Consider the following 60751-nt stretch of genomic DNA (forward strand, 5'->3'; position numbering starts at 1 on the left):
TGCTTAACAAGTTTGATTTGATTTTTGCTAGGATTGGCTGAGTATTTGATTTTTTATACATGACTTACTTGCCTACATTATCTTGACATAGTGCCCAAGAGTGGATAGGTTGGTTGTTCTACAATAGTGCAGTTTTAGAAGTCCACTGGAGTTTATATAGTGTATTTTTGTCTGAAGTTAATTAATCAACTGATTGGTGGTTGGCTTTGTTACAAAGGGTTGCATAATTGTTCTTGTTGCAAGGACTTTGTTATAGACCAGAAGTTAACTAAATAAGGATATCTAATCAACCCAAAACAGGAAAAAGCAATTCAAGACGGTAAAATAGCTAATGCCTCGTCCTTGCTGCTGTCCTTAGTGGTGATTGATCGCTTTCACCTTGTGTTTGTTGATGTCTTTGAATTTGGATTTGTAATGGAGCTATTGAATAGTATTCCTTGTAATTTGGAGGAGTATTGGTTCATAGAAGCACAAAGTGCCGCCTAAGTCGGTTTCCACTTTTCATATGTAGCAGTTTGGTTATACGAGTGGTAAACACTAGTTGAATGAGACGACACTTGATATAAGTATTGATATGGACTATTTGATCAAGTACTTCATTAGCTTTGAAGTTTGTCCATTTTGGTCGCGTTGATATGGCCACATGCACATGCTAGGTAGTGATGATACTCTTACGACTGTTTGGTGACACTCCTGCATCCACGGCATGAGTAGTCAAAGAAGAGAAGTTCGATCCCCGTTCTCAACCCATGACCGATGTTGTGCTTAAGTGTTATATTACATAAGTGCCTTTTCAGGTACGTGAGAATTGAGGCTTTGATACACATTCTAAGAGCATATGCTGGGACAGATGTTGAGACGCATTCTAGTTTGCCCTACATAAGTCAGTTAGCAGGTCAACTGTGTTTTGTTGACTCAAGCAATTAAGAGTTTTAAGTAGAAACTATTTTAATACTGATGTCGCACTGTCCTACACCAACTGGTGACCCCCTTTCATATTATCTCCTGTTGGTTATTTATTTTTTCCATTATCTTCATTCTGTGATTTATACACCCTCTTTTGTGTTTTGGACTTCAACATTTCTTGACGTTATCATGCCAAGATGTTAAACTCTTTTATGTACTGTGGAGTGATTCGATTTCTCAAGTATACACCCACAAAGCCCTTTGATCTCTATGTTGTCAAACCAATGATCAATTAATTCACCTACTATTGTCTTTATAAAATTTTCCTTAATCGTTGAATTGAATGACCGTAACTAGTTCCACATCCATCTTGTTCTAAACGAGGTTCTATTTTTTGCCTTCATATAGATAGACATGCTTGTACTAATGCATTTATTGATATCGCACACACAAAGGCATTTGTTGGCTATTTTAGGATTTAGGTTAAGTTGTATATTACCATCTGAAGCTGTGCACATGAAGATTCATTTCTTACTTACTCTTGTTTCTTTTTCTGTGATTACCTATGTGATTCATGAAGTAAGATTGCTGCATTTGGATGTCAAGCGATCCAGTGTTTTGTGGTGTTGTAAACGATTTAGTCTGTCTCTTTAGGAAATGATTTTTTTGGTCATTTACAGCAATGCTTCACATAAATTGATTTGTGTCTCTAGGCCTGCCCTCTCTGATGCCATTTGGCTTTGATTTGGAGGCATAATTTTACAACAAAACGTCCTTGTAGCTCCTCGGTTCTTGGAGGTTTAGGGGGGCCATTGTTTTAGTGGTATTCTGAGAGCAGCCACTTTGTGCATATATTGCCAAAGGTTAGGTCTGTCTCCAATCATCCCCCGCCCATACCCTCAATGATTAGGGACTAGATGGGTTATGTTATGTTGTTGTTGTTGTTGTTGTTTTATTTACAGCGAAAATGCTCCACCACTTCTCATGTACTTCCTGCTATTCTTAACTATATGTCCCGCTATTTTTTTCGTTCGCAAAATCCCACAAGAGAGAAGAAGAGCGAAGACTTCAAAACCCTATATTCAAGAAACTGCTCCTCCAATAACAAGCAAAAGTGATTATTTGTTAATCTATATAGGCATGCTTTTGAGATTCCAAGCAAAAGTGATAATCTTTTAATCTATATAGGCATGCTTTGGTTCATTAGATGTTTATGGCATAGTTAAATGTTATAGAGCAGTTTGGATTATTGAATTAGATTGATCGTCTTTTGGTAGATTGTACGTCTTAGTAATAGGAGTAAACTTACCATGTTGTAAGATTAGATATTTCAACTTCTCCACATGTCTTATATAACTTATAAGCTGATCATTACCTTTGAGAATATGTGCAACTAATGATATAGCTCTTTGTGTTACTTGGTCAATATACTACATGTACGATTGTATGATATCAGGAAACGAGGTTGGTGTCGTTAAGATGATGGACAAAGATTGGGTGCATTTGAATAGATAATAGAAATACATTTTAATCATACTATAGATAAATTAGTGACACATTCTAAAAACGTTTAGCTTGTTCATTTGTAGATGGATTGATGAGTATATGAAAGCAACATCGAACTTTGTGGAGATGGCTAATCGAAACGCAGGAAATTTAGGAAAGATTTTATGTCCTTGTCAACATTGTTGGAATTTGAGTCACCATCGTGTTACAGATGTTTATGAACACTTAGTCATAAATGGAATGGATCATACATACACAACTTGATTTCATCATGGGGAGGAAGCAAGTGCTGCACAAAAACCTAAAGAAGTAAAAATGTCAAATGCATATAACTTAGGGCAAATTTTCATAGTCGTCCATCTAGTTTTACGGTTGTCTCAATTTCGCCCCTCTAGTTTCAATTGTCTCAATTTCGTCCCTGTAGTTTGTTTTACATTCCAAATTGGTAAAATCATTAACACCGTTAATGAAACTAACGGAAAAAATATGATTAAAAATTTAAGTGCTCCAATTTTCAATCCAGTTGAACCAGTGCGAAGATCTTATTTTTCTGATCATTTTATGTTAAATGGTCATAATGAATTTTTAGCTCTAAGGCCTTCAATGAGCACCCTAAGAGAGTCCTGAAACTAAATAAAGAGTTTTCGGGTGCTCGTTGAAAAACCTTAGAGCCAAAAATTCATTACGACCATCTAGAATAAACTGATCAAAAAGATAAGATCTTCGCACCAGTTCAACCAAATTGAAAATTTGAGCACTTAATTTTTTAATCATATTTTTTCCGTTAGTTTCATTGACGGTGTTAACGATTTTACCAATTTGGAACGTAAAACAAACTATAGGGACGAATTTGAGACAATTGAAACTAAAGGGACGAAATTGAGACAACCGTAAAACTAGAGAGACGACTACGAAAATTTGCCCTATAACTTATACAGTGCATCATATGCATGAAACACAGAGCATGATGAACCCCTTGATGAACCTAAAGAAGAGAGCTTCGCAAAAGCATTAGAAGATCCAGAAATTCCATTGTACTCCAGTTGTGAAAAATATACAAAGTTGTCAGCAATAGTAACTTTGTACAAGATCAAAGCCGAGAATGGATGGACGAATGAGAGTTTCACTACGCTTTTGGACACACTTCACGATATGTTCCCCATGGCTGCAATGTTATGGTCTGTTCGTAAAGTTAGAAAGTTCCTTAAATCATTTGAATTGGGTTATGAGAAAATTCATGCTTGTGTGAAGGATTGTTGTTTATTCTGGAAAGAGAACGCAGAATTGGAGAACTGTCCAACATGTGGTCGTTCAAGATGGAAGATAGATGTGTGCACAAAGAAAATTAGAAAAGGGGTTCCTGCCAAAGTTTTGAGATATATGCCTATAATTCCAAGGTTTCAGAACATTTATAGGTCATTGGAAGTAGTTAGAGATTTGACATGGCACTCTATTCATAGAAGCAGTGATGGCAAAATGCGACATCCAGTAGATTCCCCCACTTAGAAAACAATCGATGATAAATGGCCATCTTTCTCCGCAGACCCACGTAACCTAAGACTTGGTCTTGCTACTGATGGTTTCAATCCATTTCGGAATTTGAGTTCAACGTATAGTTGCTGGCTCATTATGCTAGTTATGTACAACTTGGCACCTTGGTTGTGGATGAAAAGGGAAAATGTTTTGTTGGCATTATTGATACCAGGACTTAAGCAACCGGGTAATGAAATTGATCTATATCTACAACCTCTTATCGAAGACCTAAAAATTTTGTGAACCATAGGAGTATCTGTTTATGACAGGCTCACTAACTCCACATTCAATTTGAGGGTAATTTTAATGTGGACAATGCATGATTTTCTAGCATATGGAATTATTGTCGGGTGTGTGACGAAGGGTAAATTTGCATGTCCTATATGAGGAGAAAATACACATTCTCTATGGTTGAAATTCAGTAGGAAGACTATATATATGTGCCATAGGTGCTTTCTTCAACCATCTCACCCCGTTCGGAAGAAAAAATCATGATTCGATGGCAAGGAAGAAAATGGGAAAAAACCAAGAATCATGACTGGAAAAAACATTTTGCATGCTCTGAAAGATTTTAAGAATGATTGGGGGGAAGGTGGAAACGGAAAAGAATGAAGCAAAAAACGAAAGCGAGACAATGAAGATAATCAAATGTGGAAAAAGAGGTCAATATTGTTTGATTTATCATATTGGGAGGTAAGTGTTATCAACCAACATTTTGATCAATCTACATCTTACAATTATATATATATATATATATTGCTCCTAGTGTAGTTTATGATTGTTTCTCTACTATTCTATGTAGGAATTGCCAGTACGTCAAAATTTAGATGTCATGCATATCATTAAAAATATTATTGAGAGCATTATTGGCATTGTTAGCCCAAAGATTTTTATGGAATACCTTATTGATTTTGATGATAACAAAATATATTTTTATTGAAAAGAAATATAATTAATATTGTGATATTTGGTATTCAATTGAATCCATGTTTATTTTGTAGAATTTGGTTGAAGTAAACATGGGAAAATTCTATACCAATATTCCTATCTTCAATGGTCAAGTTTTGAATTAAAAGGAAGAAGATTAAGGACAAGTCTTCTCCTAATTTTTAATTGGCTACAAGAGATTTTGTAGAAAGCAAATGCTAATCAAGGAGGAAGATTGAAGATTATTTGGGAGCTTCATTATCTCTAACGGCTAGTTGATGGGCTAAGTAAGTGGAAGATTGATTTCTAGATTGAAGAAGCAAACAAGTCAAGTGGAAGAAATCATTGTCTGCCTTAAAGGTATGATGACTACCTAAATTGTTCCTAACGGCTAGTTGGAATTTGGATGGAAGAATTAATGGTGGAGATAAATTAGGAGGAAAGAAATCAAGTTTTTCCATCGGCTATTTTGGTTCTTGAAGGATAAATACAAGAAAAGAAGGAAGACACGAGAGGGAGAGAACTCTTGAAGAAAAATTGTCGTGAGCTATCACTTGCAAATCAGTCAATCAACTCAACTCTTCATCTTGATATCTATACACTTGTGTGTGAGAGAGTTCTTATTTTGATTTTCATTGTGAAAGGGATTGTACACCCTTATTCATACTCTTGTGAGTGATTACTTTTTGTGAGTGATTTTGGAGAGAAAATCACTTGGTGGTTAGGTGTTACTAGCACCGGAGTCAAAACTAGTTGGGTTAGGTGTGACTAGCACCGGAGTCAAAATTAGTCGGAGCGATTGGGGATAGATTGCTCGTTGTAAAGGTTGTCTAGCACCCGCAAAGCTAGAAGGATTGTAACTATTGGAGATAGTGCAGCAAATCCTGAGTTGGACACTTGGGGAGTGGACTAGGCCGTGAAGTTGCGGATCGAACCACTATAAATTCTTGCGTTCGATTCTCTCTTCCTTACTCTCTTTACTTTCAGTTTTGCATAGCTATATCGCATGAGTAAATTGATATATTATTGAATAATGAGTTGTGGTAGAATATCTTGAATAATTAGTCAATTAGTTTTTAAATTCCTCGTTATATTTGAGATACCCAATTCAACCAACCCCCCCCCCCCCCCCCCTCTTGGGTTGCTATTTGGACCAACAGGCATGTTGTTGGGTATCGATGGAAAATCCAAGGATGATTTAAATGATCGCAAGGATATGCAACATTTGGAAATAAGGCACGACTTGCATCCAGAAGATTGTGAGTCTAGGACATATCTTCCTCCAGCTTCCTATACACTTTCAAAAGATGAGAATAAATATTTTGCAAGAGGTTATTTGACTTAAAAGTGTCTGATGGGTATAGTTCAAATATTGGGAATTGCGTACCAATGGACGATTTGAAGGTCACAGGTCTCAAATCTCATGATTGCCATGTGCTAATGCTTCAGTTGTTGCATGTAGCCTTAAAGGGGTTACTACCAACGGGACCGAGAAATGCGATACTTCGCCTTTGCGCATTCTTCAATAGATTGTGTCAAAGAGTAGTTGATGGAGAAGAAATGACATCCCTCGAGGATGAGGTGGTTGAAACCTTATGCATGCTTGAGAGGTACTTTCCACCTTCGTTCTTTGATATCATGGTTCTCTAAACAATTCACTAAGGACGATTACTAAACAATTCACTAAGGACGAGAAGCACGACTTTGCGGGCCAATCCATTATCATTGGATGTACCTTTTTAAGAGGTGAACACCTTTTGCTTTTTTGATGCATCATCATCTACTATTCTTTTCCAACATCTGTGGTTGTATAATGTCAATATATTCTCTTCATGATTAGACATATGAAGATATTCAAAGGAAATGTTGGAAATCATGCACGACCTGAAGGTTGTATAGTAGAACGCTACCTCGTAGAAGCGTGCATGACATTTTGCAGCCGGCACATGAAGAAATTTGTGGAAACAAACCATAAGGGACCTCGCAATCAAGATTTTGAGAACGATGTCGTCCAATATCAATTGCCACATCCATCACATTGACTGATGAAGTTTTAGAAAGTGCACATTGTTATGTGTTATTCAATACAGCCATAGTGGAACCTTATTTGGAGTAAGTTTGATGAAATTTTGGTTGCATAATTCATAAAATTTCTTACACAAATAAAAGTTTTTATAGTCATGTGAATCCCTTGTTTATTTCATTTTCTATTAGGATTCATATGGACGAGTTAAAGAAATCAAATCCCAATCTCAGTCTTCCAAAAAAAAAAATTTGAAGAAGCAAGCTGACAACTTTTCAAAATGGTTGAAGGAAAAGGTTACCTCTTATTTTGTTTGAGGATAATCAAGTTTAATATTGTAATCAATATAGTGTTAATTGGGTTGTGTATACTTGAACAGATTCAGGTAAAACCATGCACAAATAATGAATTGGAAAGACTACAATGGCTTGCGAATGGTCCTAGAAAGCATGCCTTGAGTTATACGGGCTATATCATCAATGGGCAGCGGTTCCACACAAAGAAAGTTGAGAAATCAACCCAAAATAGTGGTGTTTTCATTGATGCGACAACTCTATGTAGATCAAGTGTGAAGGACATTGCACAAGTTGTTGATGTAGTTTCATACTACGGGGTGATAAAAAGATATAATTTTGTTAGATAATTACACATTTCAACTACCATTGTTCAAGTGTGATTGGGCAAACATTGGCCATGGTGTTAGGATGGAAGATGGTTTTACACTTGTTAACCTACACCAAGGTCAGACCCAATATGACAAAGAGCCATTTATCCTTGCATCCCAAGCAAAACAAGTTTTTTATTCAAGGGAAACTAATTCTTCGAATTGGTATGTTGTACTAAAGGCACCTCCTAGGGGATTTTATGACTTTGAAATGTACGAAAAAATCGTGGATACATCTTGTAGGCCGCAAGACGTTTCAGCACTTAATATGGACGATAAAGTGATGATGAAAGGATAACTAACATCAGAGGAAATTGTGAGGGTACATTGACTGAGGATTTGTAGCCATCGCACCTTTGTAACTTTTGGTTTTTCTTTGGAACTTTTGGTATGTTGTATTAAAGGCACTTGGTATGTTGGAACTTTTGGAACTCTTGCCATGATATTTTTGCTTTGGAACTTTTGCTATATTGTATTAAAGGCGCCTTTCAAGATATTTTGGTTTGTCTTTTTTTTTTTTTAATTCGTATCTTGCCATCGTGCCTTGGTAATGTTAATTTGTTATTTATAGTATACGTGGATATTTGTAACTTTAGTTTGTTATTCCTGCTAGATTACTGAACAAAGCTGATTTGTTTTCTTTTATGTATTCAGTACCATGTATATCCAGCCGGGGTACTTTTCCAAGAAGTTGGTAGGCTATGAGAGGGTAAGGCAAAAAAAAAATAGAACAAAACTTATTAAAAATGAAAGCTGCTGAAATCAACTTGCCAAATTCATTGTTTGGTAACTTTGGTTTAAATCAAAGTGGTAACGGTAAAGGTAATGATAAGGAAAATGACATTGGGTGTGCAGTCAATGATGATCCAGAATATGAACCATGTGATGGTGAAGGAAGGGTGACTTCTGATAGTGACAATGATGATCCCTCGGGGTCTCAAGCAAATCAGGTAATGTGTTCTATAAGATGTAGTATACTTTTTAATAGATTAATCTACTTCTACGTGTTTTTGCATATACATGTTCTTTCTATTATTTATGTGAGCATTACAATGTTGTCCGCTCTCTTTCATTCATGCATTGCTTCTTTTATGTTTTCAAGTGAAAGGTACAAGTCCAAGAAAGAAGAAGGGTTGTTCTAGTGCACAGCTTTTGAAAAAATCACAAAGAACTCAAGAAGATGGTGGTAGTCCCCAGGGAGCGACCTAAGCTCAGCAGCTTCCCACATCACCTACTGAACAAACTGACATGTTTTGCAACCCACATACGGTTGTCGACTGTGTGGGTGAGTAATAGTGTTATGAGATTTCTTCCTAGTACTCTTTTAATGTAATATTTCTGAAGTACAATCATATCCAATGCAAAATTCTACAGCAACTCCTGCAATCCCTTCAACAGTGTCACAAAATCTCAAATGCAGAAGAGGCCCTACCAAGCTGAAAACAATTGCTATAGATGGACGTAGTCGAATTGAAGTTAAGTTTGATGAGAATGATCAACCAATCGGTGATGGATCAATCAAGTTGTCTTCTTTCTTAGGACCTCTAGTTCGAGAGATTGTACCATATACACTTTCAGATTGGCAAAAGCTTCCTACGGGAATGGCAAAAATCCTATGGCAATCCATTAAGGTATGGTATAGTGCCCAAGTATAATGCTGTTAGTTACATAATTCCATCCAACCAAATGTAGTGTCATTATTTCAACTCTCTTTTTTCACAAACTATTACTCTTCTGGATGTAAAAATTATAGAAAATCATGTAAGTTACATTCAAATTTTTAGGTAAGATTCAATCTTCATGAAGAATGGCATAGAGAAATGGTTTTCTAGAGGATGAATGAAGATTGGAGAGCCTCAAAGTCGACATTAGTCAGAAAAGTAAGAAATGCTTCAAATGAAGAAGAAAGGGTAAAGCTACAGCCTGATAACATTAAATCACTAAGATTGGAAGGATTTTGTGAAGGAAAAGACTAGTGAACAATTCAAGGTATGTGCACCATGTCCATACTCCACTTTATTCCTGATTTTCTTTTCATTCTCTCAAAAGAATAAAGCATGTTAGGTTCATCTTGGTTTGTTGTTTTTTGTAGTTGTGCCTACTGTTACTGTTTGTTGTTATATGTTGTTGTATGTTTAAAGCTTTTATAGCATCTTTTGAGAGTTTTTAATGCTGTTTGTGGGTGTGTTTTCTTGCTGTTTTTGTTGCAGCTTTGATATTGGTTTCAGCTGATTTTGATGCTGGTTTGTACTCTTTTTTCCATTAGTTCCTACTCTTGTTTTATAGTTTTTATGGTAGCTAAGTTGTCGTAGTCATAGCTAACCAAGATAGAAGTAAGGCTAGCCATTATAGCAGTAGCCATAATTGAGTACCAAAACAGTAGCCATTTGCCACCAATATAGCAGTCAACAGCAATAAACATCATCTCACAATTGAGTACCAAAATAGCAGCAGCAGCTGGACTAATAGAACTATAGCAGCAACTGAAATGTGCACAGTTGGAAAGTAGCAGCAGCTAAGCATTTATCAAAGACATGGCTGTAAGTGGTAGCGGCGGATAAGTATCCGGAGAGCAGCAAATAGCAGCAGCAGTAACAGCAAGTAGAACAGCAGTAGCAATATTAGAATAGCAGTAGCAGCATATTCTGGATAGTACAGACTATAAGTGACTGATAGCACAGCAGTAGGATACCTGCTTGCTGCAAACAGCTAGCAGCAAACAGCAGCAGCAGGGCACACATAAAAGATGCTGAAGGGTAAAAAATACCACAGATTACATTGTTGCATTGAATTATGAGGTATATTCTTTGACAATAGAAGTGCAGGTCTTTGATGTTTAATATTGAAGTACAGGTCTTAAATGTTACAGCATTTAATTTGATCAATTTAAGACAGGTTAATTATGCTGCCTTTGTCACACCCTTGATTTTCAACATAAATATACAATATTTCCATAAATAAGCCTCGCCATAATCCGTACGATAACCAAAATAATGTAGAATTCCCAAAATATTACACATTTGGCTCCGAGGCCCAAATTGACACAAGGACTGAATATTCAAGAGCTAAATATTATAATATTCCATAGTCAAAAGATTTACAAATAAAGTTACAAATACATCTTCAAAAGAGATTTACAAAGATGCCTAAGTAACTCTTCAATCGTTAGCTTTCAAAATAATTCCACCTCCAAGCATTCCAACCATGCACGCTATTGCCCAGTGTTAGTACCTAAAATTGATAATAGGCTTGAGCTACACTAGCCCAGTAGGAAATTCTACTCAAACATTATATGCAAGAGGAGTGCAAGAATGATCACAAGGCAAGAACGGGATTTAGACCGCATAACAGACAATAACCAAGGCTTAACAATCCCACGTACTCGATACGAAGTTTGGTATACACCTCAACCTTTAACCGTTTCAACTTTTTGTGTGTCCAATGTCATTTCGCGTCGTGTGTCATGAGCCGAAGCTCTTGCCGGGCTAATTATGGAACCCCGATACCCCCTGCCAAGCGCCCACCTAGAAGGTCAAGCCTTGAGTGTTCAATATGAGCATTAGCTCCTGCCGGGCTAATTATGGGACCCCAATATCCCATGCCAGGCACCCACCCGTCGATGGGCCCCGAATGTTCTCGTTGTGTCGATATGTGTCCGAGAATCTTGTACTCACATAATGGGTCATTTCAATTCAATTCAATCGAAGTTTATGTATTAGTCGACGTCAAAATTAATCGAGTAAGGACAAGGAATGCAAAGGACACACTCAATGAACTCAACGAATATGATTAACAATGTTATAGAGTGGTTTGGTGATGTTTAGAATAGGTTAGAAATGATCGGGGGTCAAAACAATGGAGTTTGGGGCAAAACAGCAAAATCTGTCACTAAGCTCTCCATATCGATACCAGTTTAATAAGTATCGATACGGGTGAGCTTCAAAGCAGTCCAAAGAGTGTTGTATCGATACGGATCAAGGGCCGTATCGATACGGATGGCTTTCGAGCAGATTCACAGCAAATTTTGAGGATTTCAACCACAACAACAACTATACCAATCATGCACACAATTCAAGGCAAGGAAAACACTATTATTACATATATTGAGAGGTAGAATCCTTACCTCGAAGTCGAAGCACAAAACCCAAGAAGTTACGAGCCCTAGCTTCCGAAAAACCTTGATTCGAACGAAATACAACTCTTTCGAGCTCAAACCAGTGATATACGGGCCACAATACGCGTAGAGGGTGAAGGATTGAAGGTTGTTTTGGTAGGTTTTGATTGAAATTTGGAGAGAGAGCAAGAGAGAGGCGTGAGAGATGGAGAGGAGAAAATGATCTCCTACTCTCTCACCCTCCTATATATACTCACATATATGTAAACTACACATTGTACCCCTCCATAATCAATTCCTTCACTTTAGCCCCAAATCACATAAACACTACTTTTCTCATTTTCCTCATTTATAAACATTAAAACTAGTTAAATTAAATACGGGTCTCTACATTCCACCCTCCTTAAAGGAATTTCGTCCTCAAAATTTTTCAAGCCAAGACCAGCTAACATGTACATCATGTATGCATGCAACAATCATAGACATCAATATTATGCAACAAATCTATCATCATGATACTTAAATCTTAAACACTCACATTGGTTCATTCCGGGAATAGATGCGGATACTTCTCTCTAACTTCATCCTCCCTTTCCCATGTCGACTCTTCTCTACCTTGATTACTCCACAAGACTCGCACCAACGGTATCGTCTTACCCCCCTCAAAACTTGATCACGCGAATCTAGGATACGTATCGGTTCTTCCCCGTAAGACACGTTGGCCTCCAACTCAAGTTCGGACCACTCTAGCACATGCGACGGATCCAGTTTGTATTTCCTCAACATAGACACGTGGAACACGTCATGTACACCCGATAGCTTCGGTGGCAAGGCCAAACGATACGCGACCTCCCCAATCTTCTCAATGATATCAACGGCCCAATATAACGTGGCGAAAGCTTCCCTTTCTTCCCAAAACGCGACAACCCCCTACGAGGCGATACTTTAAGGAATACGTGGTCCCTTTTTCAAATGACAATGGGCGACGACGACGATCAGCATAGTTCTTTTGTCTACTTTGAGCGGTCAACAATCTTTGGCGAACTACCTTAACTTGTTCGGTTGTTCTCTTTTGGGCTTCCTTAAGGCGTTTGCGAATAGCTTTCATACTCTCGGAGGTCTCCTTAATCATATCCGGCCCCACTAAAGTAGCCTCTCTGGTCTGTCATTTTCGTACCAAAAATATAATTTATAAAACAGGGAATTAACAATTATCCCGAAGAATAGCAGTTAAGTCTGAGATCGTCCACGGAGAGTAAAAAGCTAAGTTGCAATACGTTCAATTGATTTCTAATTTAATTCTGAAACTAAAAGGAAGTTGGATTTTGCTTTGGATTTGATTAAACTAAAATTAAACTAGAATGCAAATTAAAGGAGTTGTAAACTGACTAGAGAAGGGACTAAGGTTTCTGATTCAGTCTCCCTCTATAACGCAATTGTTTCGAAACCTAGGGTTCATATTCAACATTCAACCAGATTACCGTAGGGTTGCAATTCCTATCGATAATTCCCAAAAAGATAATCAAAATTCGCACTTCGTATAAGCTATCTCAACACGGCACGGATCGTCTCACTGGATTTAACCACGGCACGATCCGTCTCACGTCGTATAATCTATCTCAAAGCCTATCTCGAAACATTCAAAATCATTGCATGACTGTGCTTGAAACCATAGATACAAACACATTCGAATATTGGAAAAATACAAAACTTCATAAAAAGTTATGAATTGATCAAGTCACACAATCAAGTTGAATATAAAACCCTAGAAATCCAACAATTACGCTACTTGGAGAGACCTCCTCATTACCCTAGTCAAGAAGTTTAGCCACTCATGGAGTTGGAACAAATAACCAGGCAAGAATAAAGCTCCATTGAATAACAAACTAAAAGCTTTCGAATGAATAACATATGAATAAAACCCAAAGCTGCTGCTGGTTTGGCCGTGATCCGCAAGGCGTGGTGATGGCTGCCCGTTCTCTGTTTCTGCATGGGATCAGCTCTTCTAATCGCATCCCGTTCTCTCTTTTCTGCCGTGGGAAAATATGATCCAGATGGCAGCCACCGTTCTCGGTTTTGCCTTGGGAAAAATTAGATATGATGGCAGCCCCCGTTGTTTTGTTTCTGCGTGGGCAAAGGATCTCCCCATGTCGCGGCTGCTCCCATATTTTGTAACAGTACATGCAGAAAAACCTACGAAGGGCCTCCGTGCAATTACTCGAGCTCCCAAGACTATAATTGGGCCCAGTGTTGCCGCTCGAACCATACTCGTCAAAGCCATTTAACAGCCCAGTAGAGAATACTAGCATGATTAATTGTTTTCCGGAAAGGGATTAATTGGACGGCTGCAACATAGACTTTTATCAATATTTTTTTGACTAATTTTCCAATTCAACTCGGTGTGCCATTTAATTGCTTCGCAAGCTCTGCAACGAGAAAAACAAGTATCAAACTCCAAATAATATAATAAATAGACATAACAAGAGTAAATTAAGGGGCGTAAATGGGCACATTTACGCACTTATCACTCTCTCAATTCGGTCCAACACACAGGCGATCGACACGGTTTCCCATATAAAGCCTCATACGGTGCCATCTCAATACTAGATTAATAGCTATTGTTATACGCGAATTCGACTAGCGGTAAGTGATCCTCCCAACTACCTCGGAAATCCAATACACAAGCCCGAAGCATGTCTTCCAAAATCTGAATCGTTCTCTCGGATTGCCCATCGGTTTGAGGATGATACGCGGTATTAAACAAAAGATTGGTGCCCAATGTGGCTTGCAAACTCTGCCAAAAACGTGCAGTAAACCTCGGATCTCGATCGGACACGATAGATATGGGAATCCCATGAAGTCGGATAATCTCCCGAATATACAAACGGCTAAGCATATCCACGGAATCAGTTACTTGATAGGCAAGAAATGAGCGGATTTAGTTAAACGGTCCACGATTACTCAAATGGCATCATGCCCCCTCGGTGATCTCGGTAATCCCGTAACGAAATCCATGGTCACGTTCTCCCATTTCCACTCGGCTACAGGCAATGGTTGTAACTCCCCCACGGGTCATTGATGTTCGGCTTTCACTTGTTGACACGTAAGGCACTTGGATACGAAAGTCACAACGTCCCTTTTCATTCCGGACCACCAAAATTGCCTACGTAAATCATGATACATTTCGTCCCCCCCGGATGAATGGCTAATGGAGAACGGTGAAACTCTTGCAAGATTTCTTCCCGACACGAAAGGGGTACGAACAACTTTCCTTGATAGCGTAAGCTTTGATTGGCGTGTATCATCCACCCCTCTTGAGCGTTTCCACTAAGGAATTTTGTACGAAGTTCCTCCGCTTCTTCATCATGTTGTTGAGCCTCAATCACTCGAGTTGATAAGGTCGATCGCACGGTCAAGTTGCATAGCGTAACCCCTTCCCGAACTTCCTCGAAATGCGAAGCACAAAAGCCCAAATCATTCATCATTTTCCACTCGTAGATAGCTAAACTCGCAAGGTGTGTCGGTTTTCTACTCAACGCATCCGCCATGACGTTCGCTTTCCCCAGGTGGTATTGCAATTCGAAATCGTAGTCCTCCAAATGCTCCATCCAACGGCGTTGTCGAAGGTTAAGCTCTTTTTGAGAAAACAAATATTTCAAACTTTTGTGATCGGTAAAGACTTCAAATTTTTTACCATACAAATAATGGCACCAACTTTTCAAAGAAAAAACGACGGCCGCTGGTTCTAGATCATGTGTAGGGTAATTCCGCTTGTGAGTTTTCAACTGTCGCGACCCATACGCTACTACTCGTCCCGCTTGCATCAACACGCACCCCAATCCCTCCTTAGACGCATCACAATATACGGACTAGCCAACTCCACATTCAGACACAATCAAAACCGGTGCGGTAGTCAATCGCTTCTTTAACTCCTCAAAAGCTGCCTCACACGAATCACTCCAAACGAAACGAGTCCCTTTACACGAATCACTCCTATACGTTAAAGTAGCGTATATTCATTTATGGACTATTTAGACTTCATTGGGTGAACATATATAATTTCTCTGTTTTATACGGGAAGAATTTTGCCGTCGATTGGGCATTATAAAGACATGCTATAATGACATTGTACAAATCGGGTAAGAAAATTTAATTGCCGTTGATCGGGTAAGAGAAATTAATTGCCGTTGATTGCCATGCTATAATGGAAAATACAATTGTTGTTAAAGGTATTTTTTGACTTCCGATGACTTCTAACACTTCTTAAGTATCTTTAAACCATCTCTAAGTTCGGCTGCTCGTCCTCCAATGACTTATTGATCGTTCTCATTCCCTAGATACTCGTTAAACGTAAGCTTAGTATCGTTGTTAACGGAAGATGTATCGTAAGGTTGTTTAGGAGTACCGTAGGCTATACGAGGCATTGTAGTGAGTATGATTGGTTGATGTGATGTCACGACCCTGACCCGCCCCTTGAGGTCTTAATCATGACAAATGCCAGTGATTTCTCACTAAGGCCAAATCACAAATCAAATATCACCTAAACAAGTGATAATCAAAAGGGACTAAAACATATCAGCGGAAGCAAAAGTCAACTTTTTTTGATAACAAACCAAGGTCTTACATAAGTTTTACAAACCAAAAGGTAAACCTCTCAGAGCTGTGCTTACTTACAAACTCAAAAGCTAACCAACCATGCACAAAGCTAAGTGTCTACAAGCATAACTTCCTTCCTACAAGTTTCCCAAAAAAAAATACAACACATCCCAAAAGAAAACACCACGCCATCCTACGCATTGCTTCCTGAAAGGTGGAAAAGAAAATCCATAAGCCACAGCTCGTGTGAATGATTAATACTTAACTCACATGCCTTCCATGGACAATGCAAAATAATTTAACCATAAGCCAAATATAATGCACATTCCGCTATTCAAAATTCAAAAGCTACCGGGCGTCCCAGGTAGTGGATAAGCCAGACGTCTACGCATTATCCCAAAACACACACCAACCTCAAACACCCTTACTAGCCATTAAGCCGTCCCCTAGCAAGACCGGACGTTGGGAATGCCATTAAATAGATTCACAAATATTTCACAAATAGGTCCACCTTCCATTGGTATCCATGGAGTACACAATTTATAAAACTTGTTCAAATAAACTCGCTAAGGAAAACAAGTTCAAAACCATGTAATTTAGGTATTAAATCACTCACCTCGATCCACGTGATGACTCGAACTTCCTAGAACATTCAATCAAATGGAAACATGTTTAGACAATACTCAATGATTCTATTTATGCTCAATACAATGCCCTAAAAGTGTTTAAGTTCAATTCAATCCAAATAAATCATAACTAATTCAATTGAAACTCAAAAAGGGCAAGATCAAGACACAAAGATAACTAGCTCACAATTGTATTCATAGAAAAACATTAGAGATCAACTCTCCAACTAGATTCATCTCAAGAAAGCAAACCAATGATTATTTTTCAGCAGGAAGCTTCATAGGACAGTCCAACTTTGAAACATCACCATAAATTGTGCTTTTAACGTTTTTAGTGATTCTAGTGTCGAAAGTTGCGTAACAGGATGTACTACAAAAGTCGTGAAGGAACCCAAGTCAGATTCAAACCTAAAGGATGGAAAAATGAGTAAATACAGTTGGTTCGCGAATCTGTCAGGAAACAGATTTCCTGGTTTCAACCCAGACTTCGGAAAATCACTATAAATTGAATTCTCAACGGTTTCGAGCGATTTCAGTGGCAAAAGAACAAGCTTTAAGTCTACTTTCTAACTTGTGAAGGAACCAATACCTAATTCGAAGTCTAGGAATGAGAAATCACCTAAAAACGGAGACCTAGTTTGCTGTCAGAAAACTGCTATGTACATATGCAACATACACGAAATTCTACTACTCAAATCCAATAAAATTCATCACCAAAACTTCACTAATCATGCTTGAACTCATAGATATAAAAGAGCTACTCCAAGAACATCGAATCCATGCATCAAAACAGGTTTTAAACACTCAATCCAAGAGATTTCAAGTTAGGTTCTTGAATTCCTTAAGAATTCAACCCTAAAACTCAAATTCAACTTAAATCAACCATTTAGAACATGAATTCAGTCCCTAAGATATGAAATTTAACATACAAATCATGGAATCAAGTAAAAGAAACATGTATTACCAAATTAAGTCTTCAATCAAAGCCAACAAGATTTTCCCCTAATTTTCCCCTTCTTCTTCTTCTTCTTTCAGTCGACTCTCTCTTTTGCCCTCTCTGTCTCTCTCTGTCTCTCTCTCTCTAAACGGTGGGGATATAAACAAGAAGGGAATTATCGTAGAACTTCTTTATTTTGTTTTGTAAGGAAAAGTTATCATATGTGTTTGGTTGCATGGCCTATCTTGTGCTCCTAATTCATTTAACAAGTAAAACATGTTCCTATCTCACATAATTAACCCCAAACATAACGCATAATTAAACTCCAAGCATAATTAAAGGTTAGGGGTATTACATGTGAGACTGACTAGAGATTCAAAAGGTAGCATAGTAATTCGTGTCCTCGTGATTCGTCTTGTCAATCTTTCTAAATTCCTTTGTCAATCTTTCTAAATTCCTTTGGTTCTCATTTCATGAGTTCTAAGTATCGATACTAGCGGGTCGTATGTCATAGAGTTGCTATGGGTTGGTGCGCTATGGATTGATCGTTTGGAATACATTGAAATGTAATTGTCAACACGTGTTTGACCTGTAAGTCGGTTTGATTGACGTGTTTTATTGTGACGTGAGATTAGAGAAGTGTTTGTTGATGGAGTTGTATGATTGTTAGGATTCGAGTGGTTATAATTGAGAATTGGAATGAGGAAGTGACTGCAATGCAAGGGGTGGCAATGCAGAGAATCAAATAATGGGTGATGTTGACTGTAACGTAAGGGGTAAAAATGCAGAGTGTTGAGATTATGAGAAGTATCGAAATGGTTGCGAACCTATTGTGGGTACGTTTTGATTGATGTGAGTTTATTAATGCTTCTATATGACATGTGAACTGTTAGAAATGCTTTATAAGATGTTTGGAACCCTTTGGCCGTAGTCTACCTTCTGTTATGATAAACCCATGTTTCTCATGTTGACTTACCGAAATTCTTTCAATCTTTGTGCATACTTCATCGTATTTTCATATAGCTTGAGTATAGATTTCTCTGCTGGGCGCGTGTATGCTCAACTCTATCATTTTCAAGTACAAATCAAGGAATTGACATGGCGTACTTGACGTGCTTGATTGAACATATCATTAAAAAGGTATTCAAGAGGGACTTCACAACATAAAATTTGAAGGAGCACATGGAAAGTTAATTAATTATTGTAAATAGTAATATTGTTATTCCTCAGACAATGGCGTTCTGGTAACTTGGGGCTTTCAAGCCAGAAATGTAATATTTAAATTTAAAACAAGGAAAAGAAAGGTTATTTGGGTAATATTTTGTATAACAATTAGGACTTTATTTATCAAAAATAATTATTATTTATGTTGAAAATCGAAGGCGTAACAATGTGCAAGGATGAAGCCGATCATGGGTGGAGGTACATTGTGGCTGGGTGGGGCCAGGCCTCCCAATAATTTTTTCCCTTGCCTTGCAAAGTGTGGATTTTATTTTTTATTTTTTTGATCGGCATGGATTTTTTAATTTTAGTGACTATTGCATGTGCTTGCATATGAAATTAGGAATTAGGGGCTGTGTTTTTGGAATTCTTGAATATTGCTATTAAGGTTTTTCACTAATTTAAGAATGAAATTTTTCTCGTTCGGATTAAATATTTTGATAAGAAATAGTCATGATTTCTCGAGAAAAGAAAGGAAAGGGTTACGATTTCTTGTGAAATTTCTTGTTTGGATTAAATATTTTGATAAAAATTTGAGAGAAAAGTACAAAAAATGTGAAAGAAATAAATGTTTTGATTGGCCCTTCCTCTTTCTCATCCAATCTCACAAAAAATGATAAAGATTTGATGAGAAAGACTCCCCTCTCTTATCTCTTACTTTCTCACCATCAATTTATTCTCCCAGTGGGGATTGGAGAATCATCTTTGTGATTCTTTGCTCTTGGTGTTTTGTCCATCCAATATTTGGTTGGATGTTTTCTCTTTTCCTTTTCTGGAATTGGGGATGGTATTATGCAGTGGTGTGCGCAGTACCATATTGCGCACCTCCAAGCCGTCGGATCATGCACTCGATGGCTTGGATCTCATATCGACAAAGAACGGCTCTCAATCGTTGATTGCCAAGATGAGATCCGAGCCGTCGGATGCACGATCCAACAGCTCGGAAGTGCACAGCATCAACCCGAAGTCCATTTTTCTGTTTCTAGCTCTTGAATTTTTAATAAAATTTTCTTCTGCGGATAGTAAAAAGTCATGTACATACTCCAATAATGGAAGCTATTCCCCGTGAACCTAGCCAAGACTAAATTTTAATTTATGTTTCTCCGCAATTTTTTCTATGACTTATATCCAAACACACAATTCAGCGACAACTTACATAATTAACAAACAACCCTGCTATCCGCAGAGACGATTTGCAGAGAACCACGCAGAGAAAAACGAGTTTGGCCCCATTTCGGGTCCCGACCCTACGAATCCAAAAGTAATACTTACCGATATCCACTGGAGTTGATTTTTTTTCAGGACCCCATAAAATAATATTCAAAAATTTATGGATATTTTTCTAGATTTTTTCGGGACCCGAAATGGGGCCAAACGCGTTTTTCTCTGCGTGGTTCTCTGCAAATCGTCTATGCTCTTAGAATTTTTGACTAACAAAATAATTTATAGAACCCTGCTAACCACACATACATTTGTGCATAAATTGTGTATAGATTTTGTTGTGGGGCCCACAACGAGTCCCACACAAATGATCCGAACCGTTCATTAGATGTAAAATATTTTTTCAAGAGTTCCGATAAAAAATAAGCTCAATCTAATACTTATAAATGCTCGATCCAATAATCTAAATTTTCATTCAGATTTTCGGGTAATAAAAAATTAGATGATTAGATCAAGTACTTATAGGTATTAGATTGAGCTGATTTTTTACGAAAACCCTTGAAAAAATGTTTTACATTTAATAAACGGCTCGAATCGTTTGTGTGAGATCCATGGTGGGTTCCACAACAAAATATGTGCACAGATTATCTGTGTGGACAGATTTACCGTAATTTATAATCGAATTCAGGTCCATAGGTACTGCATTGCAAGTTGCTACTGTACGTCATAGGATGTCATTGCTTAGAAAAATAAAAACTATTCTCTTTAGTTTTCAAAAAGAATTTTTCAAAAAATTCTTCCTAAATTTTTTCTATTTCCAGCATTTCTCACTCTATTTCTCTCCACTTATTACCTCTATTATTTTTCAAAATTTTTTTCAAAAACCAAACCAAACACAGTATTAGGTTTATGCATCTGCTACCGTGCATCTTTGAAAGTAACAACATACAAATTAATACCAATACAAAGATCACGAATTAAGTAATTAACCACGTCGAGATTAAATTATTTACACCAGGTTATAGATATTTCCAAATACGACGTGATCCCAGCCACCAAAACTCCCTCCTATGTCCTGTGCATTTTCTAAATAAATGACCGAGGAGCAAAGAGGGGACATAGTAGAAACAACGAGCTATTTTCAGAATAAATTGATCCCATTAATCTAGAAAAATTAGAAAAAACGTACAACTACTACCAAAAAGTTATTCTTTTGACGACAAATACCAAGAGTCCCTTTAATTTACTATGCTTATTTATTTGTTTATTCACCAATAAACAATAAGAGGTTAAGTTCTTTTCGCCAGAGGTGAAAATCCCATTGTTTCCACCACCGCCTGTTGGCCTCAATTGATTTTTTTTTTAAATCTGAATCGTTCATCTTGTGGGATCCGCAAAGTAGTATAGTCGTGTAAAAAATCAATTTGATCCGATATCGATAGATATATCAAAAATTAAATTAAATTAAATTTTAGTTTACAAAATGGACAGTCATAGATTTTGAAGTTAAACTGTCCATGACCGTCCATTTTATGAATCAAAATTTAATTTTTGATATACAATCAAGCTGATTTTTTGCATGAATGTACTCTACAAGTCCTACAAGATAAACGGTTCAAATTAGAACAAAACATGCAAGGTGGAGCCCATAACGAATAGTGGTGGAAAACCTAAGGTTTCCACCCCAGATGAAAAGAATTTAAACTCAAATAATAAACTTTACGCTGGACCAACCAAACTACATGGGTATTGATTAAATTTACTTATTTGCTTATTTAGAAGTGAAAATGTTGAAATCTGGGGGAAGAAGCTGGTTGTTCTTTGGAGGAGCCCCAGCTGCGTTGGTAGTATTCTTTAATCCCGTGGCGGCGGTCGAGGACCCCGCAGGGTTATTTGGGCAAACCTGACCATGGGGATCATTTGTGCCGGCCGGACAATCATTTTGGTGGCCTACAGAGTGAGGTGGCTGATTGTGATTGGCTGTGTGCTTTGCTATCTCTCGTTCAGCTTTCTTGCCAGCTTTTGCCACATGGAGCTCCATTGAACCCTCGGCCTCTCTCGCCAGCCTAACCTCATGAGCTATGTCTGCTCTGGCTTTAGCCAACTCCCTCTCAGCCTGTGGATTATTTTGTCAATTTTGTTTAAGCTCAACCGTATAATGTCAATGACATAGGAAATTAAAAAAATTGTAAATAATATTTTCTGAAAATATGGTTGAATTTTGACGTTATGAGATCCAGATATTGTTAATTATATGCATCGTGAGCTCATATTGAAAGCAACATAAAACTATTGTGCATACTATTTTTTTCTGGTGAAAAAGAATTGTCACTACGAATACGAAGTTACGGAGTAGGATATCCCTCTAGCATCATCCATAAGTTTCGAATTAATACAAATAGGCGGAAAAGGAATACAAGTAACATGTCATTTGAACGATGCACGTGATCTGCTTCCAAATTGAGTCCTGATTTGTTTTCACAGCATCTAATTCGAAAAATTACACTTATAACCCCGAGTATTGGAAGAATTACACATTCACTCAACAAAAAATTTTAAAAATTACATATTTAACCCCTATCTTGTTCCCATACGTGTCCCTCTAAAAAATTAACTAAAGTTTTGTCATGCCCCCGCATGTCCCCGTGTCTCTGTATTGGACACGCCGACCTTTAAGAGAGTCGGTACTTCATAAATATTTACCCCTTACACGCCACATGGTGTGTCTCATGGGTATTTTGCTGTGTCTCCCGTGTGTCCCCGTGTCTTTACACACTAGATGCACTAGCCTATAAAAGTGTCAATACTTCATAGACATTTACGTACCCCTTATTCTAAACATAATTAACTATTCTTTTCCGGACAGTGAAATTGCTAAATGAGACCAACAAATAAAAAATTGTGTTTACACGGTGCTAATTAACTGACTAAATAATGAATGTCATCAATTAATTATGGATGTCAATCTCACCTGCTCTTCTGCCTTGGCTTCGGCCTTCACCTTGCGCATTTCCTTCATGTCACTTAGCTTTTCCTTCACAGTCTGCATGCTTTTCCTCTCTCTCTCTCTCTCTCTCTCTCTCTCTCTCTCTGATCTGCAATGTAGTATGTTATAGTAGAAACCAAATATATATAGTTCCTCAGGCACAATTACCATGTACGTGTGTATACCTATATATAGAATAGTGATCCACTTGAATCATCAGCACCAACCTTTTGTTGCCTGAAATTTAGATCTCTCTCTTTTGTGTCATGGCTAAGGGGTGCGACACGTACGGGTCATGACGTTCACTGCTCATTTGAAGGAATGTTTTGATTTGAATTAGTATTTGTTTCTCAAACTAGCTAGTGGACAAAAAAAAAAGACGGACTCCTGGAAAGTGCTAATCCATTCGTAGGCCGATAATAACTACTCAAGTTAGATCTTTCTCTTTTGTGTCATGGCTAAGGGGTGAGACACGTACCGGTACTGTGCAGTGCAGTGTGCTGGGTATCATCTGGACCATCCGTTTCAACAATCAATGATTAAGAGTTAACTTTTTCCTAGAAAAGTTTATTAAAATCTGAACAATCCAAAATACTTTTAAACGGTTAAGATTGCACTAGGTGCACAACACGCCCCCGGATTCGGTTACTCGTGCATAAACAATTTTTCGATTATAAAGAATTGGATTTTGACACGTTTTATGTATTTCCTTCTTGTTATCATTACCAACCCAAATAAAGAAGGGTAGTGATTTTGTCACACCCTTTTTTGATAATGCCACACTCTGCAAGTGTATTTTTGCACTCAAAAATACACTTGCATGCAAAAATACACTTGCAGGATGTGGCATTATCAAAAAATGGTGTGGCAAAATCATTTCCCATAAAGAAACATACTGCATTAATTCTCTGGTCCTAGTTTGTCCCTTCCCGTACGTACTTTTCTCCCCATGTATCATGTCCAAATCAAAGATTCAAACACAACCTAGAGCACTTTCAATAATCCTTAAAAATTAGTATGCCTTTTTGAAGTTTATCTTTGATATTTCAAAAATATTAGGGTAAAAGTCATAATTTTTATTTTTCTGATTCGTCTTGACAAGACAAATCAATAATTCACAAAAATTAGGCGCAAAACTAACGCACGCGAAAAAAATTTGAATAAGGATAAGACCAAAAGAGACCAAAAAAATTTAGCAAAACTTAGCCTTACTTAAGTACCCATCCATAATGTCATCACTATTTATGTTCTCATCTTGAAAAATGCATTGTTGCCCCATTACACCCCTAGTTACATATTAATATACATATTGTGTATTGAATATTTTGATTTTTTCCTTATATTTCAGGGACAGTTGCAGTCCTCCACAATTAAAGGGAGTAAGGCCCTGTTTGATTGGGGGATTAGAGGAAGGATTGGACTATCAATCCCCCCCACCCCCCATTAGTCTCATGTTTGTGTAAGCTTTTTTCCAAGGACTAATAATCCCAACCGGACTAGTAATCCTTTTTAAAATGGACAATATAATTCTGGGGGGGGTGGGGATTAAAGGGGCTCCGGACTAGAAGTTAGAGTTACCAAAATACCCCCATAGTTGTCCTAAAATCTACTTAAACAACAGACGGCCATCTCTTTTATCTCTCGCTTGTTACCAGTAGCCTCCCTAGAACTGTTGCAAGAGGAAGTCGATTGAAACCCTAGCAGAGGAAAGGTTGCCGAACAGTCGCCGGAGCATATCATAAAGTACACACACACACTCTCTCTCTCTCATGTTATTTATTATGATTTTATACTACATTTTTTGTTCCCATCATACCAAAATCAGAATATTTAAGTCCATTGTTGCTCGAAATTAGATCTGCACTTGTTTGTGTCCATTACTTTATCCCTTTTTTAAGAAAAAAAAATGAGAAATCACTTACATGCAATCTTTTGGCATTAGACAAATCATATCTCCACTACCAATGAGTTTGTCTAGCTACAATGTATGTATTGTAGAGGTTAGACTGCCTGGGGACGGGTGAATCCAAAAAATTAATCAGGTACGAGAAAAACAATAAACTGATTTTTGTTGGGTAGTAGTATGTTTTTTCAAAATGTACAAGGTTTTTAAAAAATGGGAAAACTACTCGAACTATTGCTTTCATTTGCCCCATAGTATATATAATTCCATGTCAAAATGGCTTCCTGTCTTCTTTGTCATCTTTGTCACGAGTAAGAGTGAAAAAAAAAATTAAACCGTTCAAAGGTTTGTTGAATACAGAATGTTGCAACATTGCTATTTCAAGATTTACAATACTCGAACTATTTTCTCTACATTAAAAATAATGTATTTTTTTGAACGGCATACATCCTATTAACATGACTTTTGTTCGGTATATGCGTAGATTGATTTTAACGAGGATGGTACCGACGAGGAGCTTGAGTTATTGGTTATTCTTCACGTGGTTATGCAAGAATTGTACCTCATCTTATCGAATGTCCTATATTGTCCTCCATACTATGCCTAATAACTAGTACAACTCAAACTATGACAGTCCGCGGATCAAAAAAAAAAAAAAAACTATGACAGTCCAAGCTTAGGGGGCCCAATCACCTTTATCTCCCTCCTTCGAATCCACCGACCCACCTTAAATCCGCCGGTCACATCCCCTCACCACCATTCATTCTCTCTCTCTCTCTGTCTCAGTTTTTGCATAAATTCCCACAAGGTACATTAATTAGAGAGGAACGTAATCCATTTGGACATTTAATAATTTATCCCACAAGTTAAGTATTTTTGGGTGAACAAGCAAACATGCCAATTTATATACTTATATGAATAAGTTACGGATTACTCCTTTCTCTACACTGGGTGAACAAGGGATGTCAATGAAACTTGTCAAATTTTTTTTGTGGTGCTTGCCTAGGAAGAAAATGGAATGCAGTTCTCCTCCTATTGGAACTACTTGTCAATTTTATTTTGTGACCGTGCTCACCATGAGAGAAAGGGAATGTAGCGGCTCCACCTCTTAGAGATTTGATTGCATGCCGCCTGTCAAGGAAGAAAGCGGGATGTAGCGATGTCAAGGGGGAAAGCGGAATGTAGCGATTTCCCTGAATTCAAAATCGGTGCCACCCCATAACCTTGGTTTACACACACCCCCCCCCCCCCCCCAGATTAGTCACCCCAAGTAAAGCACATAAATAGAAGCGCTCAAGAAACGACCCTTTAGATTGTAGATTAGACTATATATGGGATTGAGTCAACGGAGCTAATTAAGCATGCATGAAGTTACGAAAAAACAACCAAAATACTCGTTGGATCGCATCTGGTTCATTCAGAATGCAATCTCTAGCCCGCGAACATGAGAATGCTGGAAAACATTTCAAGGCCATTTAATTTGTTGAGCTTGCTCGAACTTTTAGTACATAAGCTTACACAATGCGTAAACAACCAAACTACTTGAGCTCAGCTCATTAGCTCGATAGAAACTTCCATTAAAAGGACTAAATAATCATACAGAAACAAACCTTCGCGACATTTTGAAACTTTTTAAAATTTCAGCTCGTTACAACCATAATCTAGACCAATAATTTTCAAAACTATAGGTGTTTCATGATTTGAATGAGCGCTCACTGTTGCTCTAAGACCCAAAACCCTACCAACTATTATCAACACACTCAAGCAAATCATAAACCATGATACTTTTATACATGAACTGAAATAAATAAAAACACAGTACACCCATCCCACATCTCTCAGCTACAGCATATAATAGAAAGTGATAGAAAGTAAGCATGTTACAGACAATAGAGACTTTCTAGCTTCCCCGGTAAGTGGTGAAAGAGAATGGTGAAAGCAGCAGAGGAACATGGAAATGCTCCCACTGCTGTGACTCCCCAACCTCGAACACGATAGATACATACGGAAAGAAACTGCCGGGTGAATATTTACCTGTATTGAAGCTTATTCGGTATGTCCCCGGCTTCAAAGCATCGACTATATCCATCAGCTGACCGCTTCGTCCATCTTTGTCCGTCGTTGAAGACCCTTGAAGTAACCAATTGCCTGTTTCTGTTTCACCAAATGTTGGACGGGTTTTTACACATTTCCACATTTCTAATCGGACTTCAATACCAACCCCAGGGGACCCACGAGAAACATCCAGAACATGAGTCGTAATGGGTGGGCGACTCCTAGCCGAAATTTGCGATGGCTTTAGAATAGGAGCCCCAGATGAAGCAGTTAGATGTGATCCAATGATGTTCACACGATCTTCTACAAGTCAATAACGCACGTCACACATAAGTCAATAGGAGCACCAGATGAATGTCACATGTGACCCCGGCATGTCTACCTATTTAGTGACTTTTTTTTTGGTTTACGTCTATAATCCTAATTCAACATAAATAGCATTTTTGTCTTCTATAAGAACTTTTAATAGACATACACATACGTTTCCTAATTTTTGGGGAAATCCTGGGTGCATGTCTCGGATTCGTATGCATATCCGTCCTTGAAAGTTCATGATTTCCCAACCACTCTCAACTACTATACTTTTCTTTTTTCAGGTTACATTCTCCGTCCATTCCTTTTTTCCTGTTACATTCTCTTTCCATTTCTGATCTCCTGTCAACTGCTTCAATTTCTATCATGAACTATTGGAGGCTTAATTATTTTGATATGTTTACACCATCTAATATGTAATTTCATGAACACACAAACTAGGTAATACTTAACATTACCTCTGGCTGTTGTTGCAACATCTGCAGTGCATTGAGCAGTAGTTGCCAAAGCACCCTCTGCTCTAGTTGAAAAAAGCTTGGCAAGACGTAGTTCAGTGACTTTCATTTGCTCCCCAGCTGCAATCTCAAACTCAACTAGAGGCCTGTTTTGGTAACGTTTCTACAAGCACGGGACAGAGAAAAACAATCATCAGCCTGCAAGCAGCCTGTTTGCATGTTGATTTAAGAGAACTACTAGCATACAGAGTGGAGAACAAGTAGTACTCAATTATGAAATTAAGAAAGGAAACTATGCTGTCCGTGCAAGATGTGTCTTCATGTATATCACAACACGGCAAGCCCTCTTTATGGTTAATCAACCCCAGAAAATTGAATCTTCCTGCGAATATTTGCTGCCGAAAAACTAGGAAAAAGTTTATTAGCATTGCTATTTTCCATTTTAAACTTGTTTTTAACAAAAAGTACATAAGCTATCAACCCAAAGGGTTAGCACAAGTGGTAAGAAAGGTGAAAGTAACTGCCTTACAAGCACAAGTTACTGGTTCAACTCTTATTAAGTGCGAAAATCCTTTGGGCCACCATCCCCACAAGGGATAGCATGAGCAATTGAGCGAAATGTCTGTGGTAAGGACCTCAATTTACAGTGGGCCAGGCAACCTAAGGTTGCAGTTGGTGGAATAAGTTCCAGGTTACCAAAACAAAGCAAGATATCTGTTATAAACATTCCAGAAATAAATTCTAGGAACATATATGAAGCCCCATGACACAAATAAATTCTCCACCACACTCAGAGCATATCTGAAGGGCTTTCTAAAAATGTGTTAGAATGAGTGTGTGAAAAGCACACAGTAGTGTAAATAATTGTGGCTTATTTCCCTTTGTTTTGTCATACTTGCATGCTCATACTCGTTGGATTATGTTGAGATTGCGTGCAAGGTGTGCTTTTGTGAGTTTCAGGTAAATCGAAGTTAATAACGTGCAATCGGAAGCATTCGATGGCATCCAAATGTGTTCCATCACCGAGCCCAAAGAGTCATTGGAAGAAGCATTGAAGGGTACTCAGTACGTCCAAGGGTCAAGAGAAGTAAGCAAATGAAGAAAGCTGTCGAAAACCCAGGTGGTACCAGTACCACCAAAACAATGGTACCGGCAGAAGTGTTGGGAACAGAAGGTCTTGGTACCGGTACCACCAAATCCTTGGTACAGGTAGGAGCTGTCCAGAAAACTGCACTTTTGAGTCAGATCTCACTTAAACCTAGGGGCATTTTGGGCAACATTTAGGATATTTTGTGGGGCTATAAATAGAACATTTCCCCTGATTTTAATATATCCACCCTTTACACTCTCTCTCCACCTCCCTCTCTTAGGTTTAGCTCAAAACCTCCATAGTTTGAGCTTTTTGAGCTTGGATTTCTCTTTTTTTTTTTAAGTCCTTCATCAATTTTATAAGTTACTCCTATTTCAATACTTCAGTTTTTATTTCTATCTTTCTCCATGTTTTATGCATTTCCTTCATCTCTCTTTGTGATTTCATCTCCCACGGAGGAGTAGTCTCATAGGGCTTGGTCATGGGGTAACCTTCATCCTATGACCTAGATTATTAAACATCTTCTCATCTTAATTATCAAAGCTAGTTTGTAAATGAATGAAGTTCTTTCTTTTGGTTCTAAACTAGGGTTGTTAAGTCTTTTCTTATGAGTAGACAATAACATTGGCACCCACACACCCAGGGGGTTGCCCCTGTGGTTTAGGCGGATGCCCAGGCTTTGGGAGTACTCCTCAAGGTCTAGGCTTCGATTCCTCACAAGGTGAGTACCTTGCAGTAAGTAGAGAGCCGTGGTTGGTGTGGCCGCGCTAGCTCTCCCGGAGGTTTGGGTTGCGCAGTCAGGTCTATTTAGTTTAGTGGCTTGACTGTAGAGTTGTTCCTCCATTACCAAAAAGATTAAAAAAAAAAAAAAAACATTGGCACACATAATACTTAGATCAATGGCACTCTAAGTGTTTGATAAAATGCCTCAAAGAACTAATGAGCTCCTACTCTTTGAAACCAAAGCTAAGGTTGTTAACTTTTTTGACTATGTGTTGACAAGAATCTTCGCAAACATAATGCTTAGAACAATGGCACTCTAAGTGTTTGATAAAATGCCTTAAAGAGTTCACCCCATAGTCAAACACACCATTTTCTATGTAAACAAGATTTTCATTGTTAAATCCTCCGAGTGAGAGCATGGTGACCTTGTTTCTCTCTCTTGATGGATAATCAAAAAGGATGGCCCAATCTTGGAGGGTTTGGAATCCTTGAGTGGTGGATAACGGGTTAAAGTTTCCAAACAAATTGCTTTTATGAGCGGGTCATGAGTTACACTTGAGAAAACCCATTGACACCGAACCAACCAACATAAATTACATCGCACTCAACTTCTATGTGGCACATCCCATTTGATGGCCATATTACACCTTATCCCTAACTTATCTCTATTATCCATCAATCACGAAGACAAATACTGAAATCGTCAATGGATATTGATGGAAAATCTCCACAACCAGTGAGACAAGCTTCTCCAGGAAGGGATTTATTTTCCTGTGGCATTGAATCAAACGCGATGAAATGAGCTCATATGATGCGGCGGTTCCCTTATCTTACTTCTTTCTCCCTGGAATCTGTTTGTCTATTTTTGTTGTTTGAGATCATGACTCTCCCTGGATTTGTTTCTGTTCTCCATTTCTCCTCACCTGGCCTTCACCCGATTCACCCAACCGGAAACTGATTCTGAACTGAAAGACAAGATCCAACTGGACCTGTGGTGTAGTTCGGTTGGAATGGGGTGACAAGTTTCTAAAACTGAAATTGTCGGGTTGGATGCGGTTTGGAGCCAGATCCCTACCGACTCGACCCGTGCACTCCACAAATGATAATCAAGAAATGCTCATTGCATTCAGAGAATATATCTCCACAATCAAAATCAAATGAACTTGAAGAGAAAATTCCCCATGCAAACATTACCTTCAGCTCTGCAAGTATTTCAGGGGTACTCCTCCCAGAGGCAAATATAAGGAAAACAAATCCAAACTTCTGCTGATACCGACTATTCCAATCAGCTAGTTCCTGCAAAGACGGTGTGGATTATGTTCCTCTGAAAGGTGCAAATGGTGGCTGCAGAAGCTGATAATGGAGGTTAAGGAACTAATGTAAATTTTGGTTTTCGTTTGCATACACAATATTTTTCCATGTTTGGGTGTGAGATAGTGTGCACTGTGCACGTATCATGAGAACAAAGATGAGCATCTGGTATACAAAACTCTCAGATTAATAATAATAACTAATACATAGGATAGCTCCAACAGAGTACAAAGGAGATATAACTAAATTTCAACAGCTCATAACTCATCCAGTCACCTTCTCTTCGAGCAGCCTGTAGTTTACCCTAAACAACCATGTTTTGCATGAGGACTGCTGGTATCTTTTCTTTTATTCTCTTCTTCTTGTTCTTTTTTATTTTTTCCCTCTGAGCATGGTTAGATGCTGATATCTGAAACTGAATAAAACAGACTTTCAAATCGGTGTTGTTAAGTTGCAGTTACCTTACCTCCATGGTATAACCGGTAGCAGTGGCCAAAGCAGTCGATTGCTCTCCTTTGCTCCACCTACAGCACAACAACTATACTAATGACTAATACATCTCTCATATAACAACATATACATCTAATTCAAAACAGTGACCTATGCGTAAGGAATGTAGGTCAAGCTATCAGCTGGTGGTTCAGCACCTAATAGAAAAAGTTTCACCCATTTTGAACGAAATGGTAGAATCAAGATGACAGCTGGTGGTTCAATAGCTAGTAGCTACTTATTTGATTACAAAAATGCAATCATAAATAAAAGCATAAGGTGGTTTTCTAATTTACTAATGAACAAAACGGTTTTTGTTAAGAGTTTAGGCCCTGGAATTTAAAAGACCAAAAGGCAGAATAGGAATTGTTTAACCTGACATGGTTTGGCAGGAGAAGGCACTTAAAATTGTAATTTAGTTTGCTAATAATAACCATATTTCTGAAATTAATGTCTAGCTTTGGTTTTTTTGCCTCAGCTCAGCAAGCACAGTTGCACGCGTAAAAGCTGTTCCAAAATCAAGTTAGGATAATTCAAACTCAGGGCTCGACTCTGGAACTCACAATTCCAATCATGCCATAACTAGCAAGACTGACTCTTCACAATCTATTTTTAGAATACCCCTGATGCAAATTAGCAGCTTTTTACAAGTTTAGCAAAAAAATCATTCTCCTATGGAGGCAAGGAACTGGAATCATTTATGTGGGTATGTAATCATAAATTCAGATAATCAGGGAACATACTGAGATAATTCAAGCATCCAAATTCCAAACAAATGTTATTTGTAGTATGTGTGTCACAGAGAGAGAGAGAGAGAGAGAGAGAGATGAACTCTGCACTGGTGGGACTTTTGTGGTGAGGGGAGGGAGATTGACCGATCTGGGGATGAGCTGCGAATGCTTCTAGCCATCCATTGACATCAACCTGCGAATCAAAAGGACCCCAATTTTTCAGACATAGAAATAGGGTGCTGAAATACTACGAAAATATACACGCCTAGCCTATGCAGCAGCATAACTACATATGTGGAGAGAGAGAGAGAGAGAGAGAGAGAGAGAGAGAGAGAGAGAGAGACCTTGTTAAACCAGATATCTCTAGCGGCATCGACAGCTTCGTCGTAGGTTGAGAAAGGGGCGGAAGAGGTCATCTGCTTTGCGAATCTCGTGCTCCCACAACATGCCAAGAAATCTTTCTCCTCAAAATCTATTGCTTCCATTCTCCCTCTCCTTCTCTCTCTCTCTCTCTCTCTCTCTCTCTCTCTGTGTGATGATGATGATGATCCAATTTCAGGATTTCTTTCTCCGTTGAGAGATTTTGAGCGACAGAATCACAGCCTTGCTCTCTCCCCAGTATCACTCATCAAAGTGCTTTGCCCTACATTCCGCAAACTGCAAGGTTTAAATACGTTGAAACCCTTCCATTTTTACTTTCATCTCAATTTAGTCTTTCTTTTTTAATTGTAACTGTCAACTCCTAATGCTTTATGAGCAACAACACCAACCCACCTTCATAAACTCTATGCTGTGTCTTTCAAATGTAGACCTCAAATTTGGATACTCAACTTAAACATAGAGCTGATATACCATATGTGTAAAAGATGTATACCCCACAATATATAGATCTAGAGTGCAGTTATGTGAGAAAGAAAACAAAATAAGGTAGTTCTGACTTGTTTATTGTACATCAGTAGATGCGGTAGTTAAGGGCAGTGATATGATTATGGTAGAGAGTACCAATAAAGGGAGAGGTAGATCAAAATGAACTTTGGAGGCAGTTGTTTGAAAGGATCTTGCTCTATTTGGTATTATAGATCACGATGTACATGACTGAACTCGTTAAATTTTGTGCTAGTGTTCCTCCAAAAAAATTGATTGTCGCATCCTTGCAAAGTTAGGGAAGACAGAAGGAATAGCATGGTTATCTTTCCTGCCTTCCTTTTCTTGGGTGAGTGAGATGTTTTCTTCTCACTACCTAGTATATATTATATTATTCGTTTATCCGGAACCCTATCTTAACCCTTGCCTTTCTCAAAACTTTGAACTGCATTTTGTGTGCTTGTTTCGTTCTTGAACTCAATGATTGGCTCTGTTCCTTCAGTACATATTTTCTGGTAATTGAGAAGTTGAGATTGCTTGACTTTGTGGATGCAAATTTATGTTTCTTTTTGTGCAGAGAAAAGCACAAAAAGTTGAATGGCATTTTCTAGAGGTGTTTGGATGGCAATCTTTGAGTGGAAATCTGAAATAATATCAGTCCTCGGAGAATTGGTTGTAATGTTGAATGACCGAGGATGGGTAGTGAATGGCCTTTTTTGAAGATTGGGAAATCATGTAGTGCAAAGCCTTGCAAGGCACCCTGTAGGACGCATACGGGTCATCGATTTGACAATGAATGGTTGGATATAATCCGAGCTTCTACAAATCTTACCCGTCCATTGTTTCGATGAAATTCAAGCCGTCTATTGCCAAGATGGACGGCCGCATTAGTCGCACTACACGTGTAGTGCGAAAGGTGCACTACAGCACCCTGGGTCCATTTTTTGATTATTGTTGATAACGTCTAAGAGAAATGAGTACATTGAGTAGTAAATGGTCTTTTATGGTCCTTTTTTGTTTGTTGGCCTTTTATGGTCAGTCGAGCCAAGTAGTGGGTCGTTCAACTTGATTAAAAAACTTAATAAGTTCATAAACAAAATTTTCAAGCTTAATTTGTTAATTAGTCGAGCCAACCAAAAGAACTTTAATCAAACGATTCCATAAGCCAAACGCGAGTAGACATTATAAGCTTTTCGATTCAAGTGGTTGTTCAAGCTTTGATTTGTGTACGTGTCTAGCCGATCTAGAACGCAGTTCCGATGAATAGCTTAATTTATTTAACAGGCACGTATAAGCTAATGGTTTGCAATGGCCCATGTAGGGTATATCATCCACATAAAGACCATATGAGCCTCCTATTCATAGCACAACTTCAAGCTCTAAATCAGTAAATCACAACAGACCATACAAGTTTGTACACAGTTCCGTGACGAAAACAAAAACAAGCAAAAGCAAGAGCCAGGCTAAACCTTGATATCACCCGGGCCAACAGGTACAGATTTGGCGTCGGGTGACTCAGAATAGGAAATCGAAATCAGCTTAGACCTGTACTTCTCTTCTCCATCACCTCCTGTTATTCCTTTCACCAGATTTTCACTCTTACTCAGATTTACAGGTGCAAATTCTGGACCAAGGTCTTTCTTCTCGGGTGTTATTCCTTTCACCAGATTCTCACTCTTATTCAGATTTTCAGGTGCGAATTCTGGATCAAGGTCTTTCTTCTCAGGTAGACGGTAAGAGATAGCAATTAGAGACTCCCGAGTTGCGTCCTCTGAAGCCTCCTTCTGAGTTTGTTCAACCTTATCCATAAAATGACCTCCTTTTTAGTTCTGCAAAATCATAGTATCATCAACTTCTATAGTACAGGGCGAGGACAAAGAAACCAAAAAATCGAACATTCAGTGAAATCTGAGTGTTTCAGCATAAATATTAATATAGGGCTGCTCTTATGCTAATTTCAGTAACTTTTATTTGAAAAGGTCACTATAAGCATGAACTTGAAAAGCGTTGCAAACCGGCAATATGTTGATAATTTTCAGTTTTCCATGATTTTAGATATACATAAACTAGGAAACAAATGGATGGGTCCTACGACAAGTTCAGCCAATTGGTAGTGTTACCAAAAAAACAATGGTCCCTGCAGCCAAGCAAAAGAGACCAAAACTCCCAAACCTACAGGGGGGAACATGTAGACTTATTCCACTCACTTCTAGAAAATAAAACTGAAACATAAAGGGAAAAGCTTAATAGTATTGCGACAGAAATTCAGCAGATATCCTCGTAAACAACCACTCCACTGAAAGAAGAAAGAGTTCGATTATTAGCTGAATGCAGGGATTCCAGCAGAGTCTTTTCCACAGAGCATGAAAAGAAGTAACAGGAAAAATCATATCCATTTCTTAGAAATGAAATAGCGTACTCAATCTTGGGCCTCTTGGCCAAATAGACTAACAGAATAAAGGACACCAACAACTACCTCAACAATCCACACAGAACCTCTTTAAAAAAGTCATCCTATCAAGACTACACAAAACAGAAAGTGATGAAATAAGCAAAGAAAATTGAGAGAATGGAATGAGCACAGAGAAACTCGTCACTCTTTTGGCTGTATTGGGATCAAGGATTTGGGTGGAAGAGGAAAAGGAAATGGAGAAGTTGAAGGACCTAACGACCGTGACCCGTATGATCCGTTAACTTTATCTTACCCAACTCTATAATCAAATACTGCTTTAGGGTCCACTATCTATGCGAAAATTAAACACCGCATCCACTTCCTATGCTGGAACTCTCCCTTAATAGTAGTGAACACGGCAGATTGAGAAGTATCTAGCAATACTATCATCCTCAACTCCACAAGCAAAAGCCAGAAAAATCATTACACACGCCAAGGCAAGCTCTGAAACTGATAGTGATATTACAAAGTATTCATCCTACCCTCAGCAAAAAGTCCCTTTCACATAACCTCAAGCCTATGAGCAACAGTCCACAAGTAATGAGAACAAGATCCCACTCCAAGAGAGATCCCTAACAGAACCCAAACTGGGTCAATGTTCGTACCTCTGTAAACATCCCAGACTCTCATGCATCTAACAAACAATATACTCCTAGTTAACTTTAACTGCACAAAGAGTATTTAGTACAATCTACCCCAACTGACCAACATGGGTTCCATACAAAAAAAGGTAAAAGTTAACACATAACTGGATCCAAATAAAACTGTGTCAAAACTTCTTATTATATATTTTTACTCGGACACGTTTTGGATACATTAGGGGCACTAAGGACACATTTGGGAAACATAAGGAGGTTAAAATGCAATTTTTAAAAGTTGGTTAAACTAAAAATTCCACGGATGTTTCATTCATGAAAACATATGTCGACTATGTAGTGACCGTTGATGTATCTTCATAATCAGCAACACTATTTGTGTTTTATCCATGATAATTGGGTAGAAATAACTTTTCTGTCTTTCATATGAATTCCTAGATACATCTATCATAAAAATATACTTTTTTCGACCTACTCCCAAAAGATTTGTGTCCTGTTTTTGGAGACGGGGCATGCCCATGCCGTGTTGTGCCCACCGTCGCTATCCATGCTTCTTGCGAGGGTATTGAACACTCGGTAATGGAGTAGTTCGAAATAGTACCAAGATTGTTAGCTACACGAACAAACAACTAGAAGGTGAATTCTTGTTGCTTAAGAAAAACCACCAGGTAGTCCACTTCTCTCTGATCTTTTAGAAGTATGCCAAAAACCAAAATGTGGTGTCATACAATCTAATATGAGCCACTTTCTTTATCAGAAATTTCCTCACATAAACCTTTCGTGTGCGATAGCCTTTGGGAAACTCAACCACGCCAGAATTGCTTTGTGGCTTTGAATATGGAGGAAAAGGAAAAAAGAAAAAAACAAATACACCTGAAGTCAAGGGAGAAAATGAATCATAAAAACACATACTACATAAGAGATGCCAAGATTATGTGGTTCGGTCTAACCTACGTCTATGGGCAAAACAGACGAAAAAAGGATTACATTGAAAACAAAGAGAACGAGTTCTCCAAGAGCTACTACAATGGTGACAAAGTTAACTCTCACCAAACAAAGGATAAGTTCTGTCAAAATACTCTCCACCAAAAGGCTTGTCTTTACAAATTTTGAGCCAATAGGCGCTACCAATGACTCTAAAGCCTCACGAGACAAAACGAGGTCCTACTTATACCAAAGACAATAAAACTTTCTACCAAGGACCTGAAAACACAACGCTAACAAGTTCATCCAAATGGAGAGAGGGAGAGAGAGAGAGATCATATTTATTGCAAACAAGTCTTTCTGAAACTAACCCTAATTTAATTTTTTTTTGGAATCCAAGTCCACAACAAACAAGGAAACATCAAACACCCAAAATAAAATTTTTAGAAAATCCAAAACAAAGTAAACGATGGCCAAACGAGTTCAAACACATTAATAAGAATTATCCAGAACGTACGTAAACAAACTTCAAAATCGAACTAATTTCTGTTTTCTCGAACTTAAGTTCTTTGTCAAATCAATTTCTTTTTCGATCGAATCACAAAAAAATAAAAATAAAAATAAAAATTCCTTGGCTATCCTTTCAAACACAGAAGACCCTTTCATCAGAAACCCAATTGATACTTATTAGCCGTTTCGAAAGCCCCAAACCAAATCAAACCAAAAAGTTTGATCCCATTAGGCAAAACCAAACTTGCATCCAATTTGAACATTCCTTGAATTCTTCGCGCATCTGTTTCATCTATATGTTCCCAATACTTGTAAGCAACCAAAATCGATCAAAAAGGTCAAACGAACATAATAAAAGGGTACTGATCGTCATAAAACCAATCGAATCGATAGATCTTCAGACACCGGTTTAATCCAGAAAATTGCAATTTTTGAATAGATGAGAGCATTTTAGAAGAGAGGCAAGATAGTAGATAAAAATACGGACCTTCTTTTTTCTTTCTGGAGTTTTTTCCGAGGAGTCGGGGTTTTTGGTCTCAGCGTAGACAGGTAGACGTATTTCTCGCACAGGGGGCAAGTATCACGGAGACCCCCAATCTATTGCCGTTTATCACTTGAACCCCCTTCATCTGAAAAACCAATCATCGAGGCCCCTTTACTATACGGATGACAATCTCACGAACCGATATTGCATCCATCCGAACGGAGCAAGAATCACGGAGACCCCCAAATCTATCTCCGTTTATCACTTGAATCCCCTTCATCTGAAAAATCCATCATCGAGGCCCCTTTACTTAAGGGATGACAATACCACCCAAATCATTAGTTAAACGAACCAATATTTCCATCCAATATTTCCATCCGAACCGTTAGTTAACCGAATCGATTAGAGCAGTTTTTATGACGGAATTTCAAATCTTGGTTTTTGTTTTGGTTATTGATTTTAAAAAATCAACCGGTTTGATTCTGATTTTGATTTTATATGATAATTAAACCGAAAGTCAAATCGTAACCATAATTGAACTGAATTATAATTACATAAATACTATATATGTAACCCTATATACTAAAATACACCTCAATTGGGATTTCGAAAATCACTATTCTCGTGTATTAGTTTGTTGGAAATTTTATGTTATTTTGTTGTTTTGACAATGTATATTTATTGTCTTTGAACATATGGTGTATTAGTTTATTGTCTTTTTTATACAACAATCTTTGGTGTCTTTGAACATATGGTGTAATCATGTCAAAAAAAAAAAAAAAACATATGGTGTAATAGTGCATTAATTTGTTGGCTTTTTTTGGATATTCTGTTGTTGGAAATTTTTGTTCGTTTGCCATTTTAGTTTAGTTTTTCAATTATTATCCTACTTCTTTCTCCAATCATTACTCTATTTTTTCAATTATTACTTTCACATCTCTCTCTATCTCTCTCCAATCATTACCCATATCTTCAATCATTACTATATTTCTCTCTTCATCCACTACCAAATCTAAACTAAACTAAACTCTCAACCAAACACAACCTTTGTATCTTTAGCTTTATTTAAAAAAATTAAATCGGCAAAAAATAATTTCATTCATCAATACAAAATGAAATCAATACTCCCTCCGTCCCTTTTTAAGTGTCCTGCTTCGTAACTCCAACTTATTAAAAAGACATTATCATTGCATCTTTCACATCAACTTTTTACTCCACTTTCCCTACTTACCCATCATCATTACACTTTTACTCACTAACTTTTCAAAATAAAATCTACTTTTAGGGACAAAATAAACAATACACCAACTTTTACCCCCCTAACTTTACAAAATGGACACTTATTAAGGGACAGCCCAAAATGAAATACTGGACACAAAAAAAGGGATGGAGGAAGTATAATCCAGTAGGAAGAGAAAATCATAGAGAGAGCCTCGGAGAGTGCATAATATTATTGTACTACTATTGCTTGCAAAATCTTAATCTCCATTTTCGCCTTTTGAATTTTTCTATTACTTCAAAAGAAAAACAACGGAAGAAGAAAACAACTACCGAAGAGCTAACTTAGATGAACACCCAAAGCTGCAACACCCCTCAAAACGTTGGCCCCAACCCGCAACACCCAAGACCACCTCTTTGTCTTAAACATCTCCTGAAACGGACAGATCGAACCCCCAAGCAAAAACCTGTTAACTCCAATATCACCCCCAAAATCAAAGCCTCATATCAAAACCTCGAAACACCATTTGACGACCAGCATAACTGTGGAAACCCTAATAATTCCAAAAAAACACACCCACCCAATACAAAAATCCGCAAACTTTTAAGTCCAGATAACTACTCCCAATCAGCAATGGCCTTATCTAAAAACTCAAATGCTGACATGCCACTTCCCCAAATCAGCCCCTAATTCAGCCCAAATATAACCTCGATCAACACCCAAACCATCCCCTATAAACTGCCCATACACATCCGCTAAATCTGCCGCAAAAGAGCCCCAAAAACACCGCAAAAACACCCCAAATAAGCCCATAAACCAGCCCTAAAACGCACCCAAAAGCACCCCCTAAAAATAGCCGCCGCATCTATTCAAACAACATCCCAGCAGATCTACAACTCTACAGGCCAAACCGACTCCTTCTCCTTCTCCTCGGAGTAATCTCCCATTTCATCCACTCGGTCTAACTTCATAGCCTTATCACCAACGATCTCCGTATCATAAGTCCACTCGCGCTTCAAGAACTCCTCGCCACCAAACCTTGGGTCATCTACGGAGCCCTCCCAACCACCATAAGCAGTACATCTGCCGCAATATGTCATCCACCACCTAAAAAAACCTTGGATAGGAATGGTTGCAAGCTAAAACAAAAAAAATAAATAGGAGTAAATAAATATAACAACTACACACGAGAGAGAGAGAGAGAGAAGGGATGGGGGAGGACATGGCCAGCTCATAAAAAGTTTAGAGAGAAAAAGTTTTCAAAGAGGAGGGGTGAAACCTTCAATATTTGGTTGTGTACTAACTCTATTAAAAATTTTGACCACCAATTTGAGTGAAGAACCGAACAGGTAACCGTGGTTTTGGTTATTGTTTAGATACAATGAAAAAGAGCCGATTTTGGTTATTGTTTTGATGTTAGGTATATGTTTTGGTTTTGTCAATAACCGAACCAAACCGTACCGTTGTCATCCATACTGAGCTACACTATTACTAATAGTAAGCAAGGAGTACTATGTATGAAAACTTTAACCCAATCCCCTACTCTAATACTCCTATTATGTTCTCACCTCCATATTTATAGCATCAAAATAATGCATAATATTTTATCAAAAAAATTAGTGTTAAAGATTCTCCTACTCAAATTAACTATAGCCAAATAGTCTATTTCTACGTCTATTAGGGGAAAAAAAAAAAAAAACTCATTCCAAACCTCAACATTCACCTCTATTCTTCAAAATTCAAACAATTATTTTTTCAAGTTCTAAGAGTCAAGAGTTTGTTCCCTCTTATGATGTTAGATTTGAAACTCTCATATGCTATCAATTCCTTGGGGGTAGCCCATGCGATGTTTTGCTTTTGCTTTAATTGAAGCTTTCGCAAGTCAACGGTAGGATTGGTCCCCACGATGAATCGACGAATGTGTAAACTAGCCTAAACGCCTAAGTTATCAAACGGATAGGATCATCAGTTGTGGAAGTTAGAATTGAGGCATTAAAGTGTCATTTAGGGACCAACATAAGGAATAAAGAACCTCAAGAGTTGATCAAGTGATCTTGGCTTGAGACTTAAGTATTTGTTCCATTAAAATTTCAAGTTCAATTTTCCTTGCTAATAATTTTTGGAGTCACCTTACTCCACACGTAATCGTGTTGTGGGAGAAATTGTAGGAATTAATTCGAGGTGCGTGCAAGCTGGCCCATAATGCTCTATATTTAAAATAAAAAACCCATCTACATAATAAGGGAGAACAGTTTTTGAATTTTATGTCTCTATAAATCATAACCATTGATTTGTTCCATAAATTCTACGGCTCTCTCTCTCTCTTTCAAACAATATTAATTGCACAATTACTACTAATTAGATCTCACGTTGCGCCGTGCCTTCGGGTACGGAAAAATCTCAGTAAAGGAACAAAGAAAGGGAGAGTCATTTTGGTGTTATGATATACCAAATGTATCAAGTCATAAATATCAAATCCAATCATCATACCCATTTATACAACATCCAGAGCCGTAAAGTTGGGTAAAAAGGCATACGGATCAGAAACCATAAAAGATTGCAGATTTTTTATTAATGTCGTTTGGTGTAAAGAGGTTTTATTATGATTCCACTTTTAGCCTAAAAAAGTCCAGTCCTTTTTTTCATGTCTCCCTCGAATTGACTACCTGTCTTCTGTGGAGTAATCTTTTTTGGTACATGAAATATGGAATCTATAAAATAGAATGGTACGGAAAATGGATAAATACAAGCATCCGCAGTGGATTTGATATATTTGTGTGTTAAAATATTTGTTAAAAGATATATTGGGATAAAAATGGGTTCTACAAATATGTGTTAGACATTGATAACATAATAATGTGTTAGAGCATCCATAATGAATTTGGTAAATTTATGCGTTAAAATATTTGTTAGGATCAAAATGAATCTCACAGGTATGTATTAGAAGTATTGGTAGATATTTACTATATTTTGTGGTTGAAGCTTGAAGTATAGAGGTAAGACTCACTTATAGTTTGCTAGCATCTATGACAAACTCAACACACATGCTAGCACACTACTAGATTTAGCACACTCTAACACATAAGCATTGTGGCACAAAAAATACATTTTTGTTTGCTAAATTTTAGCACACACAATTAACACACTAGTTAACAAAAAATTACCGATGCTCTTAGTAAATAGTAGAGTAATGCCTACTAATCGGGACAATTTATGTTCCGTTTCACTAACTAAAATAAATATTTATTTTTTAAAGTAAAGATGTACTTACTTTTCAAATTAAAGATGATGAATTTAGAGAGAATGGTATATCTTGTAAATCAAAAAATAAGTACTTAAAAAATAAGAATCTTAGCGGAACGGGGTTAATGCATAATAGTGGCACGGATATAACTATTATTTGAAAGATGTATTATTGCCCCGGAAAAAAATGATAAAACCATTGTTTGGTGATTGTTTACATAACTACTAGATTTCCCCATTTTATTTATAAAACTTCTATGTTTAATTATTTCGCTAAAATAAATAAATAAATAATATGGTGTGCTTCTAAAGAAAGGGAGTTGCGAAATATCATTACCCAAAATAATTACGAATATTATAGGAGAGATACTACATACACTACATTTTATGTGGGGTCTATTCCGAGTCCCAAAAAAAATAGAAAAATATCCATAAATTCTAAAATATTATTTTATGGAACTCTGTAAAAAATCAGCTCTAACAGATATCAGTAAGTATTATTTCTGGATTCGTAGGGGTAAAAGCTCCGTAAAAAATCCCTTACTAATCTAGAAGTAGTACTTACCGATATCCGTTGGAGCTAATTTTTTATAGGAACCCATAAAATAATATTTTAAAATTTATCGGTACTATTTTGTATTTTTTTTAAAATCCGAAATGAACTTCACATAAAATATAATATACAATGTAAAAAGATAATGTACCTGTCTTTATTTATTGTACTCGAGTTGTAGAATAGGAAGCTTGAAAATCTTTTGCAAAATTGATTGCGGAAACAGAACAAGCTAAACAGAACAAAGCTGATTCCATACTTTCGTAGAATACTCCTATAAAATACTCCATGGAGCTGCTTGCAGATTTACGGACCTAAACTAGTAGGAGTAATAAACAGAGCGTCTCTCTCTCTCTCTTCACGTGGTCATCATCAGCCTATCATGTAAGGTCTGCTCTGAGTGCTCTACTCACCTCCCCAGACGGCCCACTCTCTCTCTTTCTCTCCTCAGACCCCACAAGTTTTAATTAAAACAAAGCCCCATTTGACCCTCCAAAGTCCAAATCGGCCCTTCGTTCCCATCTCCAACTACCATTGTAGAGAGAGAGAGAGAGAGAGAGAGAGAGAGAGAGTATTTTCTTTCCTGTGTATGTAGAGAGAGAGAGTATTTTCTTTCCTGTGTATGTAGAATGCAAGAATGGGCTGTTTTCAGTCGAAAACCGCCAACGTTCAGTCCCCAGACAAAGAACCCTCTCAACCCGACTCCAAACCAGATCCAGGTGAATCCATTGTATAGCATAACTCTGCTTATGTCATATACTTCAGGTTATAATCAATGTATGGTTCCCATTTGTTTAGCTGATTTTTTTTTGAATGTGGGTGAAGCTAATGGAGATCAGTTGGATCAAGAAAATCAGGTGCCTGCATTCAAGGAGTTTGGTTTGTCCGAGCTTCGAACTGCTACCAATGGGTTCAACAGTGAATTGATAGTGTCGGAGAGTGGAGAGAAAGCTCCCAATGTTGTTTATAGAGGGAAGCTGAGGAACAACCGATATGTAGCCATTAAACGCTTCTCCAAGCAGTCCTGGCCTGACCCTCAGCAGTTTGTGGTAATTTTGCGCAGTACTTTTTTATTGGTTATTTAAGCATTTCCAGTCCATTTGGGGATGCTCTCTCCAATCTAAACCCTTATTTTTACCCAAATCTATTGTTTTTTGTGTTTTCCCTCCAAAATTTGGGTCTAAATGGTGCATGTGCGAATAATAAGAAAGTTAGAAGACGCGTTGAGAGAAATAGTTTGGATTTGGGTTTCCTTTAATTTAGGTAAGAAAAAGGGTGGCAAAAGGGTATGCCATTGGAGATGGGTTTTAAGTGTTTTCCTCAAATCTTGAGAGTGGATAGAAAAATGGGGGAAGGATTAGAGATGCTCTAAATGGGTTTGTTAGATTTTTTTCTGTTTGGATTAGTATTTTTAAGTGGGTTTCGATAGTATTGATTATGCTCAGAGTCTAAATAATAGCCATCTTGCTCCTTTTCTTTTGGGCGAGAGTGTGGTTGACTAGTTTGTTTTAGTGCATCTGAGCATTCTTCCTATGTTATTGTTGTCTTTCAATCTGGATTTGGTTTCAGGTTGGTTTTAAATTGCGAGTCTGTGGACTGTGGACATGTGGATTTGAATGATTTTGTTTTGTTGGGGTTTTCAACTTATGTCATAATATAGCGAAAACAAAATTTTTAGGGTTTCTTTGGCTTTACGATACTGAATTCCAGTTGGGTTTGTTCTAGTATCGTCGATGAATGAGATTGTGGATACATCTCTGTAGTCATTGGATTTAGAGGTGGTTTGATAACCTAATTCAGCACCTAAAATTGAATGTATTAACCTTTAAGTGATAGGAAATTAAGTAGGTTTGATAATCATATTGCGTCATACTTAATATTTTAAGCACCTCTTAATATTAGTCTTTTGATGTTATGTATTTTTGGTGTGTTGGTACTCTTATCTTATTTACTCGGTCCCATATTGTTTGTCAATCTTTAGAATATGGGATGTCCCAAAAATGCATACACAGAAGGGTAATGTTGAGTGCCTTTCAAATGATTCACGAATACCATATATCTGTATCCCTTGCAAATTTATGCATTTTCATTCAAGTTTTAGTCCCTTAAATGCATCTCTTGAAAAGATTGAAACTCACGAGAGGGACGAACATTGTCGGATGGAGGGTGTATCAATAATGTAAAGTCAAAGCATAAGAATGTTTTGTTTCTCCAAACCGTCCCTTGCAAATTGATATGAATACTTCCAGAAGTAGGGAAAAGGGGGCAATGTTGAGTGCCTTACGAATCAATACAACATGTTTGAATAGCTTGCAAATTTATATATTATGATGTGAACTTTAGTCCCTTAAATGCATTTTCGTTTCATAAGGTTGAAACTCGCTGGAGCGACAAACACTACGGCATGGAGGGTGTATTTCTTTCTGTTGTTCTCATCTTGCAATGCAGATATTGACCCTCTAGATTTTTGATATATGAAGTATTAATTTATGATTTTTCGTAGGCTTTATTCATCATTGTTTGGTTTTGCTTGGTACCTTTTCGTTTTGCATTCCTTGTAAGACTCATATTGGTTTGGGTTACTTTTGGAAATGCTACTTTTCTCTTCCTGAACGGCTGAACCACATCATTTTTCAGGTTGAAGCTGCTGGAGTTGGCAAGGTTCGTCATAAGAGATTGGTGAACTTAATTGGGTGTTGTGCTGAGGGAGATGAGCGTCTATTGGTGGCAGAATACATGCCTCATGATACACTCTCAAAGCATCTCTTTCATTGTATGACTCCTAATCGCTTTCTACTGTGCTTGCTTTATAAATCTTTATGTATGGGTGTGTGTACAAGTCGAAGATCTTCTTCTTTTTTTTGATCGGTGTCGATGATCTTCTTTATATGTTGTTTGTGTGTATTCGTATACGCATGATTTCTTATGCTTACTCTCAGTAATTGATAAATAGTTTTCTTAACCCTCAAGAGAAAACAACTTCTGTTAAGATTTATATTTTGTCAAGCTTACAGTTGGATTACAAAAAGGCTTAACTTTGGATTGCATGTTGCCCTGGTGCTCGTTGTTCTTGTCAATTGTCATGTAGAAATGTGAAATATGAAGCATGCTTACTTTGGAAAAGTTCTAAAAGACAGTGGAAATCTCCTTTTTGTCAAATATTTTGCGTCTTCTTAAAAAAACTCCTGTTGGTTACTCTGAAAAGTTTCTGCTCTGTTTCTTCCTGTGTTTTCTTACTCCAGCTTAGGGAATCAATTACTTGGTTAGTTCCTTAAGCCAATTCTGATTGACGAGAAGCAGTTTTGAGTTGTTTAAAATTGTTACTTCTCCTAATGCATATTGGTAAATGAGATTCAGCTCCTGTTAACCTTCAACGTATTTGGACCTTACATATTTGTAGAGGAAGATTTAGATTGTGGATGTAGAAAACTGCTGAAATGTTTCACAAATTTGGTACATTGCATATACATGCACATTTGCGTTGTTAAGTAATTAAAATCTTGTCTCCATACTCTTTGTTGAACTTTTTGTCTTCATTCTCGTACAAAATAGAGAGCCTGATGACTTTTGCTGCAGGTTCAAATTCTGTTTTTTGTTTGTTGGATTTCGATTGTTTTCGTCTTTGTTGCTTGATGTGTTGTTTTTATCTTTTGGATTTTAATAGTACATTCCTAACTTATTTATTGTAGGGGATAAACAACCTCTGCCATGGGAAATGCGTGTGAGAGTTGCATACCATATTGCACAAGCTCTTGATCATTGCAATGCTGAAAATAGGAAAATCTATCATGATTTAAATGCTTACAGAGTTCTTTTCGATGAGGTACACATTTGAAAATGACGAGTAGTCCTAAAAGGACCGTCTTATCTGCAATCCTTGACTCTCTGACATATGAATACTTGAGTGTTAGCAATGTGGACTCCCCACTTTGGGGTTCTTAGTCATATTATTTTAGGGATTGTTCAGCTATGAGCTCTCCTTTCAATTCCATGGTTTGAACTCTCCTTTCAATTCCATGGTTTGAATCTCATGCTTTTGAAGTGCTGGAGGAGATATTTGGGTAGGGGTGAAATCGGTTGGGTTTGGTCGGGGATTTTGGGCATGGCAGACCGAATTGATCGGTTCGATCTAGAAATGATGCAAACCGATTCTGATGAAAGTATTCGGTGGACTGCAATCGGTTCGGGGTGGTTCAGTTTGGTCGGGGTTTTTTTAGGTTGAGCTTCAAGACATCTAAAACATCAAAACCCCTATAAAAGTAAGACTTACTAAAATACCAAAACCCCTATCGGTTAAATTGGTCCTATATATATATATATATTCGGTTCAGTTCGGTTTGGAGTATTTTCAGGTACCCGAGACCCAACCGAAGATTATTAATTTTACTCTTCAAAAACCGAAACTGACTGGGGCCAAAACTAGATTGACCGAACCCTGAATTTTCCAGTCGGTTTGGTTGTCTCGGTTATATTTTCACCCCTAAATTTGGGTGTGTGTAATGTTTCAGTTTGGAAGTGGTTCCTTGACAAAAATATGATGCAAAACATGTCCATTTCTTCCGTAATAGTCTCAAACTCTTGCTTGCTCATGATAAAAGAGAGACTCCTACCTTGGCAGTTGACCCATTTTAGGAAGCAAAGATTAGGACTACAAGAAGCTTGGCCTTATTGTTGCGTAAGCACCTTCAGAGCAATCTGTTGGAGAAGTAGCTTGTGGAGGCATGAAACAATAGATTTACAAGATGACTTTGAGAATAATCTAAGCGATTCTGCGGATGAGAAAAGATGGCAGCAGGACTTTTTGGTTTTTTTTTGACATTCATGAGACTTGTTACTTCATTGAAGACTAGTTATGCGATAAATTTTCTGTTGGGTGATGTTCTTGGTGTTTGAGACTTAAAGCATTCTGCCAGTTGCCTATTGACTCTAATTCAGTATATTATTTTCACAAATACCTACTTTTGAATATAATATTTATGAGGACACTGGAACATGTGCCATTGATACTGGAAGCTCAAAGATACACGCCAGCTGGAGGAGAGGAATCCTTCAAAAGAAACTGAGAAGTTAATAGGATAATCAAAAGAGTGAATGTTACCCATCAATCCCCACCCTTAGCTACCCAATCATTGTTTAAAGCTCAAATCTTCCCACTCCCACTTCTGTTTAGCATTCAATGTGTTGTTTCATTTTGCTAGAAGTCATACATACGCCTTGTTTACTTCTTATAATATTTCCTATTCACAATATGTCTGCACACTGATACACTTGCGTGTTTGGGCAGGCACATGCTTAAGTAGGCTTTTATGTAAGGATTGTGTGTCTTACATATATTTGAACACAAAGAAATTACATAGTTTATGTTCCCCCTTATCTGTGCTTAAAAGTGATGGCTTTTCTTATGAAAATTGACAAGTTGTTTACCAAAAAATTTGGATAAACATTGATTTTCTAGTAGTATTTATTGATTTACGTGAACTGGAAAGGAGATGGGAGAGGGAATTTATTACCAAGCTGGCAATTCTCATTGAGTCAATAATGTTTTGATAGCTTCATTTATGTTCATGGACAAAATTCTTCTTGTCTGGATTACAAATGTGAAATGTTTGTCTCCTCACTCTTAATGCTCATTCTTCGCGAATATGACAAAGGTCATACCTCCGTTCATTGTTTACACCATGAAGTCTACTTGGTTACCTGTTTCATCTAGCAGCAAGTATGTTACGTTCATGTTTCTTGGCATTTACATTTTGAGCTTATTTGGTTTTTGCTGAACTCATGATAAAATTTCAGGACGGTGACCCCCGATTATCAAGTTTTGGGCTTATGAAAAATAGCCGAGATGGGAAAAGTTATAGCACAAATCTTGCTTATACTCCACCAGAATTTTTGCGTACTGGTAGGTCCACATGATTTGCTTTCTATTTTGGATCACTGAATTATGTGTATTTTCCGTATAACCACAGATCAGAAAAAGAGTCGTTAATTGGCACATGTTTTGGAGTGTATTTACTCCCAGTGGTCCCCTGTGAGCCTTCTGATGAGGCCATAGTTTCTCTTTCTGTTATTATTCCTCCTCAGCTTGTTGGTGATTAAACTGATGCCATTCTGGTCTAGGATGTTATTTGGGATTTATCACCTTATATCCAGTCCATATGATTTGGATGACGACATTTTGCAGGTAGGGTCATTCCAGAAAGTGTGGCCTACAGTTACGGAACTGTTCTGCTGGACCTCTTGAGTGGAAAGCATATCCCTCCAAGCCATGTACTATTTCATTCTGTTACACATGCGATTTCAATTGTTTCCTTTTCTTTTAAGATTCTTCTTTATCTTCATGATGTGTTACCATCCTGGTAAAATTAGCTTTCAAAATATATGAATGGGACAATGCATTGAAGCTCTGGCAGGAGGGGAAGTTTTGGATGACCAATTTTCTTGCTTATGGGACATTGAGGGATTAAAATGCTTTGCATGAATATAAAAGTGGATGCACAACTTGGCCCTTGCCTAGTAATTATAGGTTGGGGCCTAAACGCAGCAGATGGGTGCAGCAAGCCAGCAACCCAACACCCGAGTCAGTCTCATAGTTGTTAAGGGTGAGAGGCGCACGGGTCTCTTGGGGTCTAGGTGCAAGGTGTAAGGCAAGGATCATAATGAAGCAAGGTGCACTTGGGAGAGAAGAAATAGCAAACATGGCATACACCAACTTTTCAGTTTTCCCAGAAAAATAACAATTTAAATGAAGTTTATAAATTGTACCATGTAGACATCCATAAAATCATCTACCAGATGCCAAATAGTCAACAATTCTAGCATACAGAAGAACTAAAATGTCAAGTTCAATTAATGACAATCATCCAATATTAGAAATAGAGCCTAAGAGTGTTTAGTTGTCTCAATTGCATCGTTTAGCCCTTAGGTTAAGACCTTAGTTACCTTTTTGTTCTCGAAAATCAAAAGTCGGTTTGAATTGAAAGAGGCTCATCCGGTGCACGCCTCGGTTGCTAGGCATCGCCTTTGTCAAGTCGCCTCTCTTGGGCCCCCTCCAGCGCCAAGATTGAGCCTTGGGCCTAGGCGCGCCTTTTAAAAGTATGACCTGGATTAAGTTTAATTATGAGTTTTTTCCTGTCTTTTAGAGAAATAGGTTCCTCGATATGCTAGGTGGGTTCAAAAAATATTGAGACTGAACTTGGGTTTTGAGGTACTTGCTTGAGGTTTCTAATCTGTGTTTGTGTGGTTGACCATTTGATGTGCCTATAAATTATAAAGATCATTGTTGATCAGCGGATCAGCTCTATGTAGATTCCTCGATGAGCTAGGTGGGTTCAAAAAATATTGAGACTGAACTTGGGTTTTGAGGTAGTTGCTTGAGGTTTCTAATCTGTGTTTTTGTGGTTGACCGTTGATGTGCCTAAATTATAAAGATCCTTGTTGATCAGCCTATCAGCTCTATGTACAGCTGCAAGTCTTCACCTGCTTCATGGAACTTTTGTTTTTTGGATCGGCATGCATCATGGAACTTTGAGCCCTTCTTTGAATTCAAGGATTAAGCAGTATTTTAGAAGTATTCTAAAAAGCACTCATATATCATAGTGCTGTTTAAAGAGTTAAGTATAGGTTTTTTTTCCAGGTATCATAGTGATCATAGATTTAAATTGAGAAGAACCTGTACCCAATTGGTAAAAGGAAGCTTCATATGCTACAGATGTTGCATAAGTCATAGTGGGGAAGAGACAGCGGAAACCTGCTGATACATTCTGATGTTTCAAATGTTGGCAATTTTTGGGGTTCGCTGGGTGATGGCAATTAGAATTTAAAGCTGTTGTTGGGCTAGTGTTTGCTGGTTGAAAAGAGAGAAGAAAGGTTGGATGGTGGCACTATTCTGTATTGCGTGGTATTGATGGGGATAGAAAACAGGCATTTTCGTGGATAGAGAAACAGGCATACCATCAAATATGAAGTTGGGCCTCAGGCACGCATAGTTTTCTATTCTGGTGTAAAGTTTTTTCCCCTTAGAACCTGATTTTGCCCTTGCAAGTTTACTCAGAGACGTCAATTATGGCGTTGAGCCTATTGGATCTCATGTAGTGTTCTGTACAAATGCTATGCCATATTTGGTTTCTTATCACATGAAGTCATACTTGTACAAGAAAACCTTTCAATGACTATGATATCACATTTGAAATATCTTAGAATGACAAAATATAGTTAGAGAGAGGATAAGAGCATGAGTTTTTTTGTTTTACTTTGCAAGAACAAAAACTTCTACAAGGCATGGTAGGAGCTTCTACAATAGTCAAAACAAAGGTTCAGTTTTCCAAAATATGTTTTGAAATGATAACTTTAGTTTCTGTATATATTCTGTGTAAAAAAATTATAGGTTACATATCTATTTTATAGAACTATACTTGTAGAAGAGTATCAATATTCTCATTATTTCTATGTAGGACTCTTATATGTATGCCATTACAATTTACATACATAGCTCAACCTTCGTTGTGTATGTAACTTAGCAATCAGAGAACAGCGATTGATCTAAAACATTGGAATTAAAACACATAGGCATATCTTTTTGCCATTTGACGGCGATTCTTTTGGTATTGAAACTGCTGGATCTCTATGGGTGACTTTTGCCTTTGAAACACCGAAGCTGAACCAGAGAAAGGTTAAGAAGCTGCACTTTATAACTTATGAGCATTTTAGTGGAACTCAAAATGGTTATAGAAGCTGAGCCACTAATTTGAAGCAAAATGAAGTCTCCGTGTACACTTGTGTTCATGAAGTTAAGATTTAATTGCTTGATGGCGCACTGTCTTATTATTTGGTTTGTACTTTGCAATATTGTGTGCTTCCTCTTCCTCTTCCCTTTATTCTTTAGCTCACCACATTAGAAGATCTCTGCTCAATGTTGCTAAAAGTGGTTTCATTGAAGTGTGTCTGTTCTTTTATTTCTCCAGGCACTAGATTTGATAAGGGGGAAAAACGCTTTGCTGCTGATGGATTCATCCTTGGAAGGACAATACGTTGATGAAGATGCAACTGCATTGGTTGAACTTGCTTCAAAATGTCTTCAATACGAAGCCAGAGATCGACCAGATATCAAGTTCCTTCTCACAGCTGTAGCACCCCTTCAGAAGCAGAAAGAGGTGAAACTTAGTTTTGAAAACTGGATTGGGACAGTAAATACTGAGTTGTTTCTTGCATTGGTTGGTTTGTCTTTATGTCTCTTAGCTTTACTAAAATGTCCTTCATTTTCATGATTTTTTGTAGGTTGCATCTCATGTGTTGATGGGTCTGACAAAGACTACAGTGGTGCTTCCAACCATGCTTTCTCCTCTCGGCAAGGCGTGCGCCAGAATGGACCTAACTGCTGTTCATGACATCTTGCTTAAAACAGGTTATAAAGACGAAGAGGGTGCAGAAAATGAGGTGAGCAAATATATTGCTGTTTTGCTATTTGGCTGTTAGTGGATTCCCTATCAGTATGCTGTTTGTGCCTTCTCTTCATGGTCACATATCTATGGAGAGACTCCTAAGAGAGTTATTTTGCACATAAATATCCATGTCACTTTTTTTATTTTATTTTATATTCTCAGCTACATTAAAACACTTTTCACTTACACAACAATCATTACTTCCATTTATGACTGAATTTATGATACTTCACAATGGTATTATATGACGTTTATTTATTTTCTTTCTTTTGGCTTAATAAATCGTTCATGTGATATATCTTATGGTGTGGTCCCCATGTAGCTATCGTTCCAAGAATGGACTCAACAAGTACAAGATATGCTAAATACTAAGAAGTTTGGGGATATTGCATTTAGGGACAAAGATTTCAAGAGCGCTATTGACTACTATTCAAAGGTATGTACTTACTCTATCTGGGGGACTCATTTCCATGGTATTTAGTGTCAGAAATGTCGTTCTTTTATTTCCTCTTCTTATGCTAAAGAAATAGTTCCATGCTCTAACAATAGACACCCTGTGGCGTGTGGTGTCAACGGCTAGGGATGATTAGTTGCCCTGCATTGCATTCTATGGTCTGTTGCAAGGGGAAAAATTAGTAATTGCTCACTGCATATCGAAGAACTTAATTACTGCAAAATATATCTTCGCACTTTTGGATTAAGCTGAAAATTGGCAAATATTGTTTGCTTTTGGGTTACTTGTACCTGGACAAGTCATTTCTCAGAGGACAAAGCTGAGGCTTCCATGAATATTATGAAACTCACCGTGCATAATTGCTATAGCATAGACATGACATTAAGCCTTAGTGGAGGAGGTAGCTGAATGGTAGTGAACCTCTGATGATAAGTTATAACCACTGCATATATTGGAGTGGTGACATTGGCAGTTCTGATATGGATTGCATTCAGTTTTATTTTTGACTTGCAAATCCAAATTATCATGTAATCTTCTGCAACTCATGATTGTCAAGCTTTTTGACTTATTGTTCTATAATTCTATTGACTGAAGCTTGGAGCCACTATATACATATCCCTCCACTTGGTAGTCGTGTGGTTGAAATTTTGAAAATAGGATCCGAGTGGGATTTTTATTGGTTCTATTTGGAATGTCCATACTTTTTCAAATACGACAATTGTAACTGCCTTTCTGCCAATGACTTCTTTTTCTTTCTTCCCTTTTTTTTTTTGTCTGTTTCAAGGGAAAGTACGTAAGAAGCATTGACAATGCGTACTGTAGGGGTTCGATTTGATGGGATCTTTACCGTGGTTCAGATTACGATCCTTCCTCCGCTCCTCCGTACTCCTTCCGCTGGACCTGCAACAAGTCACTAGGGCAATGGTTGCCCAGTGACCCTCAGACGATCAAGTTAGATCTAGGGAGAAGTGTTTTAGGTCTAGGGTTAGGGTTTTTATGGCATACCTCTCTAGGCCAGTATCCTTGTGTATTTATAGACCCGAGCCCATTAACCGAAGCCACCACACGTACCACAACACTGACACACTTATTGGAAATTATCATAACATGTAGAGCGCTTGCAAGATTTTATAAGGATGTGCAGTCATTATCTCATAAGACTCATATACTCAAATATTTGGACGATAATACAAGATTTGATGTAAATTACCTTCTGTTTATCATTTTATTTTATTTTTTGCTTGTGTGAAAGTTAGTATTCTTAGAATAGTTAGATTAGCACCTTAGAGGAGTTGAACTCCTAACCTCCTTACTCCTAGCACCTAAGTGCACCCTTGATGCCGTTGGGCCAAAGGCCTCTTGGCATATAGGCAAAAGGAACATAGGCAAAAGGAAGGGTAAGGATGTTTTCCTTCATTTGGAACTTAAAGAAAGAGAGAAGAAAGGAAGAAAAAACAACTATGAATCTATCTTCAACTTTTGCTGATCCTTCTCTATTGATTATTTCCCCTCTTTTTTCCCATTTATTATCACAACTTCCAAACAAAGTTTTAGCTTTTACCCCTCCAAGCGCCCTTCATTTACGAGCTCCAACATTGGCAAAACTTTCTTTTATAATTCATCAAGTGGAGTGTCTTCCTTCGTTTAATGAATTTCTAGTCCCTTATTAGGTAGCATGATTAACATCAAAACCTTTATGTTGACCCTGACCAATCTTATAAAAATGCAGCTGGTATCAATGATGTCTGTCCCTTCTGGCACGATCTTTGTGAGGCGAGCTCTCTCCTACTTGATGATTGGGCAACCGGAACTGGCATTGAGGGATGCAATGCAGGCTCAGGTGTGCTTGCCGGAGTGGCCCACCGCCTTCTACATGCAGGCTCTTGCTCTCTCCAAACTGGGAATGGAAACTGATGCCCAAGACATGCTTAACGATGGAGCCTCCTTTGATGCCAAGAAACAAAACAGCTGGCGCAATTAACTCACGACTGGGAATCCTAATCTGAAGGCTGAAATAGATTTATGTGGAGGGGAAGACTTAGTGTGTTGTAGACAAAAAGTTCCATATACAAGTGTATAAAGGTCTTATATTAGCGAAAATAAGTAGATTAGTTACTTATCAATGCCATTTTGTTTTAGCTATTTCTATTCAGTCCCTGTTGTGCCGGGGTGATTTTGGCGTGGGAATTGGTTAGAACTTTTTGATTAGGGTTTTTTATATATTGATGGAAGCCTATTGCTATGTCAAAGAATTATCTGCTATACATTAATGTGGCAGTGCAGATGATGAGGTCAGTGTAATTCAAGCTGCTGCTGCTGTTTGTAATCCAAGTTGATGGATGTTGTTAGACTTGTCCCACATCGTTCATTCAAGCCACCCAAGCTTGGTTAATATATTCTAGAGGCTACTCCACCTATCGTCAATTGGTTTTAGGTTGGAACCCTCTAAGAAATTTAACATGGTATCAGAGCTAGGTCTCAGCTTCTGGTCAGGAACCCTCCAAGAAATCTAACAGATAGTTTTCTTTTTTCTTTCTGTACAGAGTTGATGGCTTATGCTTGAATCAGATAAGTTGATGTAGAAAAACGTGGCGACTTAAGCTACTAGTCTTGTTAAAACTCCTTTGGGATCTATAGAAATGCGAGGAATCGTATTGTTTGCATGGCCCATTAGAACTGGGAGTGTATCGAACCACTAAACAAGGCTAAGCAGTAAGCAAAGCAAATGGTGTCAACTTTCCAGGAAATTCATGTGACGTTTTTTTAAAAGCATCTCAAACTAGTGAGATTCATAAAAACGAGGATTGAGAACGGTAGCGTAAATCGGAAACAGAGAGCTCGAGCAAAATAAACCATTGGAGAATTATTTGACTCAGGTTCTTCTAAAAGATTTCCACCCCATGCTTGTTTTAGGTTAAGGACAACACATTTACAAGGGAAACCTTTTCAATATTTTTTCTAATTTAGACTCACTTGTGTACACCAAACTTGTTTTTCCGTTCTTCAACAAATTAATGGAATACTTTTTCGTAGTATTTTTTTGTAAGACGAAATGTAATGACACTAATTTTGGCTCTAAAATTTTCAAATAAAATTGATATATTTATATATAAAGCAAAATATATGTATATGAAGGAAAATGGAATCTTTTTTCGTCAATCGGAAACCCCCAGACTCCATTATGCTTTTTCATCTTAGTTAAATCATATCTCCCCAAGTATATTTGTACGTATATAATTTGTTATCATGGGAGTTGAATGTTGTGTGTATGTGTTTAATTTCGTGTATAGTTGTGTAACGACAAAACCATAAACTCGAACCCGGTGGCCGAACCATCAAACGAAGTCCAAACCGGACCACCGCGAAGTGGTCTTGACGTCCGCTTAAAGTTTCCGTCAATCTTTCCAAAAAGCATTATTTTAAAAATTCCCCATAGATTCTTCATACTTTTAACATTTCTCTCTATCTCTCTCCACTTATTACTCCTATTATTTTTCAAAAAAAATTTCAAAATACAAACCAAACCCAGCATAAAGTTGATTCCTAATTAATTGCTCCGCTTGAGTATCCAGATCTAGATGACAAATGTCGAGCATGCTTGGTAGGACTCAGTGGGTGTGCTCTGTTTGTTTGTTTGTTTTTGTTATTTTATATTTGGGCAGGGGCGGAGGTATGTAGGGGCCCAGCCCCAGGCGCCGGCTTCCCAAGCGTCCGAGTTTTAAATTTTTTATTTTATATATGCTTGATTTTAAATATTATTGATAATTATTCATGTATACTTACTTATAATCTTAATAATTTTGCTTCGATTTGATAAACAAAACTAGTTATTTTACATTCTCATTTCTTTCATAAATAAAAAATAACAAAAGTGCTACACACACAACGGTTGTGTAAAACACAACACACAACTAATCTCTAGCCGTCCATTGCTCTAATAAATGGTCAGGATTCGTTCAAACTCTTTCCCATAAAAGTTCAACTTTTTCTTGAAAGGGTTTTTTTAAAATCTAGACCGTCCAAATACATCTGGACGGTCAGAATTACGCACACAACCAACACAACGGTTGTGCAAGTAGCATTTTGAAACCCTAATGGAAAAATATTTAATGTTTTTTACTTGCTTTGACATTAAATATAGAAACTTTAATCCTCCCTCTATCCCTTTTTAAGTGTTCAATTTCGTAGTTTTAATTTATTGGAGAGACATTATGTAGAGACCCGTATTTTAAAAAATCGCTTAAAGGTTGTATTAATATTAAAATTTTAAATAAATGTGAAATCTGTTGGAATTATTTAATTTGGGTCTTAAGCAATAAAGATTGAAAGTGGAGGGAGTGCAAGTGTGATTAGTATGCGTCTTAGTATATGTGTGTGTGTGTGTGTGGTGTAAGGCATTAAAATCCCCAATCCATTCTCTCTCCACTCTCCCGATCTCTCTCCCTCTCCTTCGGCCCTCTCTCTCTCTCTCTCCACTCCTCCACTCTCAAACTCTCTCCCAAACTCAAAACCCATGAAAAACAGTCATCATTCTACCTTCGTCGCGTGTTCACGAGCTCGTTGTTCATTGGGTTCGGCTCGGCAAGGAGTGTGCTTGGCGTATTTCGAGATTTGAGTTCTAGAGCTTGTGTGGGCCGATCTCTCTTCGTGTTTGCTTTCCGACTTCAAGGTAGGAATTTCTTACTCTCTCTCTATGTGTTTATGAGGTGATTATGTGCTTGGATCATGCCTTGATTCGTTGTTGTTGTTGGGATTTTGTCTTTCGAAGTCTGAAAATTCGCTGAAAAACTCCGGGGTATTGATACCCCAGCCTTTTCTGGACAGCAGCCGTCCAGGTATCGATACCTCATTTTGGGGTATTGATACCCCCTGTTTTCTGGACAGTTTTGACACGTTTTGCTCTTCTCATACTCGTTTGAACCCCAATCACTTTTAGCACGCTTTAAACACTTTTGAATCGCTTCTAAACTTGATTGTTCATACCTTGAAAGATTTGTTGACCAATCGATCTCCTTGGGCTCTCGTCATAACTTAGAAAAGTATAGAATCGAATGATAAGGATACTCGTGCATTATTTATGCTCTTTGTCGACTGAAGTAGATCTTGTGGCTTTTATTAATGATCGATATAGACTTGTTAAGCGTTATAACATGATGTGATGATTGGTGAATTAAGAAACGTACTATGGAGTCGTCATTGAATATCGTAGGCCGTAAAGTATATCGTAGGGTGCATGGTTGGTTGATAAGGGTATATCAAATAGTCTAAACGGTAATAGAGTAATTTGTATCCTCCTCATTCGTCGTGTTGATCTTTCAAACTTCCTTTAGTGTTCGTTGCACGGAATTTTAGTATAGAACCTAATGGGTGGTGCATTGTAAAGTCATTAGTGGATTTGATGCATGACGTGGGACATCGTGATAGACTTAGAAGAATAACGTGAGCTTAAGGTGTTTATTTATGTATAAGGGGACGTGTCTATGAGTTTGTTAAACCTTGTGTGACGATGAATGAAAGAATATGACCTTGAGAACATTGTCTTCTTGTATGTAGATTGATAATGTGTGTGTGTATGTGTATGTTAATAATTTTGAATTGAGGGTCCTGCAACGCAAGGTGTGGTAATGCGGGGACTCTAGAGGGCCCGCAACGCAAGGTGTGATAATGCGGAAACCCAGGTGGAAAGAATTCACGGTAACGCAAGGGGTGGTAATACGGTTGAATGTCTCGCATGATGAAGGAAGTTATGATTGGTTATAGAAGTTCGTGATGTTGTTGAGTTGTTTGTTGTTCGAGATGGTAATTGTCGAACAAAGAAATAAATGATTGATTTTATCAAAGTTTTGAAATGAAAGAAATTTGGTTTTGGAAAAAGGATTTTTATGAAAAATCCTCCGGTATTCCTAAGCGAATCAACGGTTCCGGTGTTTGGGCACAAATTAACGGATTTCGGTATTCAAGCGAATCAACGGAGCTTGGCCCGTAAAGGTCGAAAGATTTTCTCAAAGTTATTTTGGCAATCAAAAGGAAATATTTTCTTTTTATAAAAAAAGGCTTGAAGGTAAATGGTAAGAAATGAGGAAAGGTAAATGTGGTATTCATTTGAGGAGTCTTAAAATGATTTGAGAAACAGTATTGGGTTGATTAGATTGATTTGTGCTCAAAGTTGCTCCTAGTTACTGTACGAATGGTTAGGCATATCTATAAGACGTATTGAATTCCGTAGTCGTTGTTTGTCGGTTCATTGTGCTTCTTGTATCTTCTATCGTTCATTGGAAATTATTCATTTTTATAGCATGTTTCATCGCATTTATATATAGCTTGAGTATAGAATTCTCTACTGGGCTAGTGGAGCTCAACCTATCATTTTCAGGTACATCTCAAGGATTGTGCATGCGTGGCTTCATGCCCTTTTGAATGCCATCTTTGTGAAGTGATTCCATAATCGTTTGTATGATCTTTTGTAAAGATGTAAATTGTAAATTCAATTGAACTCTTTTAACTTCAAATATTATGTAACCTCCAAATCTACTCTTTTAATTAGCCATGGAGTTTAGGCCGTAGTGCCAATGTTGTAAAACCTTAAACTTGGAAACTTGGTTTGTAAATGATCATTTGAAACTCTCTCTTTGGGGTATTATCTGTAATATGTGAGGTTCATTTATTGAAATGAATTATTTATTTATGTTGAAAATCTAGGGTATCATTATATATTTCACATCAACTTTTACTTTCGTTTTTCTAAATTATCCTCCACTTTTACCTATTACTAACTATTTCCTCATTAACTTTTCCAAAGAACAAAATGATAATTGTACAAACTTTTTCAAAATAAACACTTATTATTGTACAAACTTTTTCAAAATGAAAACTTATTAAGGGACATCCCAAAAAAGAATACTTGACTCCTTTATTTTATTTATTTATTTATTATTATTATTATTTTTTTTTTTTGGGGGGGGGGTTGTTACGGAGGGAGCAAGAGAGAAAGTTCAACATGAGAGGGAGTTCGAATGTGTTTTTTTCCGACATTTTATATTTTACCTTGGATTCCGTTTGTTTCGACGTAAAATATTTTACCTATTTTTCAGTGTTTGGTTGAACAAAGTAGGAGTAAAATGTTTTACTTGTATTTTTTTTTTTCCAGAAATGAAGGTAAAATAACTTTTCCTCAATGCATCCGTAAGTTGTTTTCCCCCTCCATCGAGCAAGCCAGCGCACTACCTTATCCCTTGGTCCAACAAAAATCAGTTTAAAATCTGTAGTTCGTTTCCCACTTTTCAGAACACCCAATTCTCTCTCTCTCTCTCTCTCTCTCTCTCTCTCTCTCTTTAAAATCTGTAGTTCGTTTCCCACTTTTCAGAACACCCAATTCTCTCTCTCTCTCTCTCTCTCTCTCTCTCTCTCTCTCCCTAGCACCTTTAGATTGAAAATTTGACAAAAAAAAGAAAAGAGAAAGTTTGAAGTTTAATTTACTCCATTATTTTTTCATGTGCCAACCAAACACCAGAAAATAAAAATTTGAAATTTGTTTTCTGAAAAAATATTTTACATTGTAAAACATTTTACATCGAAACAAACGGAGCCTTGGTATTATGTGGAGTATAAGAGAAAAGAGAAAATAAACTTTATTAGAGAATACCAAATAAATAGCACGGGCAGTTAAGTAGAGAGCTTGTTTCTATTTGTAGTAAAATTACTCATGGCTACTATTTTCTTAATAACGAAAAGGATAAACGGAATTGG

At 37.5% G+C, this 60751-nt stretch overlaps 3 protein-coding genes and 3 long non-coding RNA genes across 8 annotated transcripts; 4 read left to right on the forward strand and 2 right to left on the reverse strand.

Moving 5' to 3' along the window:
• The first annotated feature begins 7886 nt into the window (after nucleotides 1-7886).
• Nucleotides 7887-9185, forward strand: LOC131335212 (uncharacterized). The gene is made up of 3 exons (XR_009202462.1): nucleotides 7887-8516; nucleotides 8668-8844; nucleotides 8934-9185. It is a non-coding gene; the product is annotated as an uncharacterized LOC131335212 (long non-coding RNA).
• A 12113-nt stretch (nucleotides 9186-21298) lies between these two features.
• Nucleotides 21299-23477, reverse strand: LOC131325753 (late embryogenesis abundant protein 6-like). The gene is made up of 2 exons (XM_058358183.1): nucleotides 23186-23477; nucleotides 21299-22330 (listed from the first exon to the last, which is right to left on the reverse strand). The coding sequence occupies exons 1-2, from the start codon at nucleotides 23369-23371 to the stop codon at nucleotides 21986-21988; spliced, it is 531 nt and encodes a 176-aa protein (XP_058214166.1). The 5' UTR covers nucleotides 23372-23477; the 3' UTR covers nucleotides 21299-21985.
• A 3393-nt stretch (nucleotides 23478-26870) lies between these two features.
• Nucleotides 26871-32932, reverse strand: LOC131323565 (uric acid degradation bifunctional protein TTL). 3 transcript variants are annotated; one of them, XM_058355420.1, is made up of 6 exons: nucleotides 32614-32932; nucleotides 32371-32462; nucleotides 31516-31573; nucleotides 30933-31034; nucleotides 27929-28088; nucleotides 26871-27461 (listed from the first exon to the last, which is right to left on the reverse strand). In XM_058355420.1, exons 1-6 carry the CDS (start codon nucleotides 32752-32754, stop codon nucleotides 27004-27006), a joined length of 1011 nt encoding a protein of 336 aa, XP_058211403.1. In that variant the 5' UTR covers nucleotides 32755-32932; the 3' UTR covers nucleotides 26871-27003. The 3 variants fall into 3 exon arrangements, with proteins under 3 accessions (XP_058211403.1, XP_058211409.1, XP_058211414.1); XM_058355426.1 differs by having other exon boundaries at nucleotides 26871-27458; nucleotides 32614-32918; XM_058355431.1 differs by having other exon boundaries at nucleotides 31511-31573; nucleotides 32614-32673.
• A 1394-nt stretch (nucleotides 32933-34326) lies between these two features.
• LOC131334528 (uncharacterized) lies at nucleotides 34327-38127 on the forward strand. The gene is made up of 2 exons (XR_009202202.1): nucleotides 34327-34748; nucleotides 34827-38127. It is a non-coding gene; the product is annotated as an uncharacterized LOC131334528 (long non-coding RNA).
• Nucleotides 38128-43655: 5528 nt separating this feature from the next.
• LOC131318658 (serine/threonine-protein kinase BSK2) lies at nucleotides 43656-55355 on the forward strand. Its single transcript, XM_058348579.1, has 11 exons — nucleotides 43656-43674; nucleotides 43708-43833; nucleotides 43940-44163; nucleotides 45752-45887; nucleotides 46804-46937; nucleotides 48908-49013; nucleotides 49296-49381; nucleotides 52075-52263; nucleotides 52388-52546; nucleotides 52874-52987; nucleotides 54735-55355. Exons 2-11 carry the CDS (start codon nucleotides 43752-43754, stop codon nucleotides 54984-54986), a joined length of 1482 nt encoding a protein of 493 aa, XP_058204562.1. The 5' UTR covers nucleotides 43656-43674; nucleotides 43708-43751; the 3' UTR covers nucleotides 54987-55355.
• On the forward strand, nucleotides 47014-48190 carry LOC131318666 (uncharacterized). The gene is made up of 2 exons (XR_009197771.1): nucleotides 47014-47406; nucleotides 47467-48190. It is a non-coding gene; the product is annotated as an uncharacterized LOC131318666 (long non-coding RNA).
• Nucleotides 55356-60751: the final 5396 nt, after the last annotated feature.

This window comes from Rhododendron vialii, chromosome 1a (genome assembly GCF_030253575.1).
Source record: "Rhododendron vialii isolate Sample 1 chromosome 1a, ASM3025357v1".
NCBI classification, from domain to species: domain Eukaryota; kingdom Viridiplantae; phylum Streptophyta; class Magnoliopsida; order Ericales; family Ericaceae; genus Rhododendron; species Rhododendron vialii.

What these genes read in the sequence shown, in the direction of transcription:
- LOC131323565 (XM_058355420.1), bottom strand. Translation starts at nt 32,754, where the DNA reads ATGGAAGCAATAGATTTTGAGGAGAAAGATTTCTTGGCATGTTGTGGG. An exon ending in CTACCGGTTATACCATGGAG is followed by an intron (nt 31,035 to 31,515) that starts GTAAGGTAACTG and finishes CCGTCTTTGCAG; the next exon opens with GAACTAGCTGATTGGAATAG. An exon ending in TGTTGCAACAACAGCCAGAG is followed by an intron (nt 27,462 to 27,928) that starts GTAATGTTAAGT and finishes ATTGACTTGTAG; the next exon opens with AAGATCGTGTGAACATCATT.
- LOC131325753 (XM_058358183.1), bottom strand. Translation starts at nt 23,371, where the DNA reads ATGGTAATTGTGCCTGAGGAACTATATATATTTGGTTTCTACTATAAC. An exon ending in AAGCCAAGGCAGAAGAGCAG is followed by an intron (nt 22,331 to 23,185) that starts GTGAGATTGACA and finishes AATAATCCACAG; the next exon opens with GCTGAGAGGGAGTTGGCTAA.
- LOC131318658 (XM_058348579.1), top strand. Translation starts at nt 43,752, where the DNA reads ATGGGCTGTTTTCAGTCGAAAACCGCCAACGTTCAGTCCCCAGACAAA. An exon ending in ACAGAGTTCTTTTCGATGAG is followed by an intron (nt 46,938 to 48,907) that starts GTACACATTTGA and finishes ATAAAATTTCAG; the next exon opens with GACGGTGACCCCCGATTATC. An exon ending in AGCATATCCCTCCAAGCCAT is followed by an intron (nt 49,382 to 52,074) that starts GTACTATTTCAT and finishes TTATTTCTCCAG; the next exon opens with GCACTAGATTTGATAAGGGG.